Source organism: Trifolium pratense, linkage group LG2, assembly GCF_020283565.1.
Source record: "Trifolium pratense cultivar HEN17-A07 linkage group LG2, ARS_RC_1.1, whole genome shotgun sequence".
NCBI classification, from domain to species: domain Eukaryota; kingdom Viridiplantae; phylum Streptophyta; class Magnoliopsida; order Fabales; family Fabaceae; genus Trifolium; species Trifolium pratense.
The window spans coordinates 22,173,166-22,245,254 of NC_060060.1; the positions used below are offsets into that span (position 1 = coordinate 22,173,166).

Below are 72,089 nucleotides of genomic sequence, written 5' to 3' on the forward strand. Positions count from 1 at the left end.
TGCACGATTTCGAAGGTGTAGAAGATTGATGAGTTGGTTTGGCATTCGGGAGCCGTAAGGCTTGATGCCACATGAAGGTCTTCAGTATCCAGTCATTGATGACTTGTTGGTAGAGTTTCAATATCAGCTTAGGGATGTCTTGTTGTTCTTATTTTTGTTTTTATTTATGAGTCATTACTTCCTCGTCGTTTGCAAGTTTTTATTCTTGTATTGTGAAATTATTCTGAATAAAGAGGAAGAGCAAAAAGAGGGGAGTGCAGAGATAATTGAAGAAGAAAAGGATAAAATGACTCTATTTGAAATCACTCTATTAAAATGAAAAACTCTATAATTCTCGCTAATCAAAAGAATTGAAAAGAGAAATGGACACACACATCATTTTCAAATTACAGATCAATAAATATAGTGGTGTGTGGTGCTAATAGGGTGTTGAGCATGGGAATTCTAATATTCATTATAGATTTAATTGCACATTTGGTCCCTTATGTTTATTTTAGGTTTCAAGTTGGTCTCTAATGTTTATTTTGTTTCAAATTGGTCCCTTATGTTTTAAAAGTTTCAAGTTTGTCCCTCAACTTTTTTAAACCTTTTAAGTTGCACCCTCAAGTTTCTAAAATTTGAATTAGTTAGTCCTATAAAGATTATTAAATAGGGACTATCTAATTCAAATTTTCGAAACTTAAGGGACCAACTTGAAACATTTAAAACATAACGGACTAACTTGAAACCTAAAATAAACACATGTGACCAACTTAAAACTTTTAAAACATAAGGGACCAACTTAAAACCTAAAATATACATAAAGAACTAAATGTGCAATTAAGCCTTCATTATATTTAAATGTTTGTAGCAATTCCCAATGGTAGTGGTTCAGGTTTGGAATACCATGGGAAGAATAGATAGCGTCACCACGAAATGAGTCATGGATTGGAGTTTCAAAAAAGTCCATTCCCAATGCAAATAATTAAGGACAGTCAAAAGTTGACCCACACGCCGTAGTGACCAATTTATGTGGGATTTTGTGGTGAAGTGGGCGGGATTAGGGTTGTAAGCATTGTTCAAAGATTTGAAATAAGAGATTACATTTTTTTTTGTCTTTATAGATAAAATTAGAACCACTTTTCTAACTTAGCAAATATGAAAATTAATAATATATATAATACTTTGTTAGAAAAGACTATCATGTATTTTGCATGCACTCAGAATAAAAATGTAACTATTTTATTTTTAATAAAGTTCTTTTCTTACTTTAAAAATAAAATCAAAACACAATTAACTTTCAAGTTTTTCTATTTTATTTTTTTGACTAAAGCGTTATCAATGTTGGTCAATAAAATTGTATTTATCAATTAAAATATACTACTAGGTCTAGTTTTTTGTTAAATAATTCTATATTCAAAAAAGTAAAAAAAAAATTCAAATGAATTTTTTATAATGTTATAAATATGTATGAAAAAAAATCTTTCAAAAAATTAAAAGTGGAAGGATAATTAAACATGTGTTATTTTGGCATGCACACAGGCTAAAACTGATTATATGATAATTGTTTAGACAAAAAAGTGTTACTTTTTATTGGGTCGAAATGCAAAACCTGATAATTTTATGAAGACTAAAAATGTATTTAACCTGAATTGATAATTTATAGAAATTAAATTGTTTCTCCATTAGTAACAAAATTTAAAGTGAATATATCAAAAGTCAAATGTATCTAGTCCATATTTTAGACTTATTTGGATCTTTGTTGCTTATATTTTTTTACAAAAGGATTAATGAAATATTTTATAAAATTATAGTATTAAATTACAACATTTAATATAAGTCATCTCTTAGTCAAAAATGAAAAAGAAAAAGCCGGTCATCTACAATAAATATTTTATTACATATAATTTTATATTTTGAGAATTTATTAATGCACAAAGGATGAAAAAAAATGGAGTGCTATAAATTGAGTATGGTTGAAACACATAGTGACATCAATCTATTGACTAACACTCTCCAAATATCAATAAGTTCGAATCCGAGTTTATTTTGACTTTCGTTCCATCCATGAGTTCCTCAAACACGTCATCATTTCATCTTCCACCTCCACCTCCTTCTCTTGAATCAAACAATCCAACCAAAAATATGTACGATTCCTATTCCAATTCCTCATCATCAACTGGTACTAAAAAATTTGGTAGTCATGCTCCTGCAATCCGGAAAGCGATGAAGATGCTGGAAGCTCAATTTGGGCATCCCCATATATCATTAGCATCATCATCATCATCAATTAATAAAAATATTGGTGTTGATGGTGTTGCTACTGAAGGTGTTGATGCTGGAAATGGTAACAAGAGCAAAAGGAAGCCGAAAACAAAAACTTTTAATCATGGTAGAATCCGCAGCCTACCACACCCGAAATATGGACCATACACTTGTTCAAAGTGCTTCGAGGTTCTGCCTACATCTCAAAAATTTGCTAATCATGTGACGAGCCATTACAAGGCTCAAATCAAATCAAATGTCCAGTGTGATCAGTCAGATCTTGCTCATATCAATGATGAAGCTCATAATCAAATTGCCCTAGCTCCTCCTCTAAGTGGATTCAAACTCAAAATAGAGTCCACAGATAATTAATATGTGTTTGGTCGATTTGTGATATGTTTGTTTTTAAATATTCAATCTTTAGAACAATTTTAAATGTATCATTCAAATTGATATTTAATTACTCATGTTTGGATGTCTGTCTTCAATTTCTTGTTCTACCATCAATTCCATAATTAATCGATCCTTTCATTTTTCATGTTCAAAGTTGATTTTGAATTATAGTCCTCTTCTTGAATATATAATTGAGTTTTCGAAGTTTATATATAATGTCAAGTTTATACATGATACACAACAAGTGACTTAAGGGTAGTCTTCATTTCTGTACGAAGTGTGACAAATGAATACTACCCTTATACATTTTATAGAACGTGTACGTCATATGGAGACTATACGGAGTGTATCAAATGGAGACCACTTAATCCCGCGAGTTTTTATTGAGTTGGTGTGTCAGATGGAGACCACACTTTTATATTGTTTTTCAAATGAAGACTTCAATGTTGTGTACGCCAGATGGAGATTGCACATTGATTGGAAGAAGGATCCACGACTCTCTGTGCAGAGGTTAATCCCTGAAACATTTGCATGCGATAAGCCAGATGGGTTGTATTACACACACGAAGTTTGTATTGTTAGGCTAAATGTGCACAATTATTATATATGGTGTTGTTGAACATCGTAAATGTTATACTTGTTTTAATGTATGCATTGTTGTTGTGTATCTTGGTTTATATATGTTGTCTGAAGATCATGATCATGTATTATTATTGTGGACTAGGCTTATCCCCCGGGTCATTAGAGTTTGTGTTGCATTGAACTTGCACGATTTCGAAGGTGTAGAAGATTGATGAGTTGGTTTGGCATTCGGGAGCCGTAAGGCTAGATGCCACATGAAGGTCTTCAGTATCTAGTCATCGATGACTTGTTGGTAGAGTTTCAATATCAGCTTTGGGATGTCTTGTTGTTCTAATTTTTTTTATGAGTCATTACTTCCTCGTCGTTTGCAAGTTTTTATTCTTGTATTGTGAAATTATTCTGAATAAAGAGGAAGAGCAAAAAGAGGGGAGTGCAGAGATAATTGAAGAAGAAAAAGATAAAATGACTCTATTTGAAATTACTCTATTAAAATGAAAAACTCTATAATTCTCGGTAATCAAAAGAATTGAAAAGAGAAATGGGCACACACATCATTTTCAAATTACAAATCAATAAATATAGTGGTGTGTGGTGCTAATAGGGTGTTGAGCATGAGAATTCTAATATTCATTATAGATTTAATTTCACATTTGGTCCCTTATGTTTACTTTAGGTTTCAATTTGGTCTCTTATGTTTATTTTGTTTCAAATTGGTCCCTTATATTTTAAAAGTTTCAAGTTGGTCCCTTAAATTTTTTAAACGTTTCAAGTTGGTCCCTTAAGTTTCTAAAATTTGAATTAGTTAGTCCTATAAAGATGATTAAATAGGGACTATCTAATTCAATTTTCGAAAATTAAGGGACCAACTTGAAACATTTAAAACATAATCGGACCAACTTGAAACCTAAAATAAACACATGTGAACAACTTGAAACTCTTAAAACATAAGAGACCAACTTAAAACCTAAAATATACATAAAGAACTAAATGTGCAATTAAGCCTTCATTATATTTAAATGTTTGTAGCAATTCCCAATGGTAGTGGTTCAGGTTTGGAATACCCTAGGAAGAATAGATAGCGTCAACACGAAATGAGTCATGGATTGGAGTTTCAAAAAAGTTCATTCCCAATGCAAATAATTAATGACAGTCAAAAGTTGACTCACACGCCGTAGTGACAATTTAGGTGGGTTTTTGTGGTGAAGTGGGCGGGGTTAGGGTTGTAAGCATTGTTCAAAGATTTGAAATAAGAGATTATATTTTTTTGTGTCTTTATAGATAAAATTAGAACCACTTTTCTAACTTAGCAAATATGAAAATTAATAATATATATAATACTTTGTTAGAAAAGACTATCATGTATTTTACATGCACTCAGAATAAAAATGTAACTATTTTATTTTTAATAAAGTTAATTTCTTACTTTAAAAATAAAATCAAAACACAATTAACTTTTAAGTTTTTCTATTTTATTTTTTTGACTAAAGCGTTATCAATGTTGGTCAATAAAATTGTATTTATCAATTAAAATATACTACTAGGTCTAGTTTTTTGTTAAATAATTCTATATTCAAAAAAGGAAAAAAAAATCAAATGAATTTTTTATAATGTTATAAATATGTATGAAAAAAAAAATCTTTCAAAAATTAAAAGTGGAAGGATAATTAAACATGTGCTATTTTGGCATGCACACAGGCTAAAACTGATTATATGATAATTGTTTAGACAAAAAAGTGTTACTTTTTATTGGGTCGAAATGCAAAACCTGATAATTTTATGAAGACTAAAAACGTATTTAACTTGAATTGATAATTTATAGAAATTAAATTGTTTCTCCATTAGTAACAAAATTTAAAGTGAATATATCAAATGTCAAATGTATCTAGTCCATATATTTGACTTATTTGAATCTATGTTGCTTATATTTTTTTACAAAAGGATTAATGAAATATTTTATAAAAATATAGTATTAAATTACAACATTTAATATAAGTCATCTCTTAGTCAAAAATGAAAAAGAAAAAGCCGGTCATCTACAATAAATATTTTATTACATATAATTTTATATTTTGAGAATTTATTAATGCACAAAGGATGAAAAAAAAATGGAGTGCTATAAATTGAGTATGGTTGAAACACATAGTGACATCAATCTATTGACTAACACTCTCCAAATATCAATAAGTTCGAATCCGAGTTTATTTTGACTTTCGTTCCATCCATGAGTTCCTCAAACACGTCATCATTTCATCTTGCACCTCCACCTCCTTCTCTTGAATCAAACAATCCAACCAAAAATATGTACGATTCCTATTCCAATTCCTCATCATCAACTGGTACTAAAAAATTTGGCAGTCATGCTCCTGCAATCCGGAAAGCGATGAAGATGCTGGAAGCTCAATTTGGGCATCCCCATATATCATTAGCATCATCATCATCATCATCAATTAATAAAAATATTGGTGTTGATGGTGTTGCTACTGAAGGTGTTGATGCTGGAAATGGTAACAAGAGCAAAAGGAAGCCGAAAACAAAAACTTTTAATCATGGTAGAATCCGCAGCCTACCACACCCGAAATATGGACCATACACTTGTTCAAAGTGCTTCGAGGTTCTGCCTACATCTCAAAAATTTGCTAATCATGTGACGAGCCATTACAAGGCTCAAATCAAATCAAATGTCCAGTGTGATCAGTCAGATCTTGCTCATATCAATGATGAAGCTCATAATCAAATTGCCCTAGCTCCTCCTCTAAGTGGATTCAAACTCAAAATAGAGTCCACAGATAATTAATATGTGTTTGGTCGATTTGTGATATGTTTGTTTTTAAATATTCAATCTTTAGAACAATTTTAAATGTATCATTCAAATTGATATTTAATTACTCATGTTTGGATGTCTGTCTTCAATTTCTTGTTCTACCATCAATTCCCTAATTAATCGATCCTTTCATTTTTCATGTTCAAAGTTGATTTTGAATTAGAGTCCTCTTCTTGAATATATAATTGAGTTTTCGAAGTTTATATATCATGTCAAGTTTATACATGATACACAACAAGTGACTTATATTAGATCGTATCAAATATTTTTGATTGGTTAGTGTGTGTTTATTAATTAAATAAGGGATTAAAATCCAAATTTAATATTTATATTGAATTGTCCATGAGATCAAGCTTTCAATAAGGTCAAATATAATTCTTGGTAACCAAAAGAATTAAAAAAAGAAGAAGAAATTATCACTCACGTCATTTTCAAAGTACTGATCAATAAATATAGTGATGTGTGGTGCTTACGGTTTGTTGAGCATGGGAATTGTAAAAGTCATTGTATTTAATGCTTTCAGTAATTCTCAATGGTAGTGTTCAAGTAATAAAATCAAAGTTCTTGAATCCACAAAGATTGCTTATTTTTCCACAGAAAAATTGTATTGTGTTTAAGATGTAAATGCAGGGGATATGCTTGGCATAAGTTTGTTTCTGAGACTAGAAAAGTAACTATTGGTGATTTTCAAATAGGTTAAAGATGATCAGGTTCTTCAAATCTCTTCCTTATCACAATTTGGCAAACCCAACCTTGGATTACCATTTAACTCTTGCTGTTAAGATGAATTAACAAAAGAGTACCAACCATGGGTAGTGACTAAGAACTCTATTATATAATAATATTACCCTAATGTCTTAGTCGAATTCAAAATCATATAAAATTTTATCAAACGTTAATATCTTTCATCACAGTACAATAATTCAATATGTCTAAAGTATTTATTTACCGAACAATCATCTCAAATTCATGTTTCAAAATAGTTAGAGTTAGTAATCAATCGATTCCTAAGAACAATTTGTAAAGTTGTAATTCATAAAAAGCATTAGAGCAAGATAACTGAATAACGACGAGATTATAATTGCAATACCGAGATCCTCATAACTTTACATGTTCCAAATTGATCCTAGGAAGATCATTTAATGAACCTAAGCAATAAAAGGCTTAGCTACTCATGATAGTAATAATCATAGCAAATAAGTTTGAGAAAGAATACATTAATCAAGATGAACAAAGGTGTTGAATCCTTCCAGGATGAATCTTCAGCCCTAGCCTTCTCAAAAGCGTGTTTTCTGGTGTTTTTCCTCTGAACATTAACCCCCGAGTCAGTTCTGGAAGCCCCTATTTCTTGAAAACATGAAAATCCTTATCTAGTGCAACGACCTGCGCGAGGCACAAGATGCAGATTTAGAAATCTTCGTTCTTCACTTCAAGTTGTGCGAGGCATAGACGTATGGCTAAACCTTGCATGGATATATATGCATGGAGAGAGGCAATTCCACTAAGATAGTGGAATTCAGAATAGTACTATTAAAGGACTATTCTTGTACTATGTTGAATTGTTGTTGGTTGGAGTCATGTGTCATATAAGATGTGGACATTTTGTACTATGGAGAGTTGTCTTGGACCTCAAGGTGTATTGAGCCTTTAGTATAATTGGGTTTTAGTCCAGCTCGGAACATCATTGTTCCCAGAGGATTTTGCCTTTATCTGTTCTTCATTGTTAACGACTGTTATAGGAATGAATGAACCATTTTCAATAACATCACACATTTCTTCACCTTGTGCTTCCAAATACGCTATCATGCGAATTTTCCAAAATTCATAGTATATTTACCAACGAAACATGTAGGTTTTTGGTTACTACCACGATCTCTAAAAGAAAGGATCAGGATTAACGGAAACCATCTTTCTGAATTAAGGAGAAACTTACCTTAACTTGCTTTGATGCCAATTGTAAGTTTAGGAAGCAATCTGAGAGGGGGGGGGGGGGGTAAAATATTATGTATGACTTAAATATATCACATTATGCCTCTTTGATTTGATGCAATGTTTTGGAAACATTTCATGTCATTGGCAACGATTTGGAATCACGATGGTTTATATTTTTCAAACTTTTCGTGTTTGTAACTTATTACAGGTTTTGTGTAACTTATTACACATAATTGTCAAAAACTTTTTTTTATGATTCTGAACCGAGGTTAAAACATTTTCTTGTAGTCATGTATAGAAGATACCTATAGTTCTATAAAAATAGCTAAGTTGATAATTTTAAAAAGATATTATTAAAAGGGTTAAATTTTCTATTTTTTCATATTTACAGGGTATGAGTCTAATTTACTAAACAAAGAAAAAACACACTCATAAAAATAAATATGATTGATTATATGATTTTACTTTCACAGGACGGAACATTATATATATGACGGTAAATGACAGAACTTCACATGAGTGGCGGAACCAGGAGGTGGTTGGGGTGGGCCACGGCCACCCCCGAAAAAATGTGAAATTATTCTTATACCCATGATATTTTTATACAACTAAAACTATATATATTGTGTTGCACACAATAAATAATAAAATGCGCACGTAGCTTATTGGTTCTGATCAGAGTTCATTTCGCCCATAGACACTAGGGTCGTGAGTTCAAATCCAGCTGACTCGCAATGTGTGTATTTTTTATTTTTTTTATTTTTTTTTATTTTTTGTTCTTTTTTGTTTAAAATAAATCATGCTTAATACCAATGATAAATGATTCAAACCCACGCACTTTAAGACCAAAATATTTTCTCAAGCCACTAAACCAATAACAACATTACTTCTTAAAAGGTTGATTTTATATATATATATATATATATACAAACGATGGATAATTTCTATTTTTTTATGATCAATTTTTTGTTTTTTATTACTTAAATTTTTATAATTTTTTTCACCACCACCCCCCCCCCCCCCGAAATTTATTTCCTGGTTCCGCCACTGCATGACAAACGTTTAAGGTAGTGAACAAATTTTGTGTTGTACGATATTTTGTGGGCAAAATGTTATTTTTGTATTTTAGACAACTTGTGCAGAGGATAAAAAGTTGTCCCATAATTCAATGTGGAACAAGAATTTTAGTATTTGTCATGTCTCTTGTCCCAATATGTCTCGCACTAGAAACAATTTTCAAACACAATATAACCAAAATTGTACTGTCCAAACCCTTCTTTTTTAACATATCAAACGCACCGCACCCTAAGTTATACCGTACTTCCTCCGGTCTCATATTTAAGCAAAAATAACTTTTTTAGGTTCATTGAAAAGTGATATATTTAGTCTATATTTTAGACTAAATACATCAATTTTTCAATAAATTTAAAAAATATACTTTTGCTTACATATGATTTCAATCACCCATTTAACGTGCTCGTTTTAAATTAGGTGATTTAATTAGACCTTTTGTCGCTTAATCACACCATCACACTCACACCACTCAACTTTCAACGCCATTGATAACCTTATCAAAGTTGAAAACTAATTAAAGATTTTCTTTTGTCAACAAAACTAGTTAAAGCTAAGTAGCTTAAAAAAAAGTTCCAAGTGCCAACCACATACCCACCATAATGAACGAGTCACTACCACAACCACATAAAAAGCCTAAGGTGAATAAAAAGCTATGTAGGTGATTTGTGGGGTCCAAATATTCAAGCATTAAGACTATACCCATAACTTTGGATGATATTTTTCTTCCACCAAACTTTGGATGATTTTTATAAAACTCAAAATGCTAATATTTTATAACGTACGTAGACAACCAAATCTTTATCAAAGGAGAATCGAATATTCTCAATTCACGGTTTATAAACATCTTCATTCTCCACCATCCCACTCTTTTTAGTTTTTAATATAAAAAGTATTGTTTGCTTGCATTAGTATTTTTACTTTTATTTTGTTTTTGAACTTAATTCTTCTATTCACAAAAAAAATTAATACATATATAATTTAGAGTTCGACTATAAAATAAATAATATTAATCTAAAATTAATTCAACCTAGATCGGAATATAATTTTTAATTTTTAAGTTCGACCATAGGATAAATAATATTCATCCAAAATTGTTTCAAGTTGTGTTGGAATTTAATTTTTAAATCCATTAAATAATTTTTTCTGAAGTACATAACCATTTTTTTTTACTCAATTTGCAGTTGGCTGTATTTTAATTAAATATTCAAATTATTAGGTTTAGAAAAAGCTACGTATTTTCATTCGCACGCTGACATTTCCCACGAACTATATGACCAGCATAGTGGCAACTTTCAACATCAAGGATCAATGAATCTGAGATAATTTAAGTTTATTAATCCTTCGTGACATATATATATATATATATATATATATATATATATATATATATATATATATATATATATTTGCTAGGCTTTCTTTTACATTGGACTCCAAAAGGCTCTCTTTTTCTCTCATCTCCTAAGTTCTAACCCTAGCCGTCATCTTTTTTTTTTCTTCTTAGTTTATCAAAGAGGGGTGATTTCAGGTCAAATCTTGACCTAAAATCACCCCTCCAAATTGTTTTTTCTTTCTCGTTATTAAATAAGTGTGATTTTTCACATATTTGTTTGGTTTTGTGTTATTTGTTATCCCGTCCTTGTGCGGTGTATTCTGTTGTGCCGTCTTTGTGCGGTGTATTTTTTTTTCCCGTCTTTGTGCGGTGTTCATTTGTTTCAGGTTGAAGGATTAGATCCGATCAAGTACAAATCTATCCAATGTCGACTTTTGTGTTATCAACGCTGATCTGGGGGCATGGACATTCCAGACACTTCAATATAGTCATATATGTAGGCTTATGTAATTTGCCATTTTATGCTATTAATATGGATGCTGTGAGTTTGTTTGCAGATTCATCCTTTTTGTTTTTAGCAAATTTGAATTTGTATTACATCGATGTACTCTATCAGTTTGAATGAATGAATATCCTTTATTTTTAGTCAAAAAATATATTTGCTAGGCTTTTGTTGCACTACTCAGTTTTGATTAGGTACGTCAATTTCATATCATGGCTATTGGCTACACTACTCATATCCTAACCACACTTCACACCTACCAACGATGCCTTAATTAGAACAGTCTTTCTACTAAATTGTTAGGATTTAAGTGAGACCCGAATCCAAAAGACTAGTCTAATGGATAATGGAGTCTCGTGATTTAAATACTACATTGAGCATTTTTAAAATACTCGATGTGAGACTTCTAGCATAAACATACATTCTTCTAACAATGAAGTTTAATGAAATAATCAGATATCATTGAATACTGATCATATACTCCCTCCGTCCCAAATTGTAAGAAAAAAATAAAAATCGCACTTATTAAGAAAAATTAAACCATAATAATTTGGAGTATGTATTTTTGTATTTTTCTTGAAATATGTTTCATGGGAAGATGTACAAAAATAATTTTCATCGGTTATTGTTTATTGGTAAAAGTGGATAGAGAAAATTAAATGCAATTTGCATTTAATTTTATGAGAATAAATATAAAAATTTCTTGGAAAAAAGAAATTTTTGTTTTTTTTTTCTTTTATAATTTGTTTCTTTTATAATTTGTGACAAAGAAATTGAGTTTTTTTCTCTTATAATTTAGGATGGAGGGAGAATTTAATAGAAATATTAATTTTAATTGTTCTTATTTCAATATTTTATATTGTACAAGAAATATAAGCTATTGGTTTCTTATAGAAAATCATAATAAAGGTACAAAATGGTATAGATCTTTTCCTCTCTTCTTGGGATATTCTTTTTCTCGTGGTGATGCTTTTGAGGGGTTCTAGTTTGTTGGAGGTGTGCATCCTTGTTACCTTGTAGTTTTATTTTCCTATTTGTTTTCGTGTCTTACCTTAGTGATTGTTGGGTTCTGGTGGAGTGTACTTCTGGTACCTCTTTGTTTTTTTTTGAACCTTCTCTTGTACTTTTTTGTTTTCTATTTTAAATTTTTTAATATATTATATATTTTCCGTTAAAAAAAAAGTATAAAACACGGCTAATCCATCACTTTTCAGACTTTACTTACTTCGCGTTAAACTCTGAATATTATTATTGTCCCTTTCTTCAAGAAACTATAGGATTAATATAAATAAAAAATTGAGAATTAATAACATTAAATTTGAGACTATGCATTTATCTTATAAATTTTGAGAATTAATAACATTAAATTTGTTTTCTATGATTTTTGTTTATATTTGAAGTTAAAATTTTTTGATAATTTTTGCTTATAAATAAAGATAGAGAGTAACTGAAAGTGCTTAGAGGAGATGCAATGAGTTTCTTCTAATTTAATCAAAGTTTTAAGTTTGATCAATGAATTCAGTATGTAGCAACGTTAACATTTTTAGAGAAAATTTGTCACCATTGGATTCTAAAAACCGACGAAAAATTAATTTTTACAGTTGTCTGCGAAGGATATTCCGTTCAAATTAAATGGGAAAAAAATGGCACTGAGTATATTTCGGAATATTATTTTTTTTCCTGGATATTTTGTTTTGACATATATAAAAAAAAAATCCAGTCAATAAAAAGAGATTCCCAAAAAAGAAAGTCAATTACCAGATTAGACTAATACGCGTTTCCAATGAACGGATATTATATTTCCCAATATTGAAATTTCATTCCATAAATACATTTATTTTTTGACTCATTCATTCCATAAATATTGTTGGACATTATTAATAGCTAAACAAACATTGGACACATATATATGGCACAAAATAGGACGGTCCTAATTAAAGGACGTTATCCTCCAACCAAACACTACCAATACCATCATCAAACACAACACTATCTAGACAATTATTATTTGATTTTTGTCTCTCTATGATTTCATTTCAAGTGCTATACACATTATTACTATCTTCTTTCCTCACGGCATATAGTATGAGTCTCATATCTCATGGCATATCACTATCCTCTATCACGACAAAGCCAAGTTAACCTACAAAATATGTATAGCTTTTGTCATTCATGTTGGTCACGTTAATTATATTGGCCAACAAAAATAATAAATCAAATATTTTTTATTTGTGAAAAAAGAGTGGTCCAACATTTATTTGGGCCCAAAACAAACTTTTAGTGGATGTCATTAGAGGGTAAGTAATTTTTGAATGAGACCCTTTTAAATTTTGCTTTTGCATATTAGTACTTTACATTGATATCTTACTTTTTTTTTAAAATAAATTAGAGACCTAAAATAAAGATTTCAATATTCACAAATATTAGCTAAGAGAAATAACAAAATTATTAGATCAAATATCGTGAGTGGAATTTGAACCATGACTCATCCACTTATGTGTGTGTAAATTTTCAATATAGTCATTTCGTATATCTACCAAAAAACAGACTTTAATTGTTTAGCTCGTAGATGGGAATGTGGTGATATTGAGAATTGAGATGCGATTTAATTAGTACTAACCCTAGATTTGTCGATTAATAGATTTGGATTGGAAGGTGAAAATCCATCATTCTTAATGAAAAGCAAATCAATGTGTGAAACTGTGGATGTTTTAGTCAATTTTGGGTGTAGTATGAAAGATGTGTCTTCTTTAATGTTTGTCCTAGTAATATTAATCATGTTTTCCTAGCGGATCTGATGGGGATGGCGGCCCTTCATTTAGTTCCTTTGTAATATATTTTTTCTGGCCTAGGCCCTGATGATCACAAAAAATAAAATTAACCCTCAATTTTTTGTAAACTGTGGTCATGAGATCAAGGTTTTTGTATCTAATCTCACAAAATTATGAGAATAGAGCTATCTTTTCATCTAATTTACCCTGAATCATGTAACAATGCGTGTGAATATAAAATTGTTAATTAAGCCCGATGTTTTGTAAAACAACCTTCAAATAGTGGTCAAAAGATAAAGACTTATGCATCTTGGTGAAATTAGGTCAATAATGTTTAATCACAATATTCCAATGTAAATTATACACAGCTATAACAATAGTCATATCACCTTGTTTAACCATAATAATATAGTCACATGATTAACCACACATAAGCACAATGCAATCATAATTATAGTCAAGCCAACACTGTTTAGCATGATCTCAACACATTTGTAACCACAATCACATGTTTAACCAGTATCTCAACACGAGTTCAACACAATCGTAACTAAAATCTTGTCAACACTATTTAACCATAACACTCGATCGTCAAATTTAAAGGATTCAAATCTTGTACATATTGTTTCATGTTGTAATTAATCTCATACATTGATTTGATATCAGACGCACAAGAACAATAAGCATTATTATTTCTACACCAAATCCAAGTTCCAATTTTAAATCCTATAATGCCACATTATTTTTTCCTAAATTAAAATAAAATAAAATCTCCCAATCAATTAACCCAAATAATCTTTCTCTTTCTATGATGAAAGATTAGAGAGAGAGAAGCTCTCTCTTTCTTTTGCCTCACATATAAATATATAGTCTCTCTCTAGATTATGTTCCTTATACATGGATTGATTGAGAGCATTATTATTATTATTATTTTTTATAAACAAACAACACAAGTGTGTGAAAGCGAGAAGAACAAACATGTCTCTATCTCGCACGTGCTCACACTGCGGCAACAACGGCCACAACTCTCGAACATGCAACGACGGAGGAGGAGGTGATGGTGGTGGCGGTGGAGGAGAAAACAGCATCATGATTTTCGGTGTTAGACTCACTGCAGGAACCACCACCACAGCCGCCGCCAACACCACCACCACCACCACCACCCACAATAATCCTTTCAGAAAAAGTGCCAGCATGACAAATCTCTCTCAATATCAACAACAGCCTCCTCAAGATTCAACATCCGCCGATGCCGGTTATGTCTCCGATGATGTTGTTCATGCTTCCGGCCGATCCCGTGAACGCAAACGAGGTTAGTAGTTTAAATTAATAAAACAATTAATTTCAATTTTAACTCTCAGTTTAGTTCTTAATAGAGATGATATGAGATTTTAGAGAAAAATATTAATTGGAAGTTTAGAGATGAGATTTTTGGTGTGTATGAATCCATATGGTTGCTAGAAGAACCTAGAAAGAAAGTGTAGAGATGAGTTTATCAATTTTTATTTTTCTTGGTGAAATTGTGATTATCAAATTATTAACAAAAATAAAATAAAATTTGTTGGTGTTATAATTACATGAAATTCTGAACTTATTTATTATTTATCTTTTTTGAGAAAATTTATTATTTTATCTAATTCTTCAAAATTCGATTATAATTAGACTATATACTTTTACTTTTATTTTTAATAATAATTAACTATAGGGTCTTACTAATGTTTGTCTTAAGGACACCCGTTAAGCCTTAACAGTTAAGGAACTTTAGAGATGAGATTTTTTGATGTGTGCATTGAAAAATACAACTGTTTAACTTTTAAATAATAATTGAATACATAACTTTTGAAACAAATATTTCTATATCAAGTTATTTATCACGTGCCTTAAATATTTGCCTTAAATAAATATAAACTTTGTTTAAAAATACTAATATGATTAGTTCATTTCTTTTCAATCAGGAAAATATATTAGGTTTGTTAAATAATATATTAAGTTTAGTAAAAAAAAAATATATTAAGTAAATTATTTAGTACTGTTAGAGTTTTGTTGGATACATATATTAAGTAAATTATTAAGTAAATATAAACTTTGTTTAAAAATACTAATATAATTAGTTCATTTCTTTTCAATCAGGAAAATATATTATCTATATTAAATAATATATTAAGTTTAGTAAAAAAAATTATACTATATTAAGTAAATTATTTAGTACTCTTCGGGTTTTGTTGGATACATATACTTGCGGATAAAATTCATTCAAATTTTGAATTTATTTTTAAAATAAAATATAACATCACATGACATTGAATTTTACATATAGTGCATCGATATCCAACTAAATAGTACTACTAGCTTATTATTAAAATTTTAATTATTATATTTACTTTAAATATTTTATAATATTGAAAAAAATGTTTGATTTAAGTTATTACTCATTATTATAACATAGTATGCACAATTTTAATAAGATTTGTGCAACATTATTATCAATTCACACCGTGATGATCATAATCTCTAAAGCAACATTTATATTAGTTGAAATTACAAAAATCATAACACAACTGCGATTGTTATTTAAAATTCTCTGAAATATTAATAGATAAAGTTTGATCAATAATTATTAATATTTTTTGAATTCTTGGATATTTAATAATTAATTTTAGTAAATAAAAGACGGTTAATTAATTTTTTTGTTTTTGCTTTTGTTAATGAAGGTGTTCCTTGGACGGAGGAAGAACACAAGTTGTTCTTGTTGGGGTTGCAACAGGTTGGTAAAGGTGATTGGAGAGGAATTTCTAGAAACTTTGTCAAAACTCGCACACCAACTCAGGTTGCAAGTCATGCTCAGAAATATTTCCTCCGCCGTCATAACCAAAACCGCCGCCGCCGGAGATCTAGTCTCTTTGATATCACCACTGATACGGTAATTTTTTTATTTGTAAGAAAAATTATCTTCCTTTTGTTTTTTATTTTTGATATTTTTTGTTTTCAACTTAATAATAATAATAAAAATCAGCGTTAAATAAGTAAATATTCTCTATACTTTTCTAGAATTTCATTTTTAATCACAACTTTTGGTCCCTACTTTTAATCAAACTCTTGTATACTTTCGCATTTTTGAATGATTTTTTGTATTCATGTTTATAATATTATTAGAATATCTCTAATAAAAATTTATTGTTTTTTAATAAAAGATGAATTATTTATTAATTTTTATGTGCAAAAAACTGAAAAATTCATATTTAATTCATCTCTTGTTAATAAAATTTAAACTTTTGCAAGAGAGATTCATATAATGTACTAAACATGACCACATAAAAAAATTTAAAATTTTGAATGATACACACGAGTTGAATGACAAGTAGGGATAAAAAATCATGACAAAAAATACTTTAGGGACCAAAAGTTGTTGAAAAATTGTGGGATAAAAAACGAAATTTGAGATATTTATAACCCTAAAAATAATAAATAACGTTTTGACCATAGTAATGTAATTATTACACATTTATTAAATTATTTTTATATTATTTTTATCATATAAATATTAGATTTGATTTCTAGATATTTTTTTTAGTTACATTTCTAGATTTTTTTATGTAAAATATTTTACATTGTCAATTATAATTATCATATCATTAAAAATAATTAATTTTATTCATAGTTATTTTTAAAATCACATATGATTGTTTTCGATTTTATTTTTATAAAAGTATAAAATGTTTTATATGGGTAATGCTAACGCTCTGGTCAAAGAAACTAATAAAGGTCTTAACTCACTTAGGTTGGCTTAGTGCTCCTCTTAAGGTTTTAAATTCAATTTTTCTTAAGGTTTTAAATTCAATTTTTTCTGTGTCAATTTTTGGTCGGCTAGTCCATTAAGAATAAAGAAAACTCCTATTTTAAATAGTGTCTCCGCAAGTATGTGGTAAAATTGGTTCTCTCAAATTAATCAGTTTTTAAAAATAAAAAAGAAACCAATAAAGGTCAATTGTATATAAAACAAAAATCTTTTATACTTGAAAAGATAAATATATACTACTCTGACCTCTTTTGTAAGCAAAAATTCCTTTTTGCACACTTATTAAGTAGTACCCTTTTTATCATAATTTTATGTGATATTTCTATTGAAATTTCTAAAATGACCTTACAATATATTAAATATCATCGGGACTCTACAATCATGTTAAAAAGTAGAACAATTAATAAGAGTACTTTTGGAAGAATAACATTAAATGAAGTTGATTTTGATAACTTTTGCTTATATTTAAGGCCAAAATATTTTGTTGACTTTTGCTTATAAATAAGGTCAGAGGGTGTAAGTACTATTTTAGTATATTAGGATAAAAAATAATCTCATTGATGGGAGTTGGATTTAGTGTAAAGCGTTAAATTTCACAATATGACATTGAAATATTCCATTGACTAAAATAGTATTGCATCTAATAAATTAAGATGTACTATATATAGAAACAAAAACGACTTTTTTTTACTAAAAAAAGTGCTGTAATAATGTGATTTGATCAATACATGAGGAGGAAGAGTAACAATTATTCTATATATGTTTGTTTTCGTTAAAATTATATTCTATTTTTGTTTATATATTTTGTTCTCTCTATATGTTTTTTTTTATATAATTAATAAAAAAATTGTTGTTAATGTAATTTTAAGAATAAATTTAATTTTGCTAAAAAAAAAAAAGAATAGCTCTAATTTCAACTCGAAAAGGAAAAAATTGATCTAATTTTTATTTTGATTATTTATTTTAGGTGATGGAATCTTCAACTATGATGAAAGATGAACAATTTCAACAAGAAACTGTGGTGCCTCTACCACCACCTACCCCCACTGCATATCCATCCTCCCACTATGGCGGCATCCCCGGGACCCCTTTCCCGATTGGTCTTGGTCCGGTAGCATTGCCGGTGATGAGTGGTGAAATTGCAGCCAAGCCAATTAGACCAACACCAATGTTGCCTCCTTCTTCTAAGATGGCTAATTTGAACTTGAAAGACAAGGCATCTTCTGCTTCTTCTTCCATTGAGCCTTTCCCATTGTCATTGAATTTGCATTCTTCGCCTCCGTCGAACGATCATTCACCAGAAACTAGCGGCCATTCGTCGCCATCGGCTTCGTCATCGGCTTTTAATTCTATGTCTGCAGGCAATTATAGTGGTGGGGGTGGGGATAGCATTATCAGTGTTGCCTGAAAATATAGTTTGGTTAAGTTTTGATCACTTGGGTTTGTAAATTGAGGCAAAGTTGGAAATATACCCAAGGGGGAAAAAAAAGAAATAAAGAAATATTATTTAATTAAGTAGAGAGGATAATATAATATAAGTAGGAGGGACTAGGAATAATATAATAATAATATGATATGATTATGATGATTAAGAATTTGGGAAAAAAAAAAGGAGAAGATAATGTTAGATTATGTAGGTGATTAGCCAAATTAATTGGTGGTTTTTGGTGTACATGTTTGGATTAATGGATAGATTATTAGAATGAGAAAGAGAAAATGGGTTTGGCATATTCTATTCTATTGTATGGCTGTTGAGGGATTCTTCTTGTTTCTATTTGTCTGAGGGAGTGTGACCTTGTTGAAGTGATTGGGCAGTGGGTACTCTTTGGTCTCTTATTGGTCTGTTTCTTGCAACTTGCTATATTAATTTTTAGATATTAGTTTGGACAAAAAGAATATATTTTTATTGGTATTTTTTAATGCTTGCCAGTTGTGATTTTTTTATTTGAATAACCTTTTATTAATAATTATTAAAAAGATACTTTGGTTTCTACCAAAAAAAAAAGATACCTTGGTAAAAAAAACCTACAAATACCACCTCCCAAGTCCCAACTACTACTAGTATGTACCAATTTACTTCCTCCTCAGTCCTCTCCGCTTAAATACCTTTAATATGTTTCAACTATTTTTTTAGGTTTTTCTTTTTTATCTATCTATATATATAAATCCTAAATAGTTCTTTTACTTACCACTAATCTAACTCTAATTGTATCAACCAATCATAGCTTTTAAATTATTTTTTTCTTTTTTAATTTAAAAAAATCACAATTCATCGATATGTGTCTCCAATACTAATGCATGAACCCACTATTATGATGGATAATTAAAATGCTTAAATGCTTTCATATTTTTAAAGCCAATATAATTGCTCTAAGTGTAACACTCTCTCATTAAATTCTTATGGTCGTAATTCTTCACCCTTTTATATTAGGAAAATTCTATGGTACAGCCCCTTATTTGGATTGTTTTGGTGCAGTATTAATCTGACCAACGAGGATAAAGTATTAACTAACTTTAAACTTATATGGTACCTATCATGTATTTTTATATCAAATAATATTTTAACTAAGTCCCTATCATATTAAAAGTTATAAAACTACCCCGATATTTAAATTGTTTTTTATTTTAATTATGATTGTGAAAAAGAAAAAAAACAAAGTCAGTTTCTTCTTTTGAAGTTTCATGGCTTTCAACGTTACTATCTCCAGTACTTTGGTTTGTCTCTGAATCCAAATTTTTCTTGATTTCTTCCTCCTTAGTCTCACTGAAAGTCTCGTCTTGTTGTGTGACTTCACCGACACTATTTTCTGTCCCTAATTTGCTATCATCTAAGCTCTTGTAAGATTTACTTTCATCTAAAGTTTTTGTCGATCCTCTAAGTTGATTATCATCAATTTGACCATTCGGTGTTTCGGCTTCTACAGATTCTGAATGGCTCTCGCTAATTGAAACTTTTCTACGAAATAAAAAAAGAAAAGAAGAAGAAGATGGAATTAAGCTTAAATTTGTCATGGGTTAAACTGATATAGATATTAAGATGGTTTTTCAATTTGGGTTTAGGGTTTTCAATTTGGTCAAATATTGATGCTAGAAAGAAAATGGATGTCGAGGCTTATCACATATATTATTTAGGGATTTACGCATTTTTTTTTAATTGAAATATTGATGGTTTTTTTTAGGATGATTTTTTTTAATTGAAATAAAATTTGTTTTTTGTTTATAATTTGTAAATGAATATTTACTTGATGGGGGACTCATATGCAATAAATAAAAGTTTGTTAAAAAAAAAAGACTCACCATAAACTTACGCTGATGTGAGAATTAAAATGAATTATATTGATGCTCTTACTCTCTCTATTCCATTTAAATACCTCATCACAGTGAACCCTTTTCTCCATAAATCTCTTTCTCACCCTTATTTATTCATTTCTTTTCCCTTTTTGTAATATATTCACGTTTTATTGTTTTTTCTTTGATTTTTTTTTTGGTACATGTTTTTCTTTTCATTTTTATTCTCTTATTTGTGATTTTTTGCATTGGGTTGTATGATATTTATGACTCTCTACAAATAAATTGTTTGAAATTCAAATGTATTTCATATTTTTAGACAACTTCGAGGTATGCCTTTTTCTCTAATATTCATTTTTGTGCAATTTTATTTCATATTTTTAGACAACTTCGAGGTATGCCTTTTTCTCTAATATTCATTTTTGTGCAATTTTCTCTAATATATAAGTTTTACTTCTTTTTTTTTTTTTGCATTTTTATTCTCTTAATTGTGTTATTTTTTTTGCACTCGGTTGCATGATATTTATGAAACTCTACCGATAATATTGATTGAGATGCAAATGTAATTCATATTGTTGGAAATATTAACTCTAATCCACTTACTACGTTTTAGGATATAATTGGAGAAGTCGAACTAACTCAAGGTGTGAGTCAGATTAAAGGTTTCGTTGTTCCGTTAGTCGATGATTTAATGCAAACACAAAAAATGACTGTGTGGAGTTGATTGAATCCCCTATAATTTGTGTTCAATTTTTGGAAATTATATAGAATATATATGTAATGACGGAAAATAAATATTGTCCACAAATTCAACTCAACTTTTAAAAATACTATGATTGGAGTTTGAATATCTCGGATCCTCTATTTAATTTTTATTATTACTAGCGGGCCAGGCAGGCGCGTTCCGCGCCTGCCTGTGTCTAACTTATGTACCAAAAAAAAAGATACGCATTATGTTATGGTGAGTTTGTTAATAAAAGATTTTTGTTGCTACTAAAAAAAACAAGGGTAATGTTGGTATTATGAAAATTCTACCCCAAAACTCATGTATTCTTTTTATATATTATAGTATAGAATAGATATAGATGAAAAAACCATAAAAAAAAAGAGAGGAAGTTAAGGGCAATTATGGAATAATTAAAAAACCATAAAGGAAGTTAAGGGCAAAATGGACCAAAAAAAATCCAGCTCAAACTCCCTTATCCCCTTTATATATTGTTATAGATTATTATTATTATTATTATTATTATTATTATTATTATTATTTGTTATTTTGATAATATTTTGTTTTAATTTTTCCATGTTATATTATAAAACAAGGCATCACACCCGTGCATCGCATGGGTAAGGATCTAGTTGTTTTACGGATATAAAATTTTTACCGTCACTTTTTTATTTTAATCAACAAATTTTATTAATGGACAAATACCTTAAAGGGTTGTCAAGATAAAAACAAAGAAAGACAAGATGATGAAAACCCATTAACCAAGCACAAGACGGAAATGGGTATGGGATAAAATCAAGTGAAATATATGCCTTTGTGTTAAGGAAAATGGATCAATGAAATTCCACTTGGACATAAAATGTCACATGATAGAACCCCACCCGCACAAGACACAACAAACAAATACACCAACTCACCCCTTACAATAGCTTGAGTACATATCTCCAATACTAAAAAAACAACCAAAAAATACCAAAAAAAAAAAACTAGTCTAAATGCTAACCACTTGTTAAATCAGAGTAAGACAAATGATCAACTAAAATCACTCCTTTTAAAATCCTCCAGAGACAACCGGGATCTCTTCTTTGGTTGAAGCATATTCTTATTGATTTTAAGGTTACAGAACAATGAGCTATCCTTCTTTCGAATCATAACTATGCAGTTCAATTGACTTCCAACCCAACCATAACAATGGTATGAAAAAACCGAACCAAACCAAACCATTATGGTGTATAGCCAAACCAAACCGAACTGGAATTATAGTTCAGTTTATTGGTTAACCGAACGGAACTGTTAAGCAGAACTGTACTTATGGTTTCTTGAAATTATGGTTTCCTGAACTGTTAAACACAACTGAATTAGTGAACTTATGGTTTACTGATTTTCTATTTGTTTTTGTACACAGAATTACAGAACTGTTAAACACTTTTTTAAAACTTGAATAACTAAAACTGCTTCTGTAATGTTAAGCTATTTTTATGTGTTTATATGTGATTGTTCTTAGATTGCATATTGGGCCTAACTCATCCTTACAAAACCGGCTTGTAAGGTGATGATTGCCTCTAGTTTATAAACACTTATTCAGGTCATCTCGCGAGGATTGCCTCTACTTTATAAAATTAATTAGTAACTTAGCATATTCAATCAGTCATCATTACATTCGCAGAGCCAAGAATTACAATAACAGAGCAAATAGAGTCATCAACATGGAAACAAAATTATTAAGTTGTTGAACTACATTCAATGCACCCTTAATAATCCAACTATTATGTCAATTATAAATGAAGAATCATACTGCAAACATGATTCAATACACCCTTTATCTATCACAAATTTGATCTCAGTTTTCAGTTTCATCACATTATTACTATGTTGTTCTTCATAGTTGCAACAAACACTACATCATCACAAATCATCAAAGACTCCGAACTGAAATGCAGAGGTTCGAACTGAGTGAGTGTAGAATCAGAGCTTTAGGTTTGAACTAGAAAAAAAGTCAAACCTAGAAGGTTCGATTTTGGGATTTAGGGTTCACGAAGGGAGAACTGAAACGATTAGGTTTGATTTTGAATTTAGAATTTAGGGTTTATGTTGTTTCCATGTGAACTGATAAGAGAGAACTCAGAACCTTTGCAAAAACAACTAAGTTTTGAGTTTTTAATTTTGAGTATTGTGGTTCGGTTCGAAACAGTTCGGTGGAGTTATTAGCGGTTCGGTTCACAGTTAGAGAACTATATTTGAATTATTGGTTCGGTTCGAGAACTTATGTCACAGTTCGGTTATTTTTGGTTCGGTTCGGTTTGCAATTCATTTTGAACAGTCCTATGCATAAGGTTTGCACTAACCAATAATAAGAAACTTTTGACTCTTAAATACTCTACCACTAAACATGTATAAACCAATGAGCAACACACAAAATACTTAAAAAAAAAAAAAAACACGCACACAAAATACTGTTTCTCCAAAGTAGAACATAAAATATTTCATAAAAAAGGCTCAAAATGTTTATTTCAGTACTTCATAAATATTTTCATTTTGCATTTGTTGATTACCCTAAATATCTCCAAAGCACTATAGTATTTCATTTCGAACAATTAACCCCATATCACAATTTGCAAGAAACAAACAATTAACACAGCTGCTTGATTTTATAATTTAAGGTTGTAAGCAGTTCTTTGGAAATACAAGATAGAACTGTAATTTAATATAGTCAAACTGTGTCACTCATTGTGGGACAGAGGGAGTATTTCCTTACACGTAACTTTTAATGACCGACAAGCCCATGATAGTTTGCAGAAGCAATATCGAGTGACTTTGAAAACATGAAAGGGAGCATCAGAAACTAAAATCTCATGAAATCGCAGGGAAGAACTTTTAATTGACACTTTCATACGTTTTCAAAATGAAAAGCGATAATTCTAACTGTAAAATGCCTTGCATGATACGGCTGTGTTTGTATCCCACCCTACCAGACATACACAGTAAGTAAGCCAAGCAAGGTTTGCCATACCATTACCTCTCCTATAGCATTTACATCCAAAAAATCAATCATGTTTAAGCCTTACTGTGTATCAAGCATGTTATTGGAGTGGGAAAAAAAAACTTGTAAAGAGTGTGAACTACATAATTGTGAAAAGGCCTAACTAAACAAATTTATCCGTTACCTCCGGTTGACTTGTTAAACCGAAATTTCTTGATTCACATTGGTTTAACGTTTTGACACAGACAAATGAAGTGACACTCAGAGGGGCAAGGAATCTCTCAATACAACCAAAAGGGCAAATATCCCTAAAGAATATAAAGCACAATTTTTTAATTAAAAATACTTTAAAATATATTAAATTATTAATTAAGAATACTTAAAATCCGCGATGTGAGCCTTCCTTTTTTTCAGTTCCACTGTTTCATAATTAGAAATTTTGAACAAAATCTACAAACAAAAAAAAACCATTCAAATAATCAACCAAAAATAACATTCAAATAAGGTAATACTAGTTGTTAAGAAACCTAAAGTGAAAGAAAGACACTAACCACAACCCCATGTATTCTGTGAAACCCCAATTTTATCGTTTCCTATGGAATAACATCTCTCTATACAAAAATGAACATCCAATGGAGTTGGATTTGATATTCAACCCATGCCCATGTAGAATTGGAATACAAACCCATAGAATTTAATTTAATATTCAACCCACGATAGAGAGAAAGCATTGGGTACGAATACAAATAAGAAACACACGATAGACAGAAAACTTTATTAGAAACCAAACTACCTCACGGTTGGAGAACGGTTGCCGGTCTTGCCTGCGACATATATAAGTTGCTCTGTAGGGACATGATTCTTCGGAAACGACGCCATGAGTTTTCATATACTGAAAACAGTTCGGAATGGATATTCCTTCTTTATCTTCATGTCTTGTATGTTCTGATACACGTCCTGAGGACTAAGCTCAACCTTTACACCTGTCGCCTTTTCGTAGTAATACTCAACCGAACGGCAACAGGTCAAAGCAAAACAACTAGTTCAAATGATTTAAAAACACGGATCGAAGATGTAAATATTGTTTGTTTACAATCGAAAAATATAAATATTTTAGGTATTTGGTCATTTTATTGAAATTTATTTTTGGATATTAAAATTTCAAAAAATTAATTAATTTTTTGGAAGTTATTTCAAATAAATTTTCATAAAAATTATTTTTGGAAGCTATTTCAAATAAATTGTGGAAGTTGAGAGTCTCATGCAGAATTTATGCAGGAAATCCGAAAAAAAAATTTGGAACACAATATTTTGCTTTATATAAACCGAAATTTTTTAGCATGACAAAAAAATTTGGTTCTTATAAACCGCAGTACCCTCAAAGGCAAAAACGGAAATTTAGGGGTAGAAAAGAAATGCGGGGGGTCAGGAGAGAAATCATCAAAAAGTAATGTATATGGTCAATAATATAAACTTGATACATTATTTTTTCAATGAATTATAATTCTGTCGAGAGGAAAGTATGTATTATTCTTAGAGCTGTCAAATGGGTTGACCCGGCCCAGCCCGGCCCGACGGGCCAGTAAAAATAAATGGGCTAGACTGGCCCGACCCGATTATTATTGGGCTAGCAATTATCAAGCCCAGCCCGACCCTTGTGGGCCAACTGGGCTAATGGGCCAGCCCGGTTCATTTCATTTAACTTTTTTTTTTCTTCTTTTTATTCAATATTTTTTATATTATTTTGATGTATTAGCTCTTCATAATTATCAATTTTATTGAAATATTATTTGATGTAAGTGTAAATAATAACACTAAATATCAATTAAAATATAATTTTTGGTAAATATACACCCTTTATTACACATTTAAATATATTTTTTATAATAATTTATCAATTAAATGATAATTTTTCATTGATATTATTTTTACAAAAATCACAAAAATGTATTTTTATCAATTAAATGATGGACTAATGGTTTAGCCGAAAGTCTAGTGGGCTAGCCCAGCCCAACTCGATGTCCATATGGGCTAAATGGGCTTGGCCCAAAAAAGCCTAATTATGTTTTGGGCTATGTTTTTGAGCCCAGTCCGCCCAAGACCGTGGGCTAATGGACCGACCTATCAGTCCGGCTCATTTTTTACCGTTTTAATTATTCTCAAAAAAACAAGTTGAGATCCTCTCCATTTTTAATTATTTCAATTTCTTCCGTTACCAAAGTTTGAGTTGCATAAAATTAATTTCACCTAAGTTATAACAAGACAAGATCATTAGTGCTTTCAAAAAAAAAAAAAAAACAAGATCATTATTACTACATTACATTTAATTTGACAACCTTAAACGATAATTATTTTGAGACGGGGAGACTATAAAATAAGAAACAGAGAACGCCTTGTCGGATTTTGGAGAAGAGAGGTAAAGGATCTGAAGAAAGTTACATACTAATGAAAAAGCAATGAATTCTTCAAATTCACCATTTTTATTCTTCTTCTTCTTCTTTGCCATCTCTCTATTTCTTCAACCTCAATTTCATGCTTTAGGTCAACAAACGTAAGCTCCAATTGTTGATTACACTAATTCATGATCTATTCAATTGTTTTGATCTATTTTACCTCAAATTTTTAATCTTTTGCTTCTTATTTGAATTGGGTTCAGTGAAGAAGAATCTCAACATGGTCATGGGTTTGGGCGCAGAGTTCTTATGAGTTTCAAAGAAAAACACCTTGGAAGTAACATTAGCTTTGATTGTGCTCCTTCTGGTCCTTGTGTTCCATGCCTCTACTCTGAAAAGGTTCCATTTTTCACTTTTTTATTTTTTTATTTTTTGTTTAAAGAATTATAGTTAGAATTATTGATAAATAGGGATTTGAGTTTGACACTGAAAATTAAGGTTATAGATAGTGATTGCAGTTTACGGTTTAGGGTCTGTTTGGATTGGCTTCTATGAGTTTATCTATTGGCATAAGTTTTGTGAGATTGTTTGGGAGAACGCTTATGACAGTTTTCATAAGTTTTTTTCAACTTTTTTTTATAAGTTCTCCAATAAAGCTTATGAAAATACAGTAGTCTGTACTGTAGCATATACAAAAACAACTTGTCTTTATTTTATCTTTCACTATAAAAATAATTTATGTAATCTTATACATAAGTGCTTATCATGATAAGTGCTTGTGCTATAAGCTGCAAATTAGTTGTTTATCCAAACAATGTCTTATTAGAGTTATGACCGCGTCACAATTCTTGTTGCTCTTGCAAACACCGTTTTTAAGTAATACTTGATTAGAAATGCTCTGAGGTCAAGTTTTAGAAGTATAGTAAATATGGTACTAGGGTCTTATATATAGGGCCCCATCTAACAGATATAGCTATAATCTCGCCTAATGTGCGAGGAATGGTTAGCTATGCTCTGCCCCCTTGACGTGTCCCCATTTGTCCCATTATTGTGGACCTATCCGTTTATGCATGACTTAGTCCATCCTTAGCTCGCTAATTGCCAGTAGGAACAGTGTGGGCTCGTCTCTTGGGCGTATTGGACCTTCTCCTATAGGGACTGATCTGGCCCAGCCAAATTTTTGGGTCTCGCCCAGTCCACTTGTAATGCAGAGAAATGTGGTCAATTGCAGTGAAGAGCAGTTTATATTGTTGTCACGTTGTGGTTTTGGTAATATCAACAAATGTTATGTTGTGGTCTAGATTGCAGTTGCAGAACTTTATTTTAAAACCCTACTTAGAGATATATTGAAGGCTGGTGAGATATATTGTCATATATGAATGCAAAGATCTAACTCCAATTTATATACTGATGTGTTATTTGTTGTTTTAAGACTACTTAGAGATTAGTTGTTTTAATCACTACTTAGAGATTAGTGATTTGAGTAGATTGTGGATTTTTATACATAATTGTTTAATCTTGCTTTTGATCGTAAATGTTGATGTGATGTCAAAGTGTTTGATGGAGAATTGGGGTCATAGATGAAATAGGATTCCAGTTAAATCTTTGGTCCCCCTCATCTAAAAGAAGTTTTGTAAAACTTTTTGAAAGAACTGAATATCTTTTATGCAATGTTTCAAACAACCGGACTGGACATTGAATTAGCGAGACCTCCGAATCATGGTTCAACTGCTTTAAATCGCTAGAACTAGGAAGTAGGAACTAAGAATATTTTTTTTTGCCAGAACTATCAGACCACTCAAATAATTGAACTGTAGAAGTGCCGGTTCTTGGCTCTTAAAACATTGCTTTTTATGTCTACGTTTAGGATTTCACTTATGATCTCTTGGTCGCATGTATGCTTGGGTCCTTCATGTTTATTTTTAACTATACTTGTTGTCTTTTGCCTAGTTGTTATTCATTATCCTCTTTACTTTATTGTTAACTACAAGCTTTTTTGGGGGGAGTTTACAGGGTGATGAGAAATATCGCTGCAGTGAGACGGGGTATCGAATTCCATTCAAATGTGAGGAGATTAAAGACTCAACGAAGGATGCTAAGAAAACAGATTCTAAGAAAACTCGGTCTGCTTTGGATATCTCTAGTAGTATTGAAAAATCTCATGAAGTTTCACATGTTTCTGGAGAGTTCATAACTTCACAATCACAGAGAACGTTACTGGATGATTCATCGGCTTCAGATAATAAGTCACAGGCTTATGTCACTTATAGAAGCTGTATACCTGCAGATACTGAAGAGAAGATTTCAGTGCTTGGTTTTGAGGTAATTTTCAGTTTCTAGCTCAGATTTATTGTTATACTACCTCCACCCCTAAATATAAGACCCTCTTCAGAAATTCTCTTGTCCCTTTTTATAAGATCCTTTTTGAATTTTCAACATACCCCTAATTATTTGACCTCTTTTTCTACAACTTACAATAAGTACTATAACAGGAACATTTATATATATTCTCTCTCCTAAAAGATAAACTTGTAAAAACAACATCCACTAGGTAGTATTCAATTAATAGTTTCTGAACTTAGTCGAATAGAAAAATCAAATCATATATTGAGTTTTTAGTTGTGTATTATTCTTTCGAGGACTAATTTGTGTTGCTAGCCGCAATTTCAAGGAAGAATGTGTAATTGTGAACCATGTTTCTGACATTGATATGCATATATAAACAAATAATGACCACAATCTTGAATTGAGCTGATGGAAAAGCTGTCCTTTATCAGCATCTGTCAATGCGAGGATGTTTGTTGGTAAAGTTAGATGAAGAGCAAAGAAAAAATTCTATTATTTAGTTCTTAAGCTGCATTTATCTGCGTGAACTTAGTTTTTCCATGTGGTCATAGGCAGGGACAGACACACTTAGGGGCTGTATGTGGGCTAAAGCCACACCAGTTTTTTCAAATTTTTTTTTTAAATATATATAGTGAAAGAGAAAAATTGCAAAAAAAAAAACAAAAGACATAATAGAAGAACAAAAGAAAGCATGCGTATTTCTCTTCCTCTTCACCGCCACTCATCTTCACATCTTCGTCCTCCATAATCGCCGGCACCGTCCACATCTACCTTCCCCGACCCCATAGCCACCATCGTCGTCCTCCATAACAACAGTCAACAAAAGGTACGTTTTGCTAATTTGCTTCCAATTTCCAAACCCTAAAATTAAAAACCTTCATTTCACCCTTATTTTTTCTGGATTCATATTTTATATGTTATGAACTTATGATTCAACTTTGTATGATCCTTGGTCTGTGTTGTGCGCTTCAGTTTCTGTCTCTGATGCTGTTGTTTTTGTTTTATGTTTCTGGTGTATGGCCTGATTCTTGTGTTTTTTTGCTAGTTTCTGTCTCTGTTTCTGTTGTTTTTGTTTATATGTTATGAACTTATCAAGAACCTTATGCCTTAATTAATACATTATCTTTTTTATGCTCATTGTTTCTTTATTTTTATTTTTATTTTATTACATTTTCTTTAAGATTTTAGCCACACCAGATTTTCATGTCTGGATCTGTCCCTGATCATAGGCCTTAAGCACCAAGGTAATCCTCACAAAATGTCAGTCGTGTTCATAAATTAGGGCGCAGCATTAACATTTAATAAATATTCAGCGTTTGGACAATTGAAGAAGCGCGGTGCCACCACATGGTGCACAAACTCTATGATTTCCAGCTTATATAGACCACGTCTTAAGAGTATAGAGACACATGAAAATAAAAAATCTTAAAATTTAGCTTGGATCTAACTCAACCTTACAAAACCGGATTGTAAGGCGAGGACTGCACACCACTTATAAACATATTTTTAGGCCATATCTCATCAAATATGGGATTTCTCAGCTAAACATATCCAAACATGATATTAGATATTGGAATATCTAAGCATGTTCCATGTACCGTGCCTTAATATTTTAATCTTCATCCCATTTTAGTGGCTACCCTTCCTCTTTCAGCGTCATAAGGAGATGGTTGCAAATGCAATATATATTTTGCTGGTTCCGTGATCTAGTTTCTGCTCTATTGTACTGTTATGTTAGTTTCTTGGTATTAGGACTAGTTCTCATAGGGGCTTTAATCTCCACCGTGAATTTAAGAAAAACAATGCAAATTAAGATACTTCAACTGCATATGGTCATATCAATGTACCATGTAGTACTTGAGATTTTACTACTGTCTTTATTTATTTCATTAGTTCTCCGCTAATCAGTTAAGTCATAATAGCAATAATTTTGTAAAAGCTTCTATTGTTTTTCCTTCTTTTTGCTTTGTTTTCCTTTTAGCACACTTCTATTGCTACTTTGTCAACTTGTTACGATAAGCTTAAACACGACTTTGTTTATTCATGAATGTCAGAGAAGATACATCTCACAAGCAATGTCCTACAAATTTGAAAGTGTGTGATTGTTTCTGTTTATGTTGATATTACAGAATATTTGTTACACTGCATTTTACTCGTTCAACCTTTAATGAGGTTTTATGTTAACTATGTATGGTATGTGCAAAATTTTGTACAGGGTGTTGTGATTTTCTTGTTGCTCGTCAGCGGATCATTCGTATACCTGAGGAAAAAGAAGGCCGCTGCCATGTCCGGTTATGTTGCAGCAGGAAGGGGTCAGGCAAGCTCTCGGTATTGAAATACAAAGCCTGCTATATGATGAGATTTATTCCACATTGAATCCTTTAATTTTTTAAATTTTTTATCACAATGTATGATATTTGATTGTAATAGGAAATGTTGAGATTCAGTAGCCTCCAAATATTCATTTTTTTAGTTATTTAAATGTTGTATATTAGTGATATGAAATATAGTGTTATACCATAATTCAGCCAATGGCAGCTAATATGACCAAGTCTTAGGTAAATTAGGTTGTTCAAAAGCAAAACACCTCAAATAAGATTTCACACAAAGGTTCACCATTTAAGAAGACATCATTAGCAGAAAGACAAAACTTAGGTACAGTGATTCTGTCCTTAACATAATGTAAAAAAAGCTGCCTCTTTGTGAGACAGAATATTAGGAACGGTTCCTACAACACTGTATATAAGTTTTGTCCTTAACATAATATCCTATATTACATTCACTCAAAACATTACTAAATTTTCATAGTTCTTTCAGAGTCTGAAAGGTTCTTCTATGTACATTCTTCCGCTTAACTCGAATCCAATTTTAAATAAAGAAGCATACTGGAGAATCCTTTTTCTTAAACAATACTTATCTTGTCTTATTTTTTAAATCACCAATTCTCTATACATGCATTACTAATGTAAGGAATTTTTATTGCACATATTTAAATGAGATTTTACTTTCATTTTACTGTACTGGGAATTCAATATTGCATCTCTAAAGCAACAGCATTATTATGTTACTGATACAAAGTTAATTAAATAGACACTTACCTAAGTATAAAACATTAAACTGTCTCAAAGAAGCTTGTTAGAGAATGATGTTCATATAAGTGGAACTTTAGTACTGTAAGCACATTTAGGTTAGGGGGCTTTTTTACCCAAAATTAATCTATATGGTCTGTTTCTTTTATGGAATCATGCAATGGAGTTCTAATGACTAATGTGACTATGACACATGTCACACACTTGTTAATTATTCGGGTCTCAGAACTATATTATTAATCACATGTAACTGTAGGGGAGCACTTGACAAAGTTGTAGTGTACGAATCCATAAAAGGAAGTGAACATATAAGGTGAAAAATCTTTAACCTTTATCTGATTTATTACTTATGAACTACAAACACTTCTCAAATTACAGATATCGTGATATCGGACACGCAACAACACTAAATATATGATTATATTGAATTATGTCATTTTTTAAAACTATTATTAACATCAATGTGTGAATATTTGTATCTTATCCAATGTTCGTGTCTATATCTATGCTTGATTTGGTTTGTTACTTACTTTTATTTTTATGTATTAGGCCCCACAGTCAACATTCTATCTTATATTTTAATGTATTCTAGATATCGGATCACGATTCCCTACAGCTGATTTTGTATAGGCGATGAAAAGACTAAACACCTTATATGGTAGTGCAAATGTAGGGTGCCACAAGAAATTTGAATGCAGAGTATCTTATTATTCCCCAATGTGGTGCATGAAGGGCATGTTGAGATCCCATGTTGATTTTGGATATTTAATCAAATTGTGCCTCCTCCTACATACATTATTCAGATAAATTAAGTTCCACAATTTCAAACAGATAGAAATTTATCTGTGAAGTAGATGATTTTGTAAGTATTATAGTTTTGGAATTAAAGGCCCATAAATGAAGATTTTCACATGACAGATTTCTGTTTATAATTTTCATATGCTAATTAACTTCAAATGCAGAGGATACACAACTCTACATAAGCTCTTTTAGACTCAGCATGCAGAAAAAGCCAAAATCAAAATATGTAAACATATAATAAAGATTCCTCCACAAAATTAAAGTGTGAAGTTGGATACATTGTTTTATTCCATATATCGAATCCATGCTTCCAAATAAAAGCAATGGTATATCACTCTCTCTATTGTCAGTTATCTAGCTTTAGATGTAAAAAGATTAGCTCTTTTTTTTATAGATACGAAAATTCAGAAACTTGGAGATAATTTTTAGTCCCCACTTCTTATATGTGTTTGCCAACTTTGATTTGCATATAATATCTCCTTTATAGATTCTCTTCCAAAAATATATTTTTGCATGTTTGATTTGATGGAAATATGGTATATTGAATTTTTAGGAAAATTTATATCAATGCTTTTACTTTTAGTTTTAATTGTTATTTCATGTATTGTCGGACCTGGATTTTGTGCAGTTGAATAACAGTACAATCATGCGGTTGGTCCGATTTTTTTTTTTAGTTTGGCTTTTACCATCAATTTAATCTGGTTCGGGGTCAGTTCTGGTATCACGTGGTTTCAACCCTCCTCCCGATTGCAGTTGCAGAGAATTGAACTGTGGTCCTCTCTATCATATTCAACGTCAATCACCACTGAACAAACTAACGATTGGTCAGTCAGTCCGATTTTAATCCAATGGTCTAGATGTGATTTCATTATTTTATATTAATTAAAGATAAAAAATTGTCTTAATTAAGATCTGAATCGTTTGATCTTAATCTAACAGTTCAGAATCGCTGGCCGCATAAAGTCTGACTGTATGCAACTCAATCCATGGATTGCCTCATGGTGGTGCTATATTCTTTGTTTCTTTAATAATATCCTACATTCGTGCGGTTTTCAAATTATGCTACATGCAATTTACTAAATTTTTATGAAACCTAATGTTTGGATGTGTCTTTAACTTTAGAGAAAATATCAATTCTAGCTAGGAATAAAGATCTATATTCTATGTTTTCAACTGTTTTGAAATCTTGAAATCTTCTGATTTGCAGGACAATGAGTTCTGTCAAATGTTTTAGCTTAATTGAATTATTCACTCTAGTGGATAGACCAAAGTAGACATGTGAATGATCTGAAATGAAGAGGGCAATGACAGAGAAACGTGATGGTAGTTGTAAACACTCTTATGCTCAAGTATTAGTAAATATATATGCACACACTTATGTCTGCATGAGGTGAACTATGCTTTATATAGTCTTTGTAGTGTTGGTAACTATTTCTATTAGATATTTAGATTTAGGGAAGTCAACGGCGTGGGAAAAGGTACTCCCTCATTTTTTGTCATCTAAAATATTCTCTGTTTCTTTTACGTAAGAAAAATCCCTGGCCTACGGGATCCCGAATAGGGCAATTTTTACGAAAATCTCCGCTAACAGATGTAAATTGATGTCCTTAATTAGATTGTTGTTGGCTGACTCGTAACAACTTACGAGTCAATTTCTATGAAAATAATGTTTGGACCTACATGGGCCTTGGGCTAGTACATAAAAATAATATCCATTGAAGTTAAGGGAATAACTTTTCTCGCCTTCGACATGATTTTAGATATATACATCTAGAATAAAACACAATTTGTTTGCTATCAGATGTACACTTTCAAATAAAATATGTTGTTACCTAATAACGCTTAGATGAAATAATATCAGTCTTCTTTAGTGAAATCTGGCACGCAGTGAACACAATGCTGCACAAGATGCTATAGCATATGTTGCAGCAAGACAGGCGCTGAATAAAATAAAGCAATAAACGACAGAATAATAAATAACACAGATCGTTTGTTAACCCAGTTCAGTGCAACGTCACCTACTCTGGGGGATACCAATCCAGGAATGAATCCACTATAATAGCTCTAGTTCAAAGCCCTCGACCAACACCCGGTACTTGACTTATCGCCTAGACACTACCCGTGCAATCCTATCTAAGAACCTCTTAGATAATGAGACCCCGTCCCAAATTCCCTCTAACAACACGTACCATGTTGCTGTCAATAATAATAATCAAGATGGAGACATTCTCCTAGAAACTAGACCACACTCTTGCTTAAAAGCTTATGAGTGAATCACACACACTAACTCCGTGCTTCAAAGCTTAGGAGTAGCTTACAATAAACAACCAAAACACAGTCCTAAACTTGCATCAAATTGACACAAGAAAGGCTGACAAAAGACACAAACTCTAAACCTTAAAAACTCACACTTTGTAAACAACACGGTTTAGAATACGTGAGTTGAATAGTCTTGAGGCTTCACATATTTATAGTCTTCAATTGTCTTGATGTCCAAGTTAGGTCTTCAGACTTGTACAGCTGTGAGAATTGTGGCCAACCCTAAATTATTTCCAGAAATATAATTCATGTTGTACCAAACAAAAAAAACGCCAAAAATATAATATAATTATATTTTTGTTTTAAATAACATTCCTTCAACCGACTTCAATAAAACTTGCTGAGCAAGGCTCGTTTTGCCCAGACGCACGTGCCTGAATATATAATTGAAGCAAATCTTGACTCAGATTTGAAATAAAAATTCTGCACGAAAAACAGAGTATCAGGATGCTGTACGATGATGCTACAGCATCGCGATCCAGCATCTGGCTGGTTGGCTTTTGCAAAATTTTAGCCAATCTCAAAAACCCAACAATCTCCCCCTTTGGCAAATTTTGGCTAAAACAACCTTAGGCCAGTGCATAGAGAGATACAGTCTAAACTTTCCTTCGAGTCAACATAAGCACACAACTAGGAAAGAAAGTAAAAAGTTCATCAGATGAAAAGATAGCTAGCACGTAAGCATCAGAGGCATGCAACAGCGGAACATAACACATCTTAGCCTCAAAGTACAGATAGAGAGAAATAAACTCTCACATAGTGGATTCAAGATCGGAGAAATAAACTCCTTAAAATTTAAGCAACACCACAGAGAATAGGAAAAATAAATTCCTATATAAGCATGCATATTAAAAGTAGTAGAAAAATAAATTCTACCTACTCCCCCTCAATATATGCATAAACTTCACTCCCCCTCAAAACTTGCATATCACATAGAACAATCATGCTATACTAGATGCTATAGCTTTCTTCATCACATCATGCACAACAGATATTACTCCCCCTTTTTAGCCATAAATTCTGACAAATAAAGTCAGTATCACACAGTAGGAGCAGAACTTCCACAGAGTTATCAGATCATAGAGAAACATACAGTGCAGAGAGAATCAGAGCATAGGAACTCATAAAGTGCATATACAAACCATCAGGGCATAGAAAACCTGGAGTATCGGACTCAAGGACATGTATTATGCATGTTACAATCCAGAGAGCATCAGGGCGTAGCCCAACAAATTAAAATCCAAAAGGACATGCAAATAAAGCATAAGCAGGTCACATAGAAGGACTTGCGTCAGAGTCCTCCTCCTCTACCTCAGTATCACCACCTGCATTACCATCAAGAACACCAGGACTGACATTGGAGAACACCTTGAGGTCAACAATCATTTGCTTTATAGGCAAAACATCAGATGACAGATTGACAGATGATGCATCACAGTCTGCAGCATGTGTTACTCAAGCAGTCTAAAATCAAAAAGACAAATCACAACCTCTCTTATCAGCCTCAGTACAGATGCCAGGATGTTGTGCCAGAACAATATCACACATCAGTGTAGGGAAGGCTATAGGCATCTTCACAGCACATGACTTACCATGCAGAACAGTTTCATCAAAAATATAAGAACCAAAGTCAAAAGGTGATCTGGTCCCTACAACATATATAAACCGAGCCAAACCTGTAGCAACAATATTGGAATGAGTAGTTGGAACCCAGTTGGCTGCTGCAATCTTGTTCAGGAGAACGTATTTTCCAGTGAGTGTCTTGCATACTTCCATGAACAAACATTTTCCCAAATTCTGGACTTTTAGGATCATCACAGTCATCTCCTATGTTTACAAAAATTCTTTGGTAAGCATCTCAAAGCACTTACCCAGCCCAGTCACAGTTCTCATCAAGTTCACTTCATTAATAAAATCAACAAGCTCTTGGCATTATGAGAATTCTTCACTAAATTCCTCTCAACAGCAAGCCTTCTCTTTACCACACACTTCCAAGTGTCAACATTTTCAACACAATGAAAGGAAATGTTGTCAATGGGTACAGGGAATACATCTTGAGGGATCCTCTTTTTCTTCACAGACTTCTTTGAGGATGCTGCAGGCGATGCAGTAGCATGTTGGTCTTCCTCAAACTCTGAATCACTAGAGGAAATAGTCTTCCTCCACAAAAGCTTCTTCTTTGGCTCAGAGGGCCCAGTAATCTTACTCCACTGTCTTTTAAGACTATAGATTTTGTTTTCCTTGGCAGTCTTGACAGGAACATTAGAAACATCTACACCTTTACCAGCATTGCTCCTTAACCTCCTAGTACTAGAAGCAGGAGTCCTCTCAGTAAGGTTGAGATTGTCTACATAAATAACATTTGAATCTTTCTCAGCAGATTCATCAACATTCAAAGGAACAGACATAGTTTTACCACTATCATCAACATAAGGGATCACATAGATATGATGAACAAAAACATTATCAGTAGTAGTTGCTTCAGAACCCTTTTCTTTGTTAGAAACAATAACATTATCTGGAGACTCGGGTATAACAATGTTATCCAAATTTTCCCGTGCTGCAGATGTTGTAGCATCATGTGCAACATCTTTCTCAGGAACACTCTTCTTGACATGTTCCAACACAGAGTCATCTTTGACCTCAGTTGGAGCGCTAATATCATTACCAACAAATGTTAAACACAGCAGAGGAGAACACCACATAACTTTCTCTGACAGATACTTTCTCACCACAAGAAACATCCTTATCATCAACAAACACACAATTCTTACCAAATCTTCAGATGTTTCAACATTACCCATAACAGCGTGCATTACTAAATAAGTTGAAGAGAAAACTGCACGCCACACTTGCAATAATTGCTATAACTCTTCAGATAGGCAAATCCCAAGTTTGCCTCGCAATTTTTCAAATTGGACCGCATCTAGAGCCTTAGTAATAATGTCAGCCAGTTGTTCTTCAGTGGCAATATGCTCAAGAGTCACAATACCTTCTTCAACTAGATCTCTGATAAAATGGTGCCTAATATCAATATGCTTCGTCCTACTATGTTGGATAGAATTCTTTGAAATATTGATTGCACTAAGGTTATCACAGTACAATGCCATAGCATCTTGTACCACATTGTACTCCAACAACATTTGTTTCATCCATAATAGCTGGGAGCAGCTACTAACAGCAGCTATGTACTCTGATTCAGCTGTAGATAAAGATACACAATTTTGTTTCTTGCTGAACCAAGATATAAGATTGTTGCCTAAAAAGAAACAGGCTCCTGAGGTGCCTTTTCTATCATTTGCACAACCTGCCCAATCAGCATCACAATACCCCTCTAGCATAGACTTGTTCTTGTAGACCCTCTTGGTACCAATCACATTAGTATTTTCTGGTCTAGGAACTAAGTCCCAAACTTCATTCTTCTTGAACTGATTTAGCTCTTCTTGCATAGCATTTATCCAAAACTCATCAGTAAGGGCTTCCATCACATTTTTGGGTTCAAACTTAGAAACAAAACAAGCATTAGGAGCTAAGTCAAGTGTCCTTCTAGTAGTAATTCCATGATTAGGATTACCAATAATCAGATCTGTAGGATGATTCTTTTGAGTACGAATGAGTGACCCTTTCTTTGAAGTAGCAAAGATTGGTTCAGGTGTAGTAATCTCTGTATCATTCTTGAATTCCTCAATAGATTCAGAATCTATGCTACCTAGGATAGATGCTGTAGCATCTTCTGTATCATCTTTCACAACATTGTTTTTCTCTCTTTGAAGTAGAATACATAGATCTTTGAATACGTCAAAGGTCTCTGATTTCTTTCTAATAAAATTTATCCAGGTATATCTAGAGAAATCATTTACAACAACATAGGCATACCTTTTTCCTCCTAAGCTTTCAGTTTGCATAGGTTCCATCAAATCCATGTGTAGAAGCTCAAGAATTCTGGTAGTGGTAAGATGCTGCAGCTTTGGATGTGGCTTCTTGGTTTGTTTTCCAATTTGACATTCACCACAAATGCTTCCTTCTTCGATCTTGAGATTTGGCAAGCCCTTGATGGCTTCTTCAGGTATAGCTTTCTTCATGCTTCTTAAGTTGAGATGACCAAGTTTTTGGTGCCACAATTTTATTTCATCTTCTTTCGTGATTAAGCATGTCGACACATTTGCTTCTTCTTGGGGAACCCATAAGTAGCAGTTGTCTTTTGATCTGACGCCCCTCATCAAAATTTCACCCTCATCATTTGTAACCAAACATTCAGACTTGGTGAAGTTTACCTTCATCCCTTGGTCGCATAATTGACTGATGCTTATTAAATTTGCAGTCAATCCTTTTACTAACAACACATTGCTTAGTTTAGGCAAGCTATTACTGTTGAGCTCCCCTATACCAACAATTTCTCCTTTAGTACCATTACCACAAGTTACAAAACTAGTTGAGTAAGACTTTAAATCAACAAGAAATTTTTCAATTCCGGTCATGTGTCTTGAACAACCACTATCAAAATACCAGTCTTCCCTTGATGAAGCTCTAAGTGATGTGTGAGCAATCAGAGCAGTAATCTTCTTCTCAAGTTGAGTATCATCACTGGTCTTCACATTCTTACCTTTAGGTTTCCATACTTGTTGAGTGGAGGCAGTTGTGGAAACTGGTTTAGGCTGATGATGCCTGTTAGGGTATCCAAACAATTTGTAACAAAAAGGTCTTATATGCCCTTTTCTGCCACAGTAGTGACATATCCAAGAGTGATGTTTTCTTTTGTTCTTTGACAAGGGATGCTGCTTATGATGTTGTAGCATCTGTTGAGGCATCTTTCGCTTATGAGTTTCTTTTGGATGCATGTACGTGAGATCTGGGCTGTAACCTTTGTGTTTGTTGACATTCTCATAACTAAGCCCAATATGTTTAGGCTTTAGAACATTTTTCTCTAAGATTTCTTCTAGTTGACCATCAGCTTTATGAAGTTTATCAAGATGATCATCATCTTTATACAACATGTCAGAGAATTTTCTCAAACGCCAAATGTCAGCATTTAATTTTTCAATGACTTCCTTAGCTTCATCAAGATCAGAGGATAGATAATTTACCTTCTTCTGGAGCTCATCCATCTTTGATATATTTTCAAATTTTTCTGCCTTCAATTGATTGATGGTTACCTTTTGTTTCTCAATGACTTTGCATATTTCTCCACTCTTGAGGCAGAGTTCTCTGTAAGAATCAGCAAGTTCTTCGTAGGTTACCTCTCCATCACAAGATTCTGTATCAGATGTAATAGTACCTGTTAAGACTGAGATATGTTTGGCAGTCACAGATGCTGTATCATCTTCTGAGTCATCATCATCAGACCAACTGACAGTTAGTCCTTTCTTCGTTCTTTTCTGATATGTTGGACATTCAGGTCTGATGTGACCATATCCCTCGCATTCATGACATTGAATATTCTTGTTTAAGCTTGACCTTTCATCACTCTTAGGTTTTCCTTGATTCACAATGCTGCGCATAGTGCCTGGAGCATCATTCTTAGAATTTGGTCTGGGTCTTTTGTCCATTTGTTTTAGAACTTTGTTGAACTGTTTTCCCAGCAACTCCATAGCTTCAGAGATACTTTCATTAGATTCTTCATCCTCTTCTAGATCTTCTTCATCATTTTTGGATGAAAAAGCAATGCTCTTATTTTTCTTTTCACTTCTTCCATTTACAACACTTTCATAAGTTTGGAGTGATCCAACCAGTTCATCCAGCTTCATCTGAGATATGTTTTTGGCTTCTTCCATAGCTGTGACTTTCATATCAAATTTCTTTGGAAGAGATCTGAGCAATTTTCTTACTAACTTTTCTTCGGGAATTTTCTCCCCCAAAGCATCAAATTGATTATCATAATCTAGAATAGTCATATGAAAATCTTGAATTGTTTCCTCATCCTTCATACGTAAATTTTCAAACTGAGTAGTAAGGATCTGTAATTTGGACATTTTTACCTGAGGAGTACCTTCATGAACAGTTTCAAGAATCTTCCATGCTTCCTTGGCTGAGACACATTTTTTGATCAGTTTGAAAATGTGTTTGTCTACCCCATTGTATAATGCATATAATGCTTTTGAGTTTCCCAAAGCAAGCTCATCTTCTTCTTTAGACCAGTCCTCCTCAGCTTTTAGTTCAAGTGTTGGCTTTCCATCCTTGTCCATGACCACAGGGGGGTCCCATCCTTTCAGAACAGCTTTCCAAGTTTTGCTATCCATAGATTTTAGGAAAGCAATCATGCGTGATTTCCAATAATCATAGTTGGAGACACCAACTAGAAGCGGTGGTCTGCTTACAAGCCCTCCTTCTTTGTCCATGTTGCCAGACATTCTCCCTGGAGCTCACCCTATAACCAGAAAGGGTGCCTGCTCTGATGCCAATTGAAATCTGGCACGCAGTGAACACAATGCTGCACAAGATGCTATAGCATATGTTGCAGCAAGACAGGCGCTGAATAAAATAAAGCAATAAACGACAGAATAATAAATAACACAGATCGTTTGTTAACCCAGTTCAGTGCAACGTCACCTACTCTGGGGGATACCAATCCAGGAATGAATCCACTATAATAGCTCTAGTTCAAAGCCCTCGACCAACACCCGGTACTTGACTTATCGCCTAGACACTACCCGTGCAATCCTATCTAAGAACCTCTTAGATAATGAGACCCCGTCCCAAATTCCCTCTAACAACACGTACCATGTTGCTGTCAATAATAATAATCAAGATGGAGACATTCTCCTAGAAACTAGACCACACTCTTGCTTAAAAGCTTATGAGTGAATCACACACACTAACTCCGTGCTTCAAAGCTTAGGAGTAGCTTACAATAAACAACCAAAACACAGTCCTAAACTTGCATCAAATTGACACAAGAAAGGCTGACAAAAGACACAAACTCTAAACCTTAAAAACTCACACTTTGTAAACAACACGGTTTAGAATACGTGAGTTGAATAGTCTTGAGGCTTCACATATTTATAGTCTTCAATTGTCTTGATGTCCAAGTTAGGTCTTCAGACTTGTACAGCTGTGAGAATTGTGGCCAACCCTAAATTATTTCCAGAAATATAATTCATGTTGTACCAAACAAAAAAAACGCCAAAAATATAATATAATTATATTTTTGTTTTAAATAACATTCCTTCAACCGACTTCAATAAAACTTGCTGAGCAAGGCTCGTTTTGCCCAGACGCACGTGCCTGAATATATAATTGAAGCAAATCTTGACTCAGATTTGAAATAAAAATTCTGCACGAAAAACAGAGTATCAGGATGCTGTACGATGATGCTACAGCATCGCGATCCAGCATCTGGCTGGTTGGCTTTTGCAAAATTTTAGCCAATCTCAAAAACCCAACATTTAGTTTAATCAAAGTCCCGGGTTCAACCTAATTTTGGGCATGCAGTCATATTAGAGAGAATTTGCAGTCTATTTGAGTCCCACAAAGCTCTAAAAATAAGTCTTCGCAGTTGTACACCGAAGATATATATCCGATTTTTATGAAAATAAATATGTTGTTCAAAAGTATAGTTTTGATAATATGTATGGTGTAACGCCCGGGTCTGACGAGGGCGGGGAGTGGTTGTCGGTGCATGAGGCATGACAATTAGCGGCTCCTGACAGCTTCTAGGCAAAAACGAATCACATCGGAATGAGAGGGATCCTGAGGCTGTGCAGGTTTCAGATTGCATGGTGGAAGGAAGGCTTATGGGTATTACCTATACCAACAAGATGCATCTTCTTTTCGGTAGCCTATTCCATAAGAACTACAAAGTTAAGCGTGCATGACTTGGAGTAGTCTTTGGATGAGTGACCTTCAGGAAAGTTTTCCCGGAAAGCGTGTGAGTGAGGACAAAGCACGCTGAAAAGACTCGTGTTGGTTTGTGGGGTCAGTCGGTTATCCTAAAAGTAGTTTGGGATGTTACAAATGGTATCAGAGTAGACCTCTTCCAGTACGATGTGGTTCGGGGACGAACCAAGCGGAAGCTGGTGGGCATGTAACGCCCGGGTCTGACGAGGGCGGGGAGTGGTTGTCGGTGCATGAGGCATGACAATTAGTGGCTCATGGCAGCTTTTAGGCAAAAACGAATCACATCGGAATGAGAGGGATCCTGAGGCTGTGCAAGTTTCAGATTGCATGGTGGAAGGAAGGCTTATAAGGATTGATGGGTACTACCTATACCAACAAGATGCATCTTCTTTTCAATAGCCTATTTCATAAGAACTACAAAGTTAAGCATGCTTGACTTGGAGTAGTCTTTGGATGGGTGACCTTCTGTGAAGTTTTCCCAGAAAGCGTGTGAGTGAGGACAAAGCACGCTGAAAAGACTCGTGTTGGTTTGTGAGATCAGTTGGTTTTAGTTTGGGATGTTACATATGGTTTCTTAGAAAATAGAAAGGTGGAGAAAGTTCCTACATAATCCTAATTGAGTACTACATACCAATATAAGAGCCATTTAGACTCAAATTTCACAGCTGCATATATACGTAGACTGAAGAGGAGACGAGTGTAGCTCTACTATATATATACGTTTGTCACTTGAAATCCGTACACACCGAATCATATTATCATTTAGACAGACAGCTCTACTAATACTAAATACTATTACTGACAAAGATTCTTATAGAAAGCATTAGGAAAATGTATTATTTGGTCAATTATAAGCATTAGAAAGCATTAAGAATACTTCTCATATGTCATATCCATCTTCCATTCTAGATGAATTAGTTTTTATTGTTTTAAGTTAATGTTAATAAACTATGCATCCAATGAAGACAAGACAAATCATATAAATTTTATACTATAGTTTTGATAGTGTCTAGTAAATGAATTAAAAAATTGAACAAAAAAAAAAAAGTAAATGGATTTTAAAATGGAACACAGCATATATATGCTTTGTTCTATGTTTGAGACATTTTTAAAATAGAGCAAACCTTATCAATATCTTGTCTTGTATTAAAGAGAGCATAGTAGAAAATCCACATTGAGAGGATAAGAATAAAGAAAAATAAAAACTCTCCTCAATCGGGGATTATCACCCAAAACTCTAATGACTGTGAGGTAATTAGGGTTTTGGGTGAGGTCCAAAACAAAAAAATATAGTAGAATAATATGTTTTGTCCCATTTTCTTTTAGGTGGACGCACAAGCCTTAATTTCTTAGGTGAACCCTTCTTCTAACAATCATATTTGAAGAGTTGTCGACAGCTAAGTAAATGCGGTTGTCATTCATATGAGATTCAATCGTGTTTCACGTTAGAAGAGTCATCCATTTGATACTATTATGCTAGTTTAATATAAATCAGTATATTTTCATGTGTATGTGTGTTTCCGATGTGCCTATTGCTCTGATGAATGTGTGCAATTGATGACTGCATAGAATATGAATTATTTTCCAGCTATCATCAATTGCATGCATATATGCGGTCAACACATCAGTGATCGTTAAATTGAGATCAAGGAGTCTACATTTTCACATTTGTATTTTAGATTTTAAAAAATAATCCTCTGATCTCGATTCAATAGTCACTGATGTGCAGATCCCGTGAATGCGTGCAATATGGGACCCCTAAAATATAAGTATTGAATGGGCAATGTCAAGTGCTATACATTAGCAAACTAGCATAAGTCCAAAAAGTTCTAAGCAATGAGCAAATCAGCATAAGGCAGCATGCCTCATTCCCCTCAACCTTACAACTCTCAAATTGATTAACTTTGTTTGGATGTCTTTGTTGTAGGTATAAATCACTATCAAGTATAAATACATATTGTAATATTCCACACCTCAAACATGTGCCATAGGCTAAGCATCAGTTCCTAAAGCAATTCCTAGAGAGTAATTTATAATTATTATCACTTGAAGTTGATGCTATATGAACAACTTAGTTATCCATGTATCTTCAAGGGGAAGCTATTACAGTAAAAAGCATTAGATTCTCCAACAAAAATGACTTTTGGTATTTTTGATTATAGTAAGATTCATATGCATAATGGATAAGACAACAAAAAATGTTCATTATGCTTTGGCCTTATTGAAAAGGAGTATTAATATGTGTTTGATGTGCTATCTTACATATAAATGTATATATTCCCCTAATCAAAACTCTCATTCAAAGGAACCAGCTTCTATATGTAATGTATGCTATAGTTCTTATGCATATGTTCTTTTCTTTTTTCTATCTAATTTATTGTAGAGATTCTTTGTGGTAATACACTTTAAGTTCAATTATTGGATTATTAGAGTACAAAGGTAGTATAGAATTTGCAGTTGCAACTAAGAGTGGTTCACAAGATATATTAAAGCATATATGTCTTGTGGGCCATTTTTATGGCAGCCATTGTTTGGTACATACTATCGAGCATAAATTGGAATTAAATATTGCAACATACTTTGATGAAGAAGTGTTCAAAAGTACAGATTTGGAGAAAAAGTGAGAGAGAATGTGAGGACAGAAATTTTATTTTTTGTGTAGGCTAGGGGAATTAATAAAATACTTCAATACTATGCTTCAATGACAATGGAGATCAATTTTCAATTATAATTTATATTGGAATGAGTAGCTATATAGGCAATAAAGCCATAAAATTAACAAACATAGTGCGACACAAATAGATATGGACCTTCGGATCTCAAATCAGTGGTCGAGATTGTTTTATTGTGTAAAATCACATTTGTAATTTGAACCGTCCGATCTAAAATAAATGGTTGAGATTTGCTAAAGTATGAAACTGTCAAATTTCTTATGTAGAGAATCCGGACCCCCATGGTGTTGGTGGCAAGAAGGTATACTCGAGGTTTTAAGTTGGATTTAGTGTCACAATGTAACATTGTGGTTGCAGAAACATAATATTTTTTTTATGTTAACGGTCTGTATCGCGATCTCAGATTTTTTTAAACCACATGTTTGTTCCATTCTTTTTATTTTTATTAAGTAGTCTAGTGACTAGAATTTCACATTTATAAGATGAATAAGTGGGAGTTCCAGAATTCGAACCCCGATCCATACAATAATGAGTTCAATATTTTTGAACTCACGGGGACCATGTTTATCCCATTCTATCATTGAAATCTAATATTTTTGACTTATAGATAACTTGCATAATGAGTTCAATCATGTGGCTTTTAATTGTAAGACTTGACTAACCCTTTTAAGTTTTAAATTTTCATGAACAAGAATGGTGAATGCCCCCACAATCTAACATGTTTACAGTGTGATCTAATTTATTTCCTTTATGTTTTTGTCCTGTTTTATTCTTAATTTACTTTTTGTAGCTTTACTTTAGTAGTCAAATTAGAATGGTTATAGACAAAATGCTTTTGTTCAAAATCCTGTTTCTTAATGTTTTTAGTTTTGTTAGAAATAATATAAAACCATTGATATGACTCTATCCTAACACCTTAAGGTTTTTGAATAATCGGTTATTTGACATGGTATCAGAGCCTCTATGACCAAGTGGTCTAGAGTTCGATCCCCGCTCCACTCACTTTCTAATTAAAAAGTGGAATTTAAGCATATGGTAGGTGGGCCTATGCATTATCCACGCTTCAAGCCCAAATGGGCTCTTGCGTGAGGGGGCGTGTTAGAAATAATATAAAACCATTGATATGACTCTATCCTAACACCTTAAGGTTTTGGGATAATCGGTTATTTGACAAGTTTTGTTGTTTTGGTTGGTGCATGTGGCCTAACAAACTTGGTCCAAAAACAGAGAACCAAATATTCCAATTGCAGCTATATATTAACTAGTATTTTCCTTCATTTAGAGTGTTTTCTTTTATTATAATTGAATAATTATGTTTGTAGACAACAAATTTTTAAATCAGTATCGCAGCCAAACGTGACACTGATAATACAAAGAACTACAATCAAATGTGGACGATGCAACTTCAATTGTATATAGTTGCGGGGCATCAAGAATTTTGAAGTTGTAGCCACACTAATGTAGTAGAATACAAATCCTACTTTTGGTCATCTTTAGTTGATAGGAAGAATTTAAATAGTGGCCGCAACACAATTCTCAATATTGTAGAGAATCGCAATCAAATAGAATTAATGGTCAAAATCACAATAATTGCGTTTTTTTGATATTGCAAAGAATTATCGTCAAATGCAGCTGAAACGACTGCAATTGTGTCATATTGATGCCGCGACCACAATGGCAAAAGCGGACCATTTTAACCTAATTTTAATTACAATGTTAAAAAACATATCAATCCATAATCCATTCACAAATAATGTATAGTAAATTAATTTGATTCTATCCTTTTCCCCTTCCCCTTGATTGATTCCACAAGCATTAAGAAAGAGTATGACACAACATACAAGGAAACATATAATTTTCCTTTAACACAATTGTACGTAAAGAATGAAAGTATAACTAGTCTTTTGGCACACCGTAGTTGCATTGCATGAAAATACACACAAAAATTAAAAACATCAAAGCAAAAGAATAGTGTCATGTTTTGCTCCGTATAAAGCAAAGTGTTGCCTCCATGTCACGCTCAAAAATCTCTCTCTCTCTCTCCAACAAAGTGTTACTATAAAGAAAACCTACCACACCCCTTAATCCTTTGTAGTAAAAAAAAATCCAATTCTTAGCTATCTAGCTTATACTACTCTTCCTTCTCTCCCACTAATTCTCTCTTATTTTCTTGCATTTCAACCATCATGCAATTATTATAGCCTTTTTATATCTTCTTCTATATGTCTTATTAGTAGGGTGACATAAAAATACATCTTATAATATAAGAGGAAATTAAAAAGTGTTACATATGGGGGGTGCTAGTAGTAATAGTAGTTATTTTTTTTCAAGGTTTTTCTTTAGAGTACTTGTAGTGGTGGGGTTTGTTTGTTTTATGGTTTTTGGTAGTTTAGTTAGTGTTGAAGGAACAAGACAAACAACTACAAGACAATGGTCAGGGGAAAGAATACTTAAGCATGATGATGAACATGTTGTTGTTGGTAAAGACAAGGGGGGTGTTGTTGTCAACCATGATGCACAATTGGATTTTAATTATATGAGTAAAAGAAGAGTTCCAAATGGACCAGATCCTATTCACAACAGGTTAGTCATTGATTATCTCTATAAAAAAAAAATTATGTTCATTTCTGCCTTTTTAATTTCAATTTATGTCATTGATAAGTGTGAAGTACACACAGATTTTGTTGGTGACTAATCTTTGTCGAGAACCTTGCTTACCGTGAGATCACTCTTTCCAACCACATGTTTTTTAATCACAAAACTCAAATTGGAGAATTTGTTTAAGTGATTCAAATCTAACGTTGGTGTATATACATTGCTTTTAATAATAAATGAGAATATCAATTTATCCCTTAATACTTATAACAAAAGTTTTGTCACGTATTATTTATCACCTACTTTATTTAATTAACATGTGACTATCTCTATATGTGTTGCAACTTGCAATAGTGTTACTTGCTAGTTATAACTTTCAAATCATCCAGTCAAAAAAAAAAAAAATCAAGTCATATATAGTAACTATAGTATAATATACAATGATTAAATAAATACCTAGAAAGCTATTAACAAATTTAAATAAGAAATGCAAAAAAAAATATATCTGGTTCAACTTCGATTCAATCTGGTTCGATCAGACTACAATTCAAATAAACGATAAACTGATTGATTCTTGATTCAACCAATTGAATCGACCAATTTGGCATGATTTTTAAAACTAGTGCTTTATTTTGTTTAGTTAGAATTTGATATGATACCAACTATGTTCCATTACAATTGTTATGGATGTTGGTTTTTGGAGTTTTTTTTTTGGATTACTATGAGGTTGATACGAAGTTTTCATCATCGTTAGTGATGATTAATTTCCACCTTAGATCTTCTTTCTCAAAGCAAAATACAATATCACATGTCTATTTAATCTTTATCTTTCTTTAACCCTTACTATAAAATCTTTACCATGCTATTTTGAAATTTGACCAAAAAGGATTAAAGCCAACTATGAAGATTATGCTTTTAACTGTTACATTGAATTGTTGATTTAACTTCTTTTTAACATTGATTGTCCTTTATAATAGGTTAACAGATAAAGCTACAAAAAATAAGAAAGATAAAGTGTACTGTATATGGTTAAGAACTTTATTCCACTTCTTAATTAATCATAAGCAATTAAAGTTATCTATGTCATTCTGTTTTCTCTGTATTAAGAACTTTTCTTTACCTTTTTCTTGTCTTTCTTTTGATTTAGCTTTATTTCTTTTTTATTTACATTAAAGATCTTGCTTTATTTCTTTTAGCACAAGACACAAGCATGCATGAAATTAGACTTACTATGGAATGAAACAATTTCATTAATATTAATAGAATTATATATGTAACTCCTATTTGAATTTTTTTAAATAAACCCCCTAAATTAAAAAATTTGTAATTGAGTATGTTTAACAAGTGCCCCGGAGACACTATTTAGCATGACCCTTTAAATATTTCTAAATAGTTTAAGAACCTATAGAGTAATTAATATACATCGTATATATTTTCCACGTATAATAATTTTGAATTGCGCACCCTTAAAAATATTGTTTGCTAAATTTTTTTTCAGGAGAGCTGGAAATTCTGGTAGGCCACCTGGTCAAACTTAGTCAACTGAAAATTAGACAAGCTTCAACAAACATGCAAAAGATGTAAAAAGGGCTAATGAAAGTGCTAATCTCACTTATGGAAATTGATTTATTAAGGGAAGAGTTTTGTGGCCTTAAAAGGGAAAAGAGAAAAGAAGCTTGTGTCCCAAAGAAAATAAGTTCAAAAGTATCATAAATTTGTTTCATGATCAATTTCTACACAAAAACTACAATTTAGTGATGAGTGTTACAATTATTTTTTTTGAACTTATCTTATGAAGATGGGGTGGAGCTAGCTAGAGAGAAAAGGAGAGTCACAAAGATCAATGGAATTGAAATCAGTGCTTGCATGTAAAGCAATTTAACATAACTTTAAAGTTTAAAAGCCAAAGAGATTCATGTACAAAATGCTGTATGATATAGCATCAGTCGATCATGGTTTTAAATTGTGGTATGCATTGTATGCTACGACAACAATGGTTTCAAATTGCGGTCTGCAACTGCAATTGCAACCACAATATAAAATATTTGGAGGTAACGATATCGCAACTGCAATTTTGACCGTGTCTACCGCATATATCGTCGCAATATAAAGGTTTGCAATAAAATTGCAACTACAATTTAAAACTATGGAAGATGCATATTTTTAGGACTATGTTAGGGGGAAAATATTTTTTGGCTTTGGTTTGCTGAGTATTAAATTTGGAAATTCTGTTTTTTTTTTTTTTTGAGTTATTTATTGGAAAGATATATTGGATGTGAGTTCCTAAAGTAAAAGTAAAAATTCCACCATTTAAAGGTGTTGGGGAACATGTAAAAGAAGGGTGTTTGCATCTTGTGTTAGTCTTTTTCACTAGATTCTTTTATGAGGATAGTGAAACTGGCATGTTGGTTTTTGGTCCATTCAAACATTTTAAAATTTATTAGATTCTAAATATTAGAAGTGGTAAAAAATGAATGAGATTATATAATGAAAATGAATAAAGGAGCAAACAAACATATGGTCCTCAATGTTTTTCAAAGTGAAAATTAAAAGATGTTCTCTTAACTCTCCAAAGCATTTTTATGATATGCTTTTTTTTTTCTCTTCTTGTTTTGCTTTGATTGGATTGAGAGAAGCAAAGAATGAGTTTCAAATCGGGACGTTTACCAAAAAGGTATAAAAAAGAAAGAAAAAATTAGCTTGTTATGCCTTTTTCATAATTTTAAGATATGTAAACCATATTTTTATTTCAAGTAATATAGTGGTTAGACTTATATATCTTAAGTGTGTAGAAATGAAAAATTTAGAATTTGAACTTCTTCCCTTTTAATGATTTTTCTGATAGCTACCAACTAAACTACATTTAGGGAGCGTGCCCCCGCCATTTATATTGTGATTTAAATAGGAAATATGTCTTGTATAATGCTAAAGTCTCAACAAATGTGCTTATACTTTCTTTTTTGGCTTTCACCACCATTTTAATCTGGTTCGAGAGTCAGTTCTGCATCAAGTGGTTTCAACTCTCTTCCAATCGCAGTTGCGGGAGATCAAACCGTAATTCTTTCTACTAAACCAAACTAACTATTGATAATTGGTTATACTTCATGAATTTGCCAATTTGGGCACCCCACTTATTAAGTTTTGAATTGTTTATAAACACTTAAATAGGCTTTACACAAGACTCAAAATAGATAATACCTCATAAAAGTGTTGCTCAAACATGAGAAACAATGGACATTTTCTAGTGCACAACAATTAGTTGTTCGGTTTTGAGGGGGTCCGAGAATCATCACATCGGGCCTTGAATAACTACATAAGTGAGTTGAACACCATATTTTAACCCAAAACTTTAAGGTATTGGATTTATGGGTCATCTCACTTATAAATCATTCAATATTCACTGTTTCATCCGATGTGCGGGACTCAGCTCACACTTGAAATATCAACATCTCCCCCTCAAGTGTGAGTCCATCCAAAATAGATAATACCTCATAAAAGTGTTGCTCAAACATGAGAAACAATGGACATTTTCTAGTGCACAACAATTAGTTGTTCGGTTTTGAGGGGGTCCGAGAATCATCACATCGGGCCTTGAATAACTACATAAGTGAGTTGAACACCATATTTTAACCCAAAACTTTAAGGTATTGGATTTATGGGTCATCTCACTTATAAATCATTCAATATTCACTGTTTCATCCGATGTGCGGGACTCAGCTCACACTTGAAATATCAACATCTCCCCCTCAAGTGTGAGTCCATCCATTATTTTATGGGTATGCTCCCCATCGAACGAAAACTTTTTCATCTACTTGTACCGCCGTTGGTGTGCCATCAACGGGACACGCCGGCTGAACACCCTGTCAGGAAGACTTTCGACACAAGGAGCCGGATCAATAACCATCGGCCCTAATACCACTGTTGGGTCTTGAGGGAGTCCGGGGGATCATCATATCCGGCCTTGAATAACTACATAAGTGGGTTGACACCACACTTTAACCCAAAACCTTAAGGTGTTAGGTTTATGGGTCCTCTCACTTATAAACCATTCAACATTCACTATTTTATCCGATGTGGGACTCAGCTCACACTTGAAATACCAACATTAGTTTTGTTTTCTTTGGACAAATTCAATTACTAGAAAATACAAGGCAAACTTCCCAATATCATTCATTTCAAGCTCAACGATGTTACACCTTTTGAGATTAAAAAGTTTCCTCATTATGTACTAATATCAACAAATCATCTATGGATATATTTGCTGGTAATGTTAGCTTATAGCTTATAAATTTATATGATTAAAAAAGCACTATTTGGTAAACATTAAGAGGTTATAACTTATTTTAATAACTTATAACTTATTTTTCAAACACTATTTTAAGTAGCTTATGAGCTTATAGCTTATTATTTTTCTTCTAATTTTATCCATGTCATCTCACTTTAAAAATATTAAATATTAATTAAACATATCTTTTTTTTAAGTCATTCCAAACTTTTAAGCTAGTTCAACCGTTAATTTTACCAAACACTACAAATTCAATCAGGTAGCTTATTTACTATAAGCTAAAAACTAGCTTATAAACTATTCGCTATAAGTTCATACCCTATAAGCTAACTTATCGGCTAACCGCTATTTTTTGTCAACCAGAGCCTATGTATAGACAAACAATCAACAAGATTTTTTAAAGGAGAAACAATCAACAAGTTATTTGTGTGAAAGTTATATAGAGTTGTCAAATAAAAAAATATCTCATGACTAAATCAAAATTCGCTAACATTAAGGGTAAACCAAAATAAGTTTTTAATGTGAAGCAATGTTTTAAGAACCGGACCGGACCGGCCGGTTCAACCGGTTCAACTGGGAACCGGACACAGCAGCGGTCCGGGCTAGTGCTGAGAACCGGTAGTCTGCAGAACCGGAAAAAAACCGCTTGAAACCGGTACGAACCGTCCGGAACCGTTCGAACCGGTGAACCGGGGGCGGTTTGAAAAAACCGGGCGGTTCGGAATCTTTTGAAATTTTTTTTAAAAAAAAAAAAAAAAAATTTCAATTTTTTTTTCGTTTTCTTTATTTAATATTTTTCTGAAGGAAACAAAGGAGTAGTAAGGAATTAATCCATAACCTATATTGGAAAACCTATATTAAAATACAATTTAATGTCAACCCACTTGGGTTGGTGCATTGGTATTGGCTTGGGACCTGGGAGTGTGCTCCTCTTGAGGTCTGAGGTTCGATTCTCTCTGGCGCCAATTTGGGTAGGCTAATTTAGCTTCTTCAAAAAAAATACAATTTAATGTCTAGCCTATAATTTGAGTTTATTGGAAAACCTATTAAATACAATTGATACAATTTAATATAATTGATATACTTTTCTGATATGCATTGACCAGCATTGTTTACATGTCTACCTTATTGATATGCATTAATATGCATTCATTGATATCTTGATATTTGCCTTAATTGTATAATATATTCTTAATTCTTAACAAACAATTTTAAGTTTATATGATTATGTAAAGTTTATATGATTTTGTCCAATTTAAAGTTTAACAATTTATATGAATTATGAATTTTGAATTTATGTATAATTATTTGGTATAAATTATGCATTTTGGATTTATGATTTCTTTATTTTAAGTTTCTAAATTTTCTATTTTGTTAATGTTACTTTATTAATTTGTTTATTAGTTGTGAAATAAGAAAGTTATATGAACGGTTCAATATAAACGGTTTAATAACGATTGAACCGGTCCGACCGGTTGACCCTTGAACCAGTAGCCACACCGGTTCGACCTCCGGTCCGGTTCTTAAAACATTGATGTGAAGATTCTCTCGTTTGGAATATGTTGACATATGATTCCATATAAATGATGACGTGACATCGTCAGTGAGAAGGTAAATCAAAATTTGCTAACATTACGGCGGACAAAAGGACGAAATCTTAAGCTCACGTATTCAATGAGGGGGTAAAGAACAAAATCTACACATTACAGAGGAGTAATCGAAAAAAATATCACAGAGAATAAACCAAAACTCGTCCATATTACAAGAGATTACCTATTAATCTTTTTTTATAAGAAATTTTTTTTCACGTCAAAAAATTGGAGCCTATGACCAACTTTAATTTTGAGAGCCTTTTTGTGGGCTCTTTAGCATTGAGAACTTTATTATTTTAAGTATGTGGGATGGCGTTAAGTTTTAAGACATCATATCTCTTATTTTCCTCTCTTATTTTCCTCTTAACTCTATCTCTCTTATTTGATACATTGATTATATAGCAATTCTTGCATTGGAAAATAGAGGAGTCGGTCAAACCTCATGTTCTACTTGGCGGTATTTTGAATAAGTACATATTGATAGTCTCTTTCTCTCAATTTACTTCAAATCTTGGTGGCGGATTACAAACACTTTCAACTATATAGTCAATTAGAAAATGCTTAATTGACATCCAATATAGATGTTTTCTCTTTCCACCTCCCATGAATCTTTTATACCCCCAATATTTCAATTTTGTCCTTGCAAAAAAATTCGGTTCGCAGAAACCGAATTTTTTCTAGTGCAAATTCAGAGTAAATTTCGGTTTTTAGAAACCGAAATTTGTTTTCAAGGCAAAAAAAAAACTTCGGCTTCTACGAATCGAAGTTTTTTCAAGTGCAAAATTGGAAATTCAGGGGGGATAAAAGATTCACGGGGGGTGGGAAGAGAAAACATCTCCAATATAATTCATAACTTGCAAAAATTTTGTATCATTGAACTGTTTCCATTCTGGCTAACCATAGGAAGAATGACTTCGTCCCGTTTGGTCCTATTTATTTTTTAGTTTTTTTTATTCTCCTTAAAAATAGTAAAAAAGTAAAAAATTGTGTTTGACCTAACTTCTTCTTATTTTCTACTTCTTTACTTTATTTTTCTAATTCTTTTAAGGAGAAATATAGTCAAATACAATTTTCTACTTCTCTATTTCTTTTAAGGAGAAGTAGAAAAGTAATAAATAAGTAGGGCCAAACGGGGTATGGAATCCGGTTTGGTAGATATGCCATGTATGAACATTTCAAAATTAGAATCAAACTTGCATGCACACACTTCTTCAATGTGCATTGTGATGATTGTTAATGGACGAAATTACGTTCTTAACTTTATTTTAGGTAACAATTTAATCCTTTATTTTTTTTATTATAATATTTTAGTCTATTTTTATTATGGATATGAATTTCAAGTTTCAAATTTATAGTTTTTTTTCTTTCTTTGTTCACTTTCAATCATAAATATATATTATGCCTAAAATAATATAATAGATTTGAAGCGTGAAAAATCATACACAAACATAAATAAAGGACCAAAAAGGAAAAAAAATGACGTAAAAAAAAGATAAAAACTAAATTGTTACCTAAAATAAAATTAATTGCGTTTGATTTGTAAAACAACAAGGACTGGACAGAACAAGATAATACAGGACAGAACAAAAATGTACCGAAGAGATATAGAGCGATAATATTTTTATATTCGAAAATAAAATGAGTATTTTTGTATTTTTTTATAGTTGTACTATGGACAAAAAGTTGTACTGTGGTTCAGTGAGGGACAAGAATTCTTTTTTTTGTCCTGTCCCTTGCTACCTAATTTGTCCTGTCACATAATCAGTTTCAAATCAAACAGGATACAACAAAAGTTGTCCAGTCTAGTCCCCTATTTTTTACCAGAACAAACGCACGTGTTGCTTTTAACATTTTGTGAGGATATATTTTTATTTATGTTTTGGACTGACTCGTGGTCCAATCCGGGTTCAACCTTAGGCCCATTTCCATAGAGGTCCCGTCCAACAAGAGTCTCTGCATAGCTTTGGATCAGCTGCAACTCACAACAACTCACTGAAGATACTCAATTCTTAACGTCCCCTAACCTCGACATTCATGAGGTCTTTTTTAATGGCTCCTTCGTTAATATTCAACGACTTCTTTCTGCAAATATTCCTAAGAATTTTCCTGCAGATTTTGTACTAAGGAATCGGTTTCTTACGGATTTGATATTTTCAGAAAAATCCACGGATATTCCCAATTAAAATGTTTGCAACGCATACCGCGACACCAATGAAGCCGACACTAGTTGGAACATGTTTATAAAATCAGAAAACTATTTAAAGTCACTACTAGCTAATTTGGTCATTTGGTGGTTTCACAAATAGATATTTACGTCAAAGTTATAGTAGTAGGTACAGCAAGGTACTAATCATATGAATTGATTATGATATTGATATTGATAGCCATCTGCATGCCTAATTAATCAACCATTATTTGGATTAGCATGGCATTACCAAAACATAAAGTTGAATTAGCTTGACTATAGATTTTCATTGACAATTGACTATTGATTTATAAGAAAATTTGTCATTTTCTTATTATTATTGATAAAAATATATAATTTAAATTGTAATTCAATTAATGTCTTCGTCACAAAGTATGAGTAACTATATGGATTTCCTTTCTAGAAAAAACTACAAAAGAATTATAGACAAAAACTGCAAAAATAATATTCTTGCAATTTAAATATTCTTTTAGTCATAATTAAGTTTTCTTTATATAATCTTAAATTAGAGTATCATCTTTGCACTCTAAATTTATTCATTATTATAAAAAGTTTCATGATGGTGCGTTTGATCTGCTAAAAAATAGGGATTAGACTGAACAACTTTTGTTGTACCCTAATTGATTTGAAACTGGACAAATTAGGTAGCATGAGACAAGACAAAAACAAGATTTTGTATCCCTCACTGAACCACAGTACAACTATAAAAAATACAAAAATACTCATTTTATTTTCGAATATAAAAATATTATCGCTCTATATCTCTTCGGTACAGTTTTGTCTTGTCCTGTATTATCTTGTTCTGTCCTGTACTGTTCTGTTCAGTCTTTGATGTTTTACGAATCAAACGCACAGTAAAAGAACTATCCGAATGATTTCAATTATTCACGACAAATCTTAAAATATGCTCAATTGCCTATTGGATGCCTATTGGACAAAACAAATAAGCATGAGATTTTCATTCATAGCTCTAAATTGGTGGAGAATAAATGTAATATTTGATTTTGAAACAGGATGTAATATCATTTAAGACTGCACAAAAAACAAGACATTTCAAGACACAAATATCAACTCAAATAACATGAGATTAGTCCTCAAAACACAAATATTTCTCCGACTCTTCTCACCCAAAATTAGAGTATCATCAGCAAATTGTATATGGGAGAGGTGAACAACAAAAGTAGCTTCAAAATCCATTTGATACCCCTCAAACAAACTAGTGACAACTGATGATTTGAGCATGACATTTAAACCCTCGAGCCATCTCAAACTCATTTGTCGAACATCTCTATTTATTTGATCTAACACATATCATAATCCAACGTCTCCATTTATTTGAGAATCTCATATTTCCCATCACTGAATCTAAATACCCCCATTCAACCGAATCATATGTCTTCTCAAAATAACCTTAAAAAGAAGCAACTCATGTTTACTTTTTCTTAGTATCATCAACCACTTCATTAGCAGCCATCCAAAATTTGTCTCTCTTCTACAAAAACAGATCGAGTGTCTGAAATAACCTTATTAATAAGAGACTTCAATCTGTTAGCCAATATTTTTGCTAACACCTTGTACATGCACCCTACCAAATATATAGGGTGAAAATCTGATATTTCTTTTTATTTTAGCATTCGCCACTATCGAAGTATGAACAATAAAAGTGCGATTTGACCCTTCCACCAACCTGCTATATTAGAATAAAATTCTAATAGAAATCTCATGAAAATCTCTCTTAATATCCATCCAGAATTCTTTGATGAAATCGAAATTAACCCCATCAAATTACTAGGGCTCTTAAGACTATCACACTACTTGTTTAACTTCATCTTCAGTAAACAGACGTTCCAAATAATAGCATTTATTTCATCGATGAAATTAAACTATTTTTTTTAATGATATGGGTTTAGTTTAATTAATGATATGAGCTGAGTTTAGTTTTAATTTTATATAAAATAAAATAAAAAAATTAATGTATAAATAACTCCTAATAGTAGTTTAGACTTCATATATTCAAAAAGGGAGGCAATCCAAATATTTAATTTGAGTTTGAATTTCATTTGGCTTTGATTTTGTTACTTCTTTCTGGCTGGTTCCCCCACCTTCGCGGCAACTTCCCTCTTCTTTTCTCTCATTCACAAATTAAATAAAATAAATCAATTAAAAATAACAAAAAAACCAACATAACATAACAACAAAAAATCAAATATTAAAAAATATTTTCTCTTTTGAAATTTTCTTATCTCTCTTATATTATTATTTTTTCCTTTCTGTTTTTTCTTTTTACCAGAAAAAACTGCGAGATTCAATTCAAAGAGAAAAAAAAGAAAACAAAAAACTCAGAGACCAAAAAATATGAAATGATTAACAACAGAAGAACCAATAATATAAACAAACCCTTTCTAAAACGCATCATTTCGTTCTCCGCGTTTCGCATCGGAACCTGAACGATTCTCCGATAACCGTCGCCGACTCTTCTCCGGTCGGCTTGAAAACTTGACCGATTGTTTCTTCCTCTTTCGATCTACTCGTAGCATCGATTTGGAATCGATTTCTGGATCTGAAGATTCTTTTTCACGATGCCGTCTCACGCGGATCTGGATCGGCAGATCGAGCATCTGATGGATTGTAAGCCTTTAGCGGAGGCGGATGTCAAGGCGCTTTGTGAACAGGCGAGAGCGATTTTGGTGGAAGAATGGAACGTTCAACCGGTGAAGTGTCCGGTTACGGTTTGTGGTGATATTCATGGTCAGTTTTATGATCTGATTGAGCTTTTTCGGATAGGTGGAAATGCTCCTGATACTAATTATCTCTTTATGGGAGATTATGTAGGTTAGTTTTTCTTGTTCAAATCTTTAAATTATCTTTTTCTTTATGTAATTATTTATTTGATTTTTGGTTTTATGAGCTGAATTTGATGTATATATGGTTTCATTTTTTGGAATTTTTTGTTTTATGAGATGAATTTGATGTATATAGGGTTTCATTTTTGGTTTTGGTAATTTTTTGTTGTTGAGATGAATTATTGGTGGTGCGTTGAAATTGAGAGTATTTTATTGGTTTTTGATGAATTTTGGTAGTTTTTTGTTTTGCAATAATTGCCGTTTATATATGTTGGAGCCTTTTATGGAAATAGTTTTGTTTATGATATTTTCTGAAAAATGGAAACTGCTCTGTTTAGATTGTTACATTTGTTTGACTTATTGGTGAGTGATTGTTTAAAATCGTCGGGTTTGCTGTGTAACTATTGATGCAATACCATTCAGCATGTTTCTTTCAGAATCTGTTGATATGTTAGCTAGTTTGGATCCATATCAACTTACTAAGGCTATTTTGTGATCATGTTTAGATAAAAATTATTCGGGTTGTGCATTAGTTTGTTTTATGGTTGTGTTATTGTTGCATGAAAAAATCTTGATCATTTCTTTGGTTGGCCTCTGTATGGTGTTATAAGTTATAGCTAGATGTCACTGTTGAAATCTATAATAGCCTCACTTTTTTCAGCTCCTGGATTTAGTTATGTGCCATTTGTTTCAGAATTGGTTGCCGAAACTTGCCTTTTTTACTGTCCTTGTTGGTCTCCCATGTATGATAGATTTTTGGTTTAAAATTGGAAATGAAGATCGTGTTATGGGGGTGTGGTTACTAATACTATCACATCGTCGGGGGTTAGGGCGGTGCAGGTGTGCAACACAATTAAGAAATGTGGAGATATAAGTTTGAGCTCAAAAAATTGGATAAATGTAAAATGATCTTGCTAGTTGTGATTTTCATAGTATTTTATGTTTGTGTAATATAAGAGTGTTGGGTGATGACAGAAGGGAAACGCTGTTCATTGAACTCTTGATGGACAATGAACTTGAAACTTGTATGAATAGATTTTATAGGATAATATTCAGTGTGGAGTGAAGTTCTCTATGTCATTTGTCAAAGTGTCTATACTTTGACGGGATTTGCTGATAGCATAAGAAGGACATAAGTGATTTTTCTGTTTGTATTGAAGCATCAAAATTGAATGTTACTATAATGTGTTTTAGGGAAGTTTATGAGGCTTAACAACTTAATTATTTGACTATTACTAGATTCAGATGTAACAAGCTGCCAACTTTGGCCATAACCATCCTTTGATTGACATATTTCTTCTAATTATATTCATATTAGATTCTTTGCATCTGTGGGAACTACTACAATCCCTTAATAATGCTGGCTAAATTTATATGCAGATCGTGGGTACTATTCAGTGGAGACTGTTTCACTTTTGGTGGCACTGAAAGTTCGTTATAGAGATAGAATTACAATTCTCAGGGGAAATCATGAGAGCCGTCAAATTACTCAAGTGTAAGAACCCTCCCTTCTTGAATTATTAATTGTTATTTGCGTATGTAAATATTATCACGTTTACGCCGAAGTTTCATTATAATTCCTGCTTAAAGTTTAAGAATAGGCTAATGATGAGCATCTCCATTTTCTCTATTCATTGGGTTTGTGTTATAGAACTTTGCCGGTTGGCTCCATCTATCTCACTGCAAAGTTCAATGGGGTTCCACAACTTGATTCTTCTAGTCATATTTTGACATTCTTGTTTTTCTTTATCTTTCTCATTATTCTCGGTGATGCTGTAGATAGTGTTTTAGTCATTTTCTACAACTTTAGAGAAAGAGTTGTGAAGTGTGTGGTAAATGGATAGTATACTACAATACAATGGCACCATGTGGCACATAAGTGAAACATTATATCTGCTTGAGATGCGTATCTGAGTGAATGTGCTACTTTGTAAACGCAAATTATGTGGTTTATGCTTGTCTTTGAATGCCAATTAATTATTTGTTTGGGAGGATATATATTTGGAAAAGATAAACTTAATCTTCGAACATAAGAAGCATAAAAGGGGTTTTATATTGAAAGTTGTTTATTTGTTTTCTTACTGTTTCAACCATATCCTTCACCAGGTATGGCTTCTATGATGAATGCTTGAGAAAATATGGAAATGCCAATGTCTGGAAATTCTTTACAGACTTGTTTGATTATTTACCTTTGACTGCACTCATTGAGAGTCAGGTATGAGCTTAAATATGTTAAAAATGTTCCTTTGACTTCTTTATACCAGTGTCTAACATCCTTTTTGTTGCAGATTTTCTGTTTGCATGGAGGTCTCTCGCCATCTTTGGATACACTGGATAATATCCGCGCCTTGGATCGCATACAGGAGGTTTGTGTGTTATTAAATGGCTATTGTAATTGGCAAGATCTTACAATTGCAATTTCTTTAATACTAAGAACATTTTTATGCTAAGCATGCTCGAGTTAAAGATCTTTTTACCCCCTAATGTATGGTATGAATGAACAGTAATGTATTTCATTTGACATTGCAACTTGTGAATCTTTATTGTAGTTCGTAAATGCTTTTGAGGTGTTTCATTTCATCTATAGTTTAGAAAGGTGTATGCATTGTTCCAGCTGCTCTAGGTGGTTTTAGAGGTTAACTTGATATCTTGCCTGACAAGTGACATCTTGTGCCTGTGCAATATAGGTTCCACATGAAGGACCGATGTGTGATCTCTTGTGGTCTGATCCCGATGATCGTTGTGGTTGGGGAATATCTCCACGTGGTGCTGGTTATACATTTGGACAGGATATAGCTGCTCAGTTCAATCATACAAATGGTCTCTCACTGATATCTAGAGCTCACCAGCTTGTGATGGAAGGATACAATTGGTGCCAGGTGACTGACCTAACATTTTGTTTCATTTCAAGGATACCTATTACTATCTATATACATTAACTGTTATTTTGATTTCTCTTTTAGGAGAAGAATGTGGTGACTGTTTTTAGCGCTCCAAATTACTGCTACCGATGTGGGAATATGGCTGCCATTCTGGAAATTGGGGAAAATATGGATCAGAATTTTCTGCAGTTTGATCCAGCTCCGAGGCAAATTGAGCCTGACACTACACGAAAGACACCGGATTATTTTTTGTAACTTCATATATCTCTTTGTATGTAGTTACACTTCTTTCTGCTGTTACTGTAGATTTGTCTTTAAGAAAAGAGGAGTTTCAACTGTTTAAGTGGTGGAGGGTTATCATCATCAACAACAACATAATTCTTTCTTTTTGGAGTTTGTCTTCTGCTGCCGCTGCTGCTGCTGTCTTATTTGGAAAAGAAACCAATAGAATTGACACAATTGGTATTGTATATTTTTGATAGGAGGAAGCAGCAATAACATGGTATATCTTGTGCTGTAATTTTTTTTCTTTTAATTAAATCTCAAGTTAGAGAGCAGATTTTTGAGTTGTGACCATCATGTTCATTTAAGATTGTGAGTGGTGACAAATGCAGGTGTTGATTTTTTACATAATTCAGTGATATTATATCTTATCATAGGTTGGGTTGGTGGATGGATACTGTAGGTGGTTGTTTATTTTATATTTTTTTTAAAGAGAAGGTAAATAGTTGTATTCATTAGTACCTATGAAATATCACTTACATTTCTTAAGAATTTATGGAGAAATTTATAAATTTATTTTTCATTAAATTTTGGAAGGAAAAAAAGTATTTTTGTGCTTATCAAAAATTGTTTTTTTAAATATAAATTTGAACCTTCGTACTGTCCACTGCCTTGTAACTTTGTAAGCTAGATTCAGAACTCTTGACTTGGATTTTTTTCTAAAAATGGATTATTTTTTGTTACACTTGTGTATAATTTTAACTGTGTATTTAGAATACTCATATTAACTACTTTAGCTGCAGTTAGTTTCTTCACGTTAACTTATATGCTGTACATTATCCTATCGTAACTTTATTTGCTTGACATGTTAGTCTCGTGTGCTTTACGCATATGTGCTTCTTTCATGTGCTCCTCTTGTAAACAAGACTAACAAGGTCACTAAAGAATGTGAAACATTACTTGTAAGGAAATTGCTACGGTCACACATTCCAACACAATCTTCTTTTGACACACTCTAATGGTAATTAGTAACATCATCAACTTATTTTAATTCCTTCACCGGTTACCGGTAGCAACTCATCGTTCTCCATAAATTCCATGGCACCTTCTCAGCTCTCCATGGCACATGTTCTGTCAATGGCTCCTTTTAATTTGTATCCCACAACCTCTGTCGTCTTTTTCGCTCAATATGACCCATCTCATCCCTGTTTCCTTCATTTAGGCATAGTTTCTGCCCATGGCTCCATGGCTCTAATCTATAACTGAAAGAGTGCAACACAATTTTTCAAATCAAGAACATCTGTCTCTATTTATGCATAAATTATTTGAAGATGTGATTGATGTTGTCAAAGATGGACACTATGGATTCTGGGCTATTTGTGGGCTACTTGGTCGGTCTGTTGAATCTCATCGCATCATCTGTCTCAGAGCATTATCTCAGCTTGTTTGAAACACAAGACGATTCAATTACATCAAGCATGCTCTGACTACTATGGGAGTCGGTCCGACACAACAAGGTAATTAGAGCTGAGAATCGGCCGGGTTCGGTCCAACAAATTATCAAATCGATATAAACTGCAACCTCTTAATTTGGACCCAATACCAACTATTTACATCTTCGGTTTGTTCAGCTGGTAGATCATACGGGTGACGGTAGGACAAACAGATTATATTGAAACTTTGTTACTACGTTTAAAATTCCATTGATACATAAATTTCTATTATTTCAAATAATTCAACACCTCGTACACAAGACAACAAAAGATAGAAGAACAAAATGAACAACAGAGAGGATGAAATGCAATTACTTTACTTAAAATTTGTATATCCTAAGATAATAGTAGATCTACTAGATGAGAAGTTGAAATTAAAAGGGTAAATAGTGTCATACCCCCCTGCAAAATAGGCGAGTTTTGCGTTACCCCCCCTGCAAAATATTTTTTTGAGATTACCCCCCTGCAATGTCAAGATTCCTTGCGTTACCCCCCTGGCTCAACAAGTGGGCATGTGACATGGACGAATCTTGACGTGGCATGACACGTGGAAATTAATTTATTTTTTATTTATTTTTAATTGCCAACTCAGTAATTATTTATTTTTTAATTAAAAAAAATGAAAAAAACTTTTTTTTTTTAAAGAAACTTTTTTTTTAAAGAAATCTTTTTTTTTTTAAAGAAACTTTTTTTTTTAAAAAAACTTTTTTTTAAAGAAACTTTTTTTTAAAGAAATTTTTTTTTTAAAGAAATTTTTTTATTTAAAGAAACTTTTTTTTTCGTTCCGTTCATATGCAGCGATTGTTCTTCGTTTTCAATTTCAATTTGGGGGTTATGGCAAAGCGATTGTTCTTGCGTTACTATGTGATTGCAGTTTTTTTTTTTTGGTTACTCTATTATTATTAGTTATTATTATTATTATTATTATTATTATTATTAGTTTTTTTTTCATCTTCGTTTTTTTTGGTTACTCTATTATTAGTTATTATATATATATAAGAATTTTTTTATATATATATAATAACAACTTTTAGTTAAAAAAAAAAAAAAAAACTTTCTTTTAAGTAAGTTCATAAAAATATAACAACTTTTAAGTTTTTTTTCATTTTTTTAATTAAAAACCCACATTAATTAATGAGTTGGCAATTAAAAATAAATAAAAAATAAATTAATTTCCATGTGTCATGCCACGTCAAGATTCTTCCATGTCATATGCCCACTTGTTGAGCCAGGGGGGTAACGCAAAGAATCTTGACATTGCAGGGGGGTAATCTCAAAAAAATATTTTGCAGGGGGGGTAACGCAAAACTCGCCTATTTTGCAGGGGGGTATAACACTATTTACCCAAATTAAAATAGACCTAGAATATTAGAGTATATTTTACACTTTCTTCAACATATTACAAGGTTATACATTCTCTCATCTATCAAAGATGGATAAAAACAACAAAACGAATACTATGTGAGAGAGAGAAAGAGAGAGAACAAGAAGAAGATGCACTCGAAATCGAAGAAAAAAATTTAATTTACATCTTAATTGTTGTTCGGTCAAATTTGGTTATCAAGATGTAAATTTTTAGAGACTTGCACCCGCCCGTAACAACTTTTTATTGAATACCGTTAATTTTGATGAGTCTTAATAACATATCAAATTATTTTCAATTTCTCTAAAAAATGAATAGGTTAAATAACACTTTTGATCCTTTAAGTTAATTTTAAGCTTCATTTTAGTTCTTGAGTTTTTACTTTTTTTTCCATTTTAGTCGCTTAAGTTGCACATATTATATAATTTGATCTTTAATTTATTTTTTTTCGTTTCATTTTGGTACTTTAAATTAAGAATATTTGACACTTCAATACTTCAAATTAAAAACTTGACAATTTAGGCCTCCTACTAGGAACTAAAACATCTTAATTTGTCATTTAAGGATCCAAAATATTTAATATCCATAACTTAAGGGCCCAGTTCGAGTTCTAGACCTCCTTCATTTTGGTATTCCTCCAGATCGAGTTCTAAAACTCGAGCGAGGTAATTTTTGGTCTTCAAGAGCGAAGTTTTCTCTCCCGACCCCCCCAATTCTTTTATACCCCCCGAAAATCCCATTTTGCCCCTTGCGGTATAAAATTTTTTTGCCAAAAGACTTCAGTTTTTACGAACCGCAGGCCTAGGACTTCGGTTAATATAACCCGTTCGCTGAATGACTTCGGTGAACGTTAACCGGAGTGTTTCTATATATAAATACTCTGCTGTCAGTTCTTATTATTCACAAAACGAGAATTTAAAAAGGTTACGGAAAGAAGATCAATTTTTGACGCATTTGAGGCTTGAAATCAAGATTGAAGCATCATCTAATGGATTCAACACGCACCAAAGCACAAAACTCAGGTAACCACCGATTTAAATTCGTTTTTTCTTGCTATCATAGGCTCTGTTTTCGTAGGGGTTCTGACAGTAACCCTTCGGGGAATATAAACCGAAGTCAAGTTATGTGACCTTCGGTTTATACGAACCGAAATGTTGATCCTCTGCCTTAGGCTTAGGCTTGGCTTGACTTGACTTCATATTGACTTATAAACTGTACTTCATATTGACTTGGCTTTATTTTGGCTTCATATTGACTTCATAGTGTCCTATGTGTTTAATTAGTGTTGTAATAAGATTGTAAATATTATGTATGGTTGATTGATTGTTTTTTCATTTGCGTATGCTGTAGTTACGGAAGGCGAAATTAACGAAGTTGTCGAAGTTAGGCGACCTGTTGTGCTTGGCCTTTTTGCAACGGGCATTGTTCCAGCTGATCAACCAAGAAGTCCTCCTAATGTGCCGCAGCCGATAGAAATTGACACATCGACAACGTTGTCACCGTCAAAACAGTTGGTGCAGGCAGTAGAGAAACTCCGTTGGTGATTGACTGATCATTTGGCCTATTTTGATGTATTTTATGTTGTTATATATTTTGATGTAACGAACATCCATTTTGTAATGAAATGATTCGAGATGTAATGACATCCATTTTGTTATGAAACATATTGGAGTGATTTGGTGTTGTTTAATTGTTTGTGTCGATATAATGATATTGGTGTTTGAAATAATTTTAATGTTGTATACTTGTATGAATTTCTATTCCAATATGAATGTGTCTGAATGAACAGCATTAACAATGGATTTCGCGTGGATGTCATTCCATGGAAGGTCGTGAGTTACAATATCATTGGTTGTCATGAAAATATATTTCGGTAATTAGGTACCGGAATTTACCCAGATTTCGGTAAATATCTGCCGAACCGGCCTATTTCCAGTGAACAGCCGAAATGTTCGGTAGATTGGTACCGAAGTATGGTGATATTCCGGCAAATAGTTACCGAACTATATAGTTCGGTAAACATATGCCGAATCCTACAAATTCCAGTGAACCACTGAAATGTTCGGTAGATTGGTACCGAAATAAGGGGGTATGACAGTTAACTTCGGTGAATATTAACCGAACTCATAAACTTCGGGGAATGCGAACCGAAATATGGTTAAATTTTCAACTGTTGACTGGGGGTATAAAAGAAAACTGGGGGGTAGAAAAGATGTAAGCATATGCCTAAAAACTTGTTAAAAATCATATAAATAACTTAATCGATACGAACCCGTCAAATAATTTATGGTTGAGATTACACCGACACTTTTTGTGGTCGAGATTGGACCGACAATTTTTTTTTTTTTGTTTTTTTTGTGGTCAAGATTACACCGACATTTAGTTGTGGTTAAAATTACACCGACGAAATTATGTGGCCGTAATTAGATTGAATGTAGTATAAAACCGCCGTATGTGTATAGTTGTGAAAAACACGTTTTCACAATTACGCAAAATGAGTGCTTCAAATCGGTTTGTTAATAACAATAGGGCGACATCTCATGCATTTTCAGTTAAGTTTCGCGGTAACGACGAGTTGTTCTGCGTTGACCTGTCGAACAATTTGACGACTATTCAAGCTCTTAAACGCCAGATCGAAGTCATGTATCGCTTCAAATACGGCAGACAAATCAAAATAGATAAAATTGCGTATTACGAATCGACAATCGATCTGGCCAGTGACAATGTCGGTGGATATGATGAGCAACCGCGAAAATACGAGTGGAAGGAGTTGAAAAATGATGACGATGTGAACGACATGTTCAATGGGGTAGAAGTGGATCCGAAGTATCCACGTTTGTATGCTACCTTAGTAGTTACAAACTGAAATTTTGTTATTCATGTTGTTGAATTCTCAGTTATGTTATCGGTGCATTTTCGTTTACGTTATCGCTGATTTTTCAGTTATGTTGATGTTGACTTTTTAATTAATGAATGCTTTTATGTTGCACGTTTTTTATGCTCCATCTAAATTTTCTAAACGCTCGCCAAACGAATCAACACCCACCTACCGCATTTAAGCCCACCTAACTCCGTTAACTACCAATCCACCTCATTAACGCTCACCTACCGCCATAATGTGCACCAAACCCATCTTTAAATTCATGTGTTTTGTTGAATTCAACACTCGACAGAAAAAAAATAAAGGGAAAATGGATGTCTCACTCACACAACGAATGAGATCTACTCTTGCGGCAGTTTACTTTGGCGATGGAAAACCGCATTTGTTTCGAATCAATGACGGTGAAACGTTCGAAGGTCTGAAACAGCAGCTGTACCAACTGAATCGCACCGTAAACAACCCGAACGACAATAGAACGGTATCAAATCTCCTGTATCGAAAGCCATCAATTGGTTCTGACGGACGCGTTGCTTTCACTCGTATGACTGTTGAAAACAACGATGATGTTGAAACTATGTTTTCAATCTTCGAGCAGTACTCCTCCACGGGGCCTATCGAGCTAGATGCGACACTGACAAGATCAGTTGAAGCCATCCTTGCTTGTCTTGTTGGACCGGAAGACCCAAATTATGTTACTAAGTGATGCGACCGTGTTGTTATCGTTTTGTTTTTTAATTTGCCTAAGTGTGTTTCCTTTTCATCTTTGTTGTGATTTTTAGTTTGCCTAAGTGTGTTTCATTTTCTTGAAGTTATAATTAATACTAGTCGGTGTAATTTCAAAGATTTCGATGAGATTGAATACCAAATTTTATTTCGGTAAAAGCATACCAAATTATTCCCAGATTTCGGTATTTAGGTACCGGAATTTTCACTCGCTCACTGGAAATACGTAGTTTCGGCAAAAATTTACCGAACTCGTTATTTCAGTAACTGAACGCCGAATATTACCCAGATTTCGGTAATATCCTCCCGAATTTTTCTCTGGCTCACTGTTTTTGTATGTTTCGGCAGAGTTTTACCGAAATAAGTCTTTTCCCAACAAATGACTTTAAACTATGTATCACCCGTGTGATCATATCCACGCGAAATCACCTGTTCGGATATAATCGTATTTCAAATGAAATTCATACATTCCAATCCAAATCCAATAAAAAAACAAATTAAATAGAAACCGCATTCAATATAAATCCATGTTCATACATCCCAAGCAAAATGAAATTATACGGACAAATTGTTCCATTGTACACGGCAGGATTAAAAAAAAAAAAAAAACATAGCGAAAACAAAAAATAAAAAACTACAAGCTGCTTGCTCCGGCATCTTCCGTTGTTGTCTTCTTCTTCTTCTTCCTCTTCTTTGTTCCTTCACCCGAGTCTCTTTTCCTCTTCCGTCGCACCAAATATGCATCCACAGGCTCCAAATCAGTGTAGGCTTTTTCAATAACCACCAAAGCATCGGCCAAATTGAGTTGACCATCGAGCGCTTTCCTCAAATCCGCTCGAACCTTCTTAGTCACTTCGGACACGTCGCATTCATCACTCACGTTGTCCTTCTCAAGGTTAGCATGTGTTGGTGGATCCGCTTCAACCGGTGGCAATATCTTCGGATGAGAAACACGGTATAACCATGGAATGTATCCGGGTACGGTATCAAATGCACGCACAACTTTTGGTCCTCGTATCTCCTCTGTCACATAGTTGGCAGTCAGGTAGGAAGCAAATGCATCAGCAATCGTAAACCGATTCATACCAGCCTTTGCAGATACATCAGGGTGCCTAGGGATAGACTGGACATGTCCAAATTGTCGGAGGACACGCTCTGGCAAGTGTGGATTGATAATAGCACTTCCACACATAATCCAACCAGTGTACCAACTGATATCTTGAAAGGGCCTGGTTTGCCGGTGCTCCTCATATGGGCAAAACACCACTTCATCCATGCGCATTGTATCCAATGCAGACCTATGCTGCCCTGGAAATTTTGGTCCTTTTAAAGGCAAAAATCTTGCCGCATAGGGATTGTCGTGGGTGTATCTCTCATCAACAAAACGTCCACCAAAAGTTTTGAAATGCGCCATAATCCAGGCCTATTGAAAACACATGATATGGGTAAGCAAAATATTTAATTATAACAACCGACATTCAGTTAAAAGGCAAAACACATTTTGAGTTTGTATGTATACCTGAAATAGACAGTTATAACCACCATGATTTCCACATCTCGGGCGGCTTGCAGCATCCAAGTAGTTGTACAGATATGCCAGCCCAGAAGCACCCCAATTCCACGTGTTAACTAAACTGAGGTCTCGCAAGTAGGTAAGAAAAATGACGTCCACGTACTGTATACTTTTGTTGGTGAAAATGGTTGCATCGATCAAGTAGAGCAAATAGCATCTAATGGTGCATTCCCTGAGGAATTCCACATCTTCAGCAGGCTTCTTTAACCTTTCAGCTTTCAAGGCATCCTTCAAATTATCAAGATACAAATCCTTCAACGCCTTAAACCCTATATGTGCTCCTTTCATTTTTTTAAACTCTTTCTTGCACTTACTAATAGGGAAGTTCAGATACTCTACGCACATCTCTTCACCATCTTCCTTTGTACATGACGTTCCGTTGTGGTCGAGCATTTTTCCGGTAATCGGAATATGAAGCAATGAGGACACGTCGTCCAAGGTTATAGTCATCTCACCAATAGGAAGATGGAAAGTTCCGGTCTCAGGATGCCATCGCTCTGCAAATGCCGTCAACAGACCCCAATCGGTGTGATTGTAATTTGTCCGCCGCAGGGTTTCGAGTCCGGATGCATTAACGACATTCCAAAACCACGAGTACTCTTTCGGACATATCTTGAAATTGTTGATTTTTTTCCCGTTGTTCATTACCCTCAAATACCGGGATTGGAGCTGCAAAACATTACACTTCATTACACTTCATAACAATTGACATCGAAAATAAATAGTGTTATCTGAATCGTAACTTACCTCTCCTTTCCACAACGGGACAGCAACATGTTTTCCAAATCCCGGCAACAAAGACAAGTCAGACGGACCACCATCATAACATGTAACTGGTGGTGGTTTTACTCGTGGTGGGTTCCTTCCTTGTGTTACTCGCGTAACCTTTTTCCGTGGTTTTTTAGGTTCTGGTGGTGGTTGTTCAGACTCCTCTTCCTCCTCCATTTCTTCTTCCGTTTCGTCATCCACTTCTTCTCCCCCTTCCTCCTCCCCCTCTTGATCCGCTTCCTCGTCAACTTCTTCTTCCCCATCATCATCCCCCTCTTCATCCGCTTCCTCGTCCGCTTCCTCCGCTTCCTCATCCACTCATTCCTCCCCTTCCTCTTCCCCTTCTTCAGAAAAATTTTCTTCCACGTCTTCATTCTCCTCTTGCGATTCTGCATCCTCCGGTCGAGGCTCATCCGTCGTGGTTGAAACTGCTTTCCCTTTAGCTCGACTTGGAATTTTATCTACATTGACTGCAGCCTGTCTACGTGCAGAGCTATGTGCTTTGCTTGCACCGCCACGTCTTGTTCGGCCAACTTTGTCGTCCGTCATGATTCCTACAAGAAAACAGTCACCATAAGTATCTACGAAATCAATACTCATCGGTTACTCATTCAAACAATTTTTATACATAAATCAATACTCATACAAGCATTTTGTCAAACACTTGGTGCACATAAACAAGAATACAAATCCAATTCATATGCCCTAAAATAAATTACCCTATACAAGTCCAATCATATACCCTAAATTAAAATACAACCCCAAATTTA

At 32.9% G+C, this 72,089-nt stretch overlaps 6 protein-coding genes across 6 annotated transcripts; 5 read left to right on the forward strand and 1 right to left on the reverse strand.

The window, feature by feature from the left end:
• The first annotated feature begins 14,413 nt into the window (after positions 1 to 14,413).
• LOC123909419 (transcription factor MYB1R1) lies at positions 14,414 to 19,341 on the forward strand. Its single transcript, XM_045960252.1, has 3 exons — positions 14,414 to 14,964; positions 16,364 to 16,572; positions 18,416 to 19,341. Exons 1-3 carry the CDS (start codon positions 14,631 to 14,633, stop codon positions 18,854 to 18,856), a joined length of 984 nt encoding a protein of 327 aa, XP_045816208.1. The 5' UTR covers positions 14,414 to 14,630; the 3' UTR covers positions 18,857 to 19,341.
• A 7,380-nt stretch (positions 19,342 to 26,721) lies between these two features.
• Positions 26,722 to 31,702, forward strand: LOC123908839. The gene is made up of 4 exons (XM_045959567.1): positions 26,722 to 26,991; positions 27,097 to 27,232; positions 28,847 to 29,155; positions 31,395 to 31,702. The coding sequence occupies exons 1-4, from the start codon at positions 26,897 to 26,899 to the stop codon at positions 31,512 to 31,514; spliced, it is 660 nt and encodes a 219-aa protein (XP_045815523.1). The 5' UTR covers positions 26,722 to 26,896; the 3' UTR covers positions 31,515 to 31,702.
• Positions 31,703 to 47,818: 16,116 nt separating this feature from the next.
• On the forward strand, positions 47,819 to 50,797 carry LOC123909715. Its single transcript, XM_045960596.1, has 2 exons — positions 47,819 to 48,476; positions 49,987 to 50,797. The coding sequence occupies exons 1-2, from the start codon at positions 48,184 to 48,186 to the stop codon at positions 50,024 to 50,026; spliced, it is 333 nt and encodes a 110-aa protein (XP_045816552.1). The 5' UTR covers positions 47,819 to 48,183; the 3' UTR covers positions 50,027 to 50,797.
• A 7,783-nt stretch (positions 50,798 to 58,580) lies between these two features.
• Positions 58,581 to 62,975, forward strand: LOC123907812 (serine/threonine-protein phosphatase PP2A catalytic subunit). The gene is made up of 6 exons (XM_045958187.1): positions 58,581 to 59,403; positions 60,795 to 60,909; positions 61,521 to 61,629; positions 61,703 to 61,780; positions 62,102 to 62,293; positions 62,378 to 62,975. Exons 1-6 carry the CDS (start codon positions 59,151 to 59,153, stop codon positions 62,549 to 62,551), a joined length of 921 nt encoding a protein of 306 aa, XP_045814143.1. The 5' UTR covers positions 58,581 to 59,150; the 3' UTR covers positions 62,552 to 62,975.
• Positions 62,976 to 68,565: 5,590 nt separating this feature from the next.
• LOC123904391 lies at positions 68,566 to 68,958 on the forward strand. Its single transcript, XM_045954064.1, has one exon. The coding sequence runs from the start codon at positions 68,566 to 68,568 to the stop codon at positions 68,956 to 68,958; it is 393 nt and encodes a 130-aa protein (XP_045810020.1).
• A 1,811-nt stretch (positions 68,959 to 70,769) lies between these two features.
• LOC123904392 (protein MAIN-LIKE 1-like) lies at positions 70,770 to 71,496 on the reverse strand. Its single transcript, XM_045954065.1, has 3 exons — positions 71,299 to 71,496; positions 70,850 to 71,220; positions 70,770 to 70,779 (listed from the first exon to the last, which is right to left on the reverse strand). Exons 1-3 carry the CDS (start codon positions 71,494 to 71,496, stop codon positions 70,770 to 70,772), a joined length of 579 nt encoding a protein of 192 aa, XP_045810021.1.
• Between the last annotated feature and the right edge of the window lie 593 nt (positions 71,497 to 72,089).

Excerpts from the sequence above, each read along its gene's own strand:
- LOC123909419 (XM_045960252.1), top strand. The coding sequence starts at position 14,631 with ATGTCTCTATCTCGCACGTGCTCACACTGCGGCAACAACGGCCACAAC. Across the intron at positions 14,965-16,363 it reads ATCCCGTGAACGCAAACGAG|GTGTTCCTTGGACGGAGGAA; the intron begins GTTAGTAGTTTA and ends TTGTTAATGAAG. Across the intron at positions 16,573-18,415 it reads TTGATATCACCACTGATACG|GTGATGGAATCTTCAACTAT; the intron begins GTAATTTTTTTA and ends TATTTATTTTAG.
- LOC123908839 (XM_045959567.1), top strand. The coding sequence starts at position 26,897 with ATGAATTCTTCAAATTCACCATTTTTATTCTTCTTCTTCTTCTTTGCC. Across the intron at positions 26,992-27,096 it reads CATGCTTTAGGTCAACAAAC|TGAAGAAGAATCTCAACATG; the intron begins GTAAGCTCCAAT and ends AATTGGGTTCAG. Across the intron at positions 27,233-28,846 it reads CATGCCTCTACTCTGAAAAG|GGTGATGAGAAATATCGCTG; the intron begins GTTCCATTTTTC and ends GGGAGTTTACAG.
- LOC123909715 (XM_045960596.1), top strand. The coding sequence starts at position 48,184 with ATGGGGGGTGCTAGTAGTAATAGTAGTTATTTTTTTTCAAGGTTTTTC. Across the intron at positions 48,477-49,986 it reads CCAGATCCTATTCACAACAG|GAGAGCTGGAAATTCTGGTA; the intron begins GTTAGTCATTGA and ends ATTTTTTTTCAG.
- LOC123907812 (XM_045958187.1), top strand. The coding sequence starts at position 59,151 with ATGCCGTCTCACGCGGATCTGGATCGGCAGATCGAGCATCTGATGGAT. Across the intron at positions 61,630-61,702 it reads CTGCACTCATTGAGAGTCAG|ATTTTCTGTTTGCATGGAGG; the intron begins GTATGAGCTTAA and ends TTTTTGTTGCAG. Across the intron at positions 61,781-62,101 it reads CCTTGGATCGCATACAGGAG|GTTCCACATGAAGGACCGAT; the intron begins GTTTGTGTGTTA and ends TGTGCAATATAG.
- LOC123904391 (XM_045954064.1), top strand. The coding sequence starts at position 68,566 with ATGGATGTCTCACTCACACAACGAATGAGATCTACTCTTGCGGCAGTT.
- LOC123904392 (XM_045954065.1), bottom strand. The coding sequence starts at position 71,496 with ATGGAGGAGGAAGAGGAGTCTGAACAACCACCACCAGAACCTAAAAAA. Across the intron at positions 71,221-71,298 it reads TCCCGTTGTGGAAAGGAGAG|CTCCAATCCCGGTATTTGAG; the intron begins GTAAGTTACGAT and ends AATGTTTTGCAG.